Raw genomic sequence first — 72,089 nt, 5'->3', positions numbered from 1 at the left:
GGGAGTGGTTGAGACTGCAGCTACTTTTCCAGCAATGTGCTTGCAGACTGTTTCCAAATGCCCTTTCCAATTTTATTTTATTTTTTTCCCCTGGATAATGCTTAATTGCTGTGATTAATAGGGCAAAGGTTACTTGTGCATAGCTCAACTTGGTGACGTGTCCTTAAATGTTCTGAACCAGTTTGTCTGAAGATGTTCTTGCTATTCTAAGCTACTGGTCCTTTTTGGTGGTGTGACACTCATAGTCTTATGTCCCTTGGGGAAGGAGGTGGAGGAGTTTCTTGTTAAACTCTGCTTTTCTTCTAGACGTTCAGCCCTTGAAATATGCTTCTACAGTCTCTGGAGTGCCAGATGTGTCCACAGTTATAGGCTGCCTTCTCTCTGACTTAACAAATTCTGATGTGACAAAGAGATCAAATCACTGACCTTGGCCTGGCTGGGAGAAAGGGGCAATCTTTGCAGTCAAAATGTTGTTACACATCATAGTCAAGGGTGTCAGCTACTGAATTGAAGAAGTCCCCTGATAATATTTCTTATGTTTTAGAGATTATCTGCATTTTCTCATTGGATTCAGAAATCCCACAATCAGCAACAAATTTCATTTCTTCACTTGGAGATGATTTCTTCAGCGTTTTGGGAATTAGTCTGTGGTTAGCTCTTCAGTTTAGCTGAACCAAATGTCTTGTAAATACATCTAATTGCATATGTACAGACATGGTACCAGCCTACTTTAGTGAAAACACACTGAAAATTTAGATATTTTAAAGGTGACTGCTTCCATGTTGTTCATTATACTTTGCGTAGGAGGTCACAGCTGTGAAGCTCAACTAGGTGTGTAATAATTGTTAATAAAAGAACTGCTTTCAGGGGAATAAACTTGCAAGTAATGTCTAGGTGCTTATTTCAAACCTTCAGTGTATGTCTGCCATGTAGGTTCTATGCAGCCTTGTGGACAGTAACTTTTCTCTCATCTCATGAAGTGTTGAAAATTTCTGCAATTTTTATAAAGAGATAACACGATTCTAGTCACTGGGTATGTTTTCAATTTATGTTAATACTACTCTGACACTCAATGGCACAAACAAAAGCAGTGATTCCATTTCCCAAATCCAGACTGATTTCCTGCAAACTACTATGTATGAAATATCTAGATGGACATTCACAGAAATTATAAACATATGCCATCAACCATTATGGCACATTCAGAGATTAGTCATAAATACTGTTTCCTTGCTCAATACATGTACAGGACAAAATTTAAGAGTACAGTCAATTCAAGTTGAAAAGTTCGGATCTATTTAAAGGTTATTGACAGTGCTTATGTATTATCCTGGAGAAATAAAGGATCATAGAACTGAATGTTCTCATTTTCAAATTGTAAAAATCCAGTATTTTGTCTCAAAATTGAATTTTGCCTGCCAGACAAAATCTATGCATGCAGTTAAAATTTACCAGAATTCTGCATGGCACGGTCATCAGAAGTTTACATTATAAGATGTCAACTGATGTGAACAGAATAGCTGGTTAATGTGAACTCTTTAAGGCCATGAAGAATAGTTTAATTTGCCCCAAACCCTGTACACCCGATAACTACCAAACACCTGGTAGTTATTATGGTGGAAGCAGGATCAATGTTCTACTCTTTCCTGGTTACGATATTTGTGAATTCTGAGCTATTGCACATTGCAATGAAATAGTGGGTACATTTAAGAAGGTAGGTAGATATGCATGGCTCAGATTTCTTTTTAGCAAGTCTAAACACTTGGCTCACCTTACTTTGATCACTTCTGGAAAACCTTTATTTAAAAAAAAAACCAACATAGATCTTGCCTCTTATGCTACTGAAAAAAAACACTATAGGAATGAAAAATATGGTTTCTCTCACTTTTTTAATATAATGGCCATTGTAAACTTAAATACTTTTTGTAATCACTCTGATTACTTTTCAAGAACCAGAGTTTGAAGAGACATTGAGTAGACTTTAAATCAGCATTGCACAGCACATCAGCTACATCATAGACTCATAAATAGAGAGATGAATTATTTCCTTGATTCTTGGATTATAATGGCATTTTGGTACGGTGTCTTTTTTTTCTGAAATGTAGATAGGTGATTCTTTTTCTGATGAACTGTGAGGTAGGCAGTTGCTAACTACTGATTCTTCTATTGATAGAAAAATAATACTTCTGAGAATGCCAATTTGAATAATTTCTAATCATTCTGATACTTTGGTTTATCAGTATGCATTACTGAACATGAGGTTAAGCGATATTTTTCTTTTTTTTTTTTTAAAGTAGCTATAAACCCTTTTCTTACTACTTGAAGTATGCTGTACACTTACTTTTAAATTGTATCTCCAAAATTTGCTTTAGCTGTAGCCAACTAATTCATAATTCTACAGGAACTATAGTATTCTGCAAAAATAGAGGAAGCTGCGTATGGGATTTTACAGGGACTAGATTAACACCTATACAGTGTTGTCCATTGTTTGGAATAGATTGGTCGAAAATTGGCAGCTGGAACTTAGTCTTTGGGTCTTGTTCTGAAAGATTGCATTGGCTTCTTTCAGCACTATCTAGTGCTTTCGTGGCATGGGTATGTCCCACCTTCTTCCTTCACATGTGCTCTAATGCAGTGGCCATAGCTGGCCATGTAGGTTACCTATAGACTGTTGATTTGACCCCAGAAGTGCTGAGAAAAGGAAGTAGAATGGGCAAAATTAGGACAGCTAAAGAATCCTGCAAGACAGATTAATCATAAAGCTCCCTGGTTACACAATACAGACTATGTTTTTTCTCCAATTATGGAGGACCACTTTCCTCTTCTACTTGAAGGGATTTGAGTTCACTTTTACACGATTATGTCATTGTCTTAGTGTTTGAGGCATATAGTTTTCGCTTCTGTCTTGCACAAGGCAAAGCTGAACTGAGTCTTTTGCCTGAGGTCAGGGTCGTAACCACCAGAGAAGAGGGTCTTCTGAGATAAGTCTCCTGCAGTATGTCCTTATGGTGCTAGTACACTACATCTATATTAAATAGTCTTTGAATCAGGGAATGACTTTTTAGTGTGATGGCTGCCTCACTTAGATCATTCAGCTTTCAGTGGAATACAGGTCTTTTTCTGTCCTGATGAATATTTAATAATGTCCTCAAATTGGAACACCTTCAACCAGAGAACTTACAAAACTGCTATAATTTAAGAACAGATTGTGACTAAAACCTGAACAATAAACCCATGTTTTATTCCTAAAACTCACCTCTTCCAATATGTAGAAAACGTATACTACAGTATGTCAGGACATTCACATACAATTGAACACGAGCCAGCAGTGTGCCCAAGCAGCCAAGAAAGCCAACGGAATCCTGGCATGTATCAGAAACAGTATGGCCAGCAGGCAGCAGGAGCAGGGAAGTGATTGTCCCCCTATACTCAGCACTGGTGAGGCCACACCTTGAGTACTGTGTCCAGTTTTGGGCCCCTCACTTCAAGAAGGACGTTGAGGTGCTGGAGCGGGTTCAGAGAAGGGCAACAAAACTAGTGAAGGGTTTAGAGAACTTGTCCTATGAGGAGCAGCTGAGGGAGCTGGGACTGTTTAGTCTGGAGAAGAGGAGGCTCAGGGGGGACCTTATCGCTCTCTACAGCTACCTGAAAGGAAGTTGTAGGGAGATGGGGGTCAGTCTCTTCTCCCACGTTATGAATGACAGGACGAGAGGGAATGGCCTCAAGTTGCGCCAGGGGAAATTTAGGTTAGATATCAGGAAGAATTTCTTTACAGAGAGGGTTGTGAAGTACTGGAACAGGCTGCCCAGGGAGGTGGCGGAGTCTCCATCCCTGGAGGTGTTTAAAAACTGTGTGGATTTGGTGTTGAGTAACACGGTTTAGGGACCCTGACAGTGCAGGCTGAATGGTTGGACTCGATGATCTTGAAGGTCTCTTCCAACCAGACGATTCTATGATTCTATGATTCTACGGCTCCAAGCCAACTGAAACTATGGCACAGCTTCTATGACAATATTTTATTATCACTTTTTGTAGATTTTGAATAATGTGGTTTTCATAAATGGCCTTAAAAATTCATTTTATCTGCACTGAAAAGTACTACTTCTGGGTTTATAAGAACTTAATGTTTTGTATATAGATAATTTTCAGAATGAAGGATTTAGATGCAATTAGATTAAAAAAAAAAAAGTGGAAATACTGAAATGATTTCAGGTTGTTGGCAGTCCTTCTACTTGTCTCACCAATTATATTGCCTGGTTGGGACCGTTCCCTGGGCTTCCATTCTACCCTCTGATTTGCACTTTTTCTCTCTGTTTGCATTATACAATTTCCATGGGACTGAACAGTCATTATGCCTTGTGGGAATATTCTATCTCCAATTGCCAGAGTCCAAAGGATAATGTGCTAGTGGAAGCAGTGGCCACTACACACCCAGGGTGATGGTGATGTAGATATATACAGGGGAAAGGGCAGAGAAGGTGAGGTTTTGTGGAAGCTCCAGATCTCAAGATATCATTTGATTTTCATCAAATTTTCATTTGATAAGGTGTAAACTAAAGTGTTTTGCTCTTTTGCTGTTGCTGAAATACTTTTTTTTTTGGGGGGGGGCGGTGGTGAATGCATTGGTGTTTGCATTGGACAAAATGTTTGATCAAAAGAAAACATCTTATTTATTTTACACAGTATGAAACAGTAAAACAAAGGCCTAGTCTTAGTCCTCAAAAATGAGAAGAAACAGCTGCTTCTTTGCAAAATTCCTTTAAGACATAGGTCACCTGTGTTTAGATCTCTTCTTGCCTTCATGCAGTGAAGATATAAACGGCTTGCTCCGAAGATTATCCCTTGATGCTTTTTCTGTTTTGTATCAAACATAATTATTCAGATAAAGAGTGACTGCAATTTGGTGGGTGGGACATTCACCTAGAAGGTGAAATATATCTTTTTGATGTTGCAATGAATAACAAAGGTTTCTTGGAACAACATTTGCTAAAGAATCTGAGAGAACCATACCCTTCTGCATACTCATCAGGATATTTCTCTGGAAGATGAAGGTTCGTATTCCTTCAGCTACCTTCAAGGACCTGAATGTGAATTTTCCATATTCTGATTAATGATTTATGCAATGTTATTAAATTAAAAGTTCTGTTGCCCTATCCTTCATTTTGTGTATTTAGGATGATTTTTTTTTTCCTTCTCACAGCTGTCTAGGTGACCTCAGTGCAAATTTCTTCCTCATTTTTAATCAATGAAACTGTATTTTCTCAGCAAATAAGCTACAGAGCTTTCTTCCTGCTATAAAGAAATAAATTCTATCCCTCTTTTAATGCATTTCACAAACTGAAAAGAAGAATTAGTGTGTTTTTTAAGTTAGTTTGAACTAAAATTCTCTTCTGGATTTGAACTTTGCTAAAGCACTGTGGTCTTCTGATCTCAAGTTTTGATGTGGGCTCATCTTTATTTTTATCCCTTACTTTTCAGATCATTAATGCATATATATCTATTGGCATCACTCAAGTTACAACAACAATAAACCATAGCATTTTCATTTTTAAATAGTATTTGGCAGTGATCGTATTTAGGGGAACAGATCAAAATAGGAAAAAAGTTATACCGAGGCTCAGAGAAGAACTTCTTTGGTGTGGAGGCTCCTTTTCATACTGCCTGTAGATGAGTATTTCTGAATTACAGCAATCATGAGAAATGTCCCATTTATCTTTTGCCTCACGTAAAAGATTTTCATTATAGCTGAACAAAGAATTGATATTTGATGAGCTTAATCTGGCCGACAGTACACTGCAAATATATAGTGGTTTATATTTATGGGAGCAATATATTTTGGGTGAGCTGCTTTCCCACTACATTCCATTGTTTGTTCACTTAAATGCTTTGCACATCTTGCAGTTAATGAGACGATGAATAGTTCAAGATGACTGCTAAACTTTCAGGTCGTGGCATAAAACTTAGGTTCACCAGCTCTATTTTCTCCTAGGTGAAGTACAATGAAAACATAGGATTGGAAAATGACAGTGGTCTCATTTAGCGTGCAAAGTCTCCTTCAGACACATTTTCTTTCAGCTAGATTTTAGTCCTCTTTGTTTTACTGAAGAAGCTTGAATTGCCAACATGAAATACAATACCTTAGACTGGATACACAAGAGCAACTCAGTTACCACTGAAAATACCTAAAGAAGGTAACTTTACAAATTCATGACTCTTCTTTTTTCCAGAAATGTGTCCGTTAGAATTCATCCTCACTCCTGCCATTCACAGGAGACAGTCTTAACAGCATATGGGTTTGACAAATTTACCTAGTAAAAAATAAAAGAAAACAAAAGAAGCAGTCTTATTTAATACACTTTTATTTCCATTTCTCTTAATGGCTTTTTGTTAAAGATATGTATTTCTGTGGTAAGTAATTTTCATCCTTTAGGAAGCATTTCTCGATTCACTTGTGGGCTAACCCATCTTAACCTTGAAATTTCAATTTCATTTTTCTGTGACATTTCAAAAATTACATAGGGAAATGAGGGAAAAATTCCCCTCTCCAGAATTTGTGATCTGTTTTATCCAAATTATTTATATTCCCAGTTGGGCATTTGTATTAATTAGCTATGAACGATTATGATGTAAGTGAATTTATCATAGTTAATGTAGCTATTCAGAATAAATTTCTATACAGTATCTGTAGATAATTTGAAAAAAGAAGGATAAAATAAATACGTAACCTCCACTGGTTATTTCCAAACCAAAAATTTGGCAGTACTTGCCAAATCTCATTGTGCGGAAATTTAGGTTCATCTTTCCAAGTTCTCAAGTCTTTAATACATGAAAATGGATCCTTTTGTTTCATTGCCTTTAGAAATCACATTTTCTCTGCAACTACAAAGGATAATTAAAATTGCAGTTCTTTTCTAATTATTGGACTCTGGGAGCTTTCAGAGAAACACCAAATATCAAAGAACTCCAGAAAACACTGGGGGAGCTGTGCTTGCTTCACTGTGCAATAGGGTACTGAAATTGTTAGCAATCACAACTGCAAATTATGCAAGGAGGAATATTAAAAAAGCAAACCCTTTCTTGCATCAGTGCTGTAAGAAGAGTTTTCACCTTTTACTGGCGAAGATTATGGAAAATGCAAGGTGGATAGCTGTTAAAATGAAATAGAATTAACTGATGCAGAAGGAAATACACCTCGGCTTAGACTGTGCTTTGTTTCTCTACAAGTTATGAAAGCTGCAGTGATTTTCCAAAATTAAAACAACATATAATGAACTGCTGATCTCAGTATCATATATAGTTTCCTGCAAGTCTGGCAAACACATAATCATTTCCTTTGATGGTTATAGCAGTGCAATATCTATAATTGTGACTGAAATGGTATGGAAATATATGAGTTTTTTCTTAGTAAGTAATGTATGTACAGTATTATACCTGTGCTCTAGTAAATTATAATGCTCCCTTATTAAAATTGCATCATGATTTCACAGAAACAATATTCTAAACTTTTCTATCTCACCATTTATCTTTTGAAGTCTGGGTGATTTTCTTCTTTCATTTATGGCTCTTTCTATGTTGTACTAGCTAATTCTCATTCTTATCTGAAGACCCTTATCAAGTCTTGCACATTTAGAAAATAATGCTCTCTTAGTAAAGGAGACACATGGAAAGCCTTTCTAAAACAGCACTAAAAGAATTGTAGTGGACTGTACTGCTCTTGTATGTTACTAAGTTTAGATTGTTACTGGCAGCAGAATAGACATTACTTGGCTTAGTCCCTTGACAGTTCCAATTAATTATTATAAAACTGAGAATAAAAAGAAAAAAAAATCTCTTTAATCATAAATACTACAAACACTGGCTGTATAACCCCTTCTTTTGAAACAAGATACATAGAATCCTGAACATCTTTGTGTTCAATACTGATGCTGTTAATGCAATTGTTATGAAAGCATGATAACGTAAATCTCTTTAATAATGAAATACAAATGAAAGTAAATATTTTTTTTGTTCCACTAAGCATGCATAAGAATGCAAATGCAGAGTTTGTTAGAAACAGTTAATCCTGTTGTAAATATGGTAAGACCTGAGGATTTTCTTGGCCAAATCTGTCTTAGGGAACGAAAAACCTCTTGAGTCAGATTTAATTTGCTGTAATAAACTCCTAATTTAAGGACACTTTACATTGCTAGCCTAGAATAAAAGAACTTTAATCTAATTATCAATATGACCTTTATTTTTTGGATAAAGTCAACTGAAATGTTCTTGGGCTCGGTCCTTAACTCAAGTCTGTCTGCCAGGGTAACACAAGACCAGTATCTTCCTTCTGGGCCAGGGGACGTAGAGCGGTGGGCAGGGCAGGTCCTTGCTGGCCAGAGCCTGTCTCACCTCCAGTCAGTAATTTCTTTGACTTTCTCTTTCGACCTGTCGTTTTCTGTTGTTCACCTAAAAGGGTCAACCTACACGTCTTAAAAATGTGGTTATTGGTAGCTTGGCTACCAGACTCAAGGGAAAAACGCCAATAATCCAATGGCTGAGAATGGCAGGTATGGGGCCAGGAAAGTATCCAGTTTGACAGTTTTACAATGTGTTGTACTTCCCTCTGACAGTAGAGTTGCTTGTAGATTACATAGCAGTCAGTGTGAAAAAAGACAGCAAAGCTCTTGTCTTTAATTTTCTGCATTGAAAGACGAGGGCTTTGCTGTTTCACAAAAAGGAACAATTCACTCAGTAATTTGTAGTAATTTATTCTGTACCCTATGCTGTAAATTAGGAGGATGTACTGCAGGTAGCTGTTCCCTGATTTTGGCACATAAACTGTCCTTCCCTTTGCTGCAGTGTCATGGTAGGAATAATGGCCCTAAAATGAAGATCAAAACTTGTTTGAGGGCCTCCTGAGTCACAGGTCCCTTTCAATATGTGGTTGAGGATTATTGAGTATCTAAATATGTTTTTCAGATTAATTACAACCAAAAGGGCATTTTACCCAAGTATAAGCTGATATTAATAATTATCTCCTTCCCCATGAGATTATAAGGCTGTATCTACATTATCAAATAGTTTACCCCTACAGAAGAGATTCTGTAGACCCAAACTGTTGTTGCTGAGGGCACGATGTCCATGTTATATTCATCTAGTGGAGAAGGATGTTGTTTTTGACTAGCTCTTATCCCCTGAACTGAACACCCCTAAGCTGTTGGAGTGCACTGGGGCCACTCTCAGGCTCATCTTCTGCTTTATTTTCATCTAAAAGCAATTAATTTTATGTCCTCCAGAATCATTCCGTGGTGTGATCCATATCATAGTAAGTGGAGACAACTCGAGAATTTGTTTGAAAATTGAAGTCCACCTCCAAATTGAAATGCTAATGTAAATACACCTCTTATGAGCCTCTGATCCAGAGCACTAGAGGAACAGAACATTATTCACTCTCCTGTTGTGCTCCACTTGCAAATTTCAAGCTACATATCATGCAACTGGAAGCTGGGTATAGACTTTTAGGAAGTGCAGGTTATGACTGGCTATTTAATGAGCTCCTGGCTATACTAAAATGCCGTTGCCATAGTACATGCCAAAGTGTACTAAGACTGGCATAGTACATGCCAAAGTGAATGCATTGTTTCTGGAGGTACACTTACTTGCATGAAACTCAGGATTGTATGGTCAATATGAATTTACATAGCTGCTGGTACCCTTCAAAAGAAGATGGGAAATTGATTTGATTTTTAAGGAAGACTGGGTGCCATTTAGATACTTTAGACAACATTAAGCAAATCCTAACCTGACTTGAATCCACTCCTAGCAAGCCATCTCAGGAATACTCTGATTTTTTTTTTCAGTATGAGGTGGTTATCAATAATTTCTTACTGTTTCAGAACACTGATGAGGAAACAGAGACTGAGAGGAGACTTCAAAATTCCATGACATATAGCCTGATTCTCAAGACAGCATTATAGTTTCTGTGGCAGATTAGATAGCATGTTGGGGCCAAAACCCACCAATATTTGATGAACCCTGAGCATGGACAGAAAAGCCACTGTAGTTTTCTACAAATAAGTTAAAAATTCAGATTTTCTTTGTGTGCCTACATGAGCATGCCTCCGCTGAGTACAAGGCTCTGTATTTGGATTAGCTGCTGGACTTCATTTTCTACTTCCCAACTGGTAGCTGAAGGTCTTTTGTGCAGCCTGGCTTCCTTTCTTTAGCATCTGTCAGAGTGAAAGAAGTCCTTTCCTATGCACTAGCTCAGAAATGGTGATTTGCATTATGTATCAGATCCATACTTTGGAGGAGCCTGGTCTAACTTTGATCTCACTCCTTTTTTCCCTGGAAGTGGTGCCTATAGTGGCTGTGACGAATGAGCATGTGTTAGGACTGGACATGAAAAGAGTGGACAAATGTGTTCCTACTGCGTTTCAACTAGGTTTGCTCCTAGTTGACAACTCTCCTGTCTTCCTAGTGTGTTATGTCAGCTCTTAGAGGTATTTTGGTCATTGCACAAGCAAGCTTCATATTTTTCTGTGATTTGAGCAGCCAGTCATTTTTTATTTACACTTGAATCCTTGCCTTCAAGCATGGCCCAAAAAGTGTGGGAGTCAAGTATAAAACATAGATTGGGCTCAGACCTACCTATTATTTGTCAGAAATACTACTATACAAATTGACAGATATAATTGTCATGAAAATAGCAGAGGAGAACTTAGTCTGAGTCTTGCTTCCCTGTTCATCTGCAGAGGTCTGTCACTGTTATTTGCTAGAAGAATTCTTCATAAAAACAAAGTTTAGCCTCCAGTAGGAAAGTCATGCAGTAGAATCTGAATGGTTCCTATGAACAAACTAAATTTCAGGTCTGGCAAGATCGTGTAATATAGCCATATCACTTCATCTATATTCTTATATTCATGTAAGAATCACAGAATTAGTCCTCCAGTGTTGCTTGAAAGATATTATGTTTAAGATGATGGTCACTTTAAAAGGATTTAATAATAACAGAAATTTTTCAATTCATGTATTCGCACTTCTTAAAATACTTCTAATGATATTATTTCTTCTGTTTTTATCTTAGAATGCTTAATTAATTTCTTAACATAGTTTTTGTTTTCTGCAAAACATTTTTCTTGCGTAAAACAAGACTCCTTCAAATTTTGATAATTGCGATGTTTGCCAGTTTTATGTTTCCACAATATCAATGTTATAAACAGGATGACAATAGGAAGATTTTGAATTTAAAGCAAAAGTGATAGAAAAGCGAGAGTTCTAAAAAAAGTCAGGTGGTCTTAATCACTGAATAGTCACTCATGTAAGCAGTATGACTTTAATTCACTGAAGTTAGTCAAAAAGTGATTTTAGTACTGAAGGGTCCGCCAATACAGTACTGTGAACGTTTGGATCATCTTAAACTTTATGACACAGAGATGGCAATTATGCCTTGAAGATGTTGAAAAATAAGGAGGAATATTCATCTTAATTAGATGTTCATCAGCATGGCCAATTTTCTGATGGAACCCAGCATGGGGGGGTCAGGTCATTAGTGAGGAGCCTTAGAGTTTTTTTCACATAGGATATCACAGAGGATGTGCTGTGACTGGTTTTTTGAGGAGAGTGAAATGACTGGGAAAAACACTACACCTGGAAAAGCGCTTGGAAAGAACTTGCTTATAGTTTCCTTTGTGAAAAAAACAGCACTTAACTTCCTGTAGTAATGTACAAAAAAGGAATAATAATATTGATGTAGAGACAAGACTGGAAGAGACTTCCTGAATCACTGAGCTGAGTGTCCTGATCCTGACTGCTGGCAAGATATCATCTAATCAATTTCTTATTGATATGTTTCTTGCCCTCACTGTGTTTATTTCCTTTCCTTGATTTCTCTGTTTCCTTTCAGCCTTTGCTTTGCTCCACAAGCCAAGGTCTTTCAAACTCCTTCTGTGGTAGAGTCTTCATTCCTGTGATCATCATAGAAGACTGTCCCCATATATTTTGAGGGTTCAATTTTTCTTTTGTGAAGATGGTTTGCCACAATTGTATAAATTATTCTGAATGATAGTTTAAGAAAATTCATGTCTTTATTAGAAGAATGTCAAAGAAATTTCTATGTCTTTATTAGAAATATATCATTTAGTAATTTATAGGACTTGCCTTTTTCACAGCCATCTCATGTCATATTGATACTGATGTGCTCCTGGTGATCAACTAAATTAAATTAGCTGTTTTTTACATGTGTTGTTTCAGATGATGAATTCCCAACTTGTAGCAGAAATGCTATTAATCCCTTATACTCCTTTTTAGTGCTACTTGCTCTTATCGCACCTGGATCCACCTTTCAATTCTCGTAGTAATCCACAGAGTCCTCGGCTTACTGTGTAAGTTCCAGAGTGACACTGTGGAAAATGCTTTATCTAAATCCAGACAAATTATATCTACTTCATTTCTTTGCCTGGAAAATCAGTTATCTTATCAAAAAAGCTGTCAAGTTAGTCTGGCACAATCTACCCCTGGTAACACGGCTACATTTTATCCTATGTTCTATTTACTTCTCTGTCTTTAATTTATCTTTTTCTTCAAAGCCTGTTCTAAGCTCCTGCAAACTGAAGAGGTCAGACTAATAGGCTTATGCTTGCCCAGATCATTTTCGTCCTTGCTTTTAAATATGAGCACTTCAGTTGCCATTCTCCACTGATATTTGATGCTTTCTCTGCCTTGATAGATTTGGAGGCTTATCTCTGCCACTGCAATGGCCTTTATGAAATCACAGTATACTTGGTGATTCAGGTCTCAGTAAGACATTTTGTTCAAAGCCCATTGAACTGATATCCTTTTTTTTTCCTCAGTTAAACTTTTGATTGGCTAGTGAGATATGAATAAAGAAAATTTAAACAACCATCTACAAGAGGGTCACACGTAAGATATAAGCAAATACTTCTGTCGTGGTGATTAAGTGAATAGATAGTACCCCCTACAACTTAAAGGTCTCTTAAGGACAGAAACTGGGAGAGAAAGAGTTTAAAGTGGCATAATAATGTCAGAGAAAATGATCTGAACTGGAGCCTAAGTACCTTCTATGGAAAGAATGGAACACTTAACTGTGAAAGCTTATTTAGTAAGGGTGTAGGACATCATTGGGCAGGTTAAAGATATCAGAATATCTTGGATATTTAAATATTCTGTAACGTTTTATGTTAGCACTTAAAACCACAATGAATGACATATGCAATTCTAGTGGTAGACTATTACTATTAGTTTTATATTTTCATAAATACGTAGAAGTACAGAATCTAATCCTACAAAAAATCATGTTTTCTTTCTGTGTACTTACTAATGTGTCAGCATCAATGTTCATCAGGTGAACACTCTTTTACTGGTCCTGATAAAAGGACCAAGAAAGAAATTTATTATATAAAGTTAAATACATCTGTATTGTTTGAGTTGAAGCTGGCTAGGAGGACAGTGCTTTTCTTGTTTACTCTTTCTTTGCTTTCTTCATTGCTTTCAGTTAGGTGTTGCATCTGAAAACTAATGAGGGTGAAAATTACAATCAATTGTGTCTACAAAGAACTGGTGTTAATCTAGAAGCACGGGAGATTAACATTGATAGCAGTTTAGAGGGAAGGCCATTCATCAGTATCATCTGAGTTTTCAAGATGATGTCATCACAACCATACATACCCTTTTGGAAGAAAAAAGTTTTCCCCATAATCTCTCAGGGTTTCTAGCTGTGAGGTGGCATGCAGCTAGGTGGCTAAAGCATTTTATACCTCTGGCAATTTAAGCATCCATGCTTATCAGATCTTGGAAACAATAATATATATGTAAATTTCACATCCAAGCGCTATGAGATACTGTCGGCAAATGTAATTACCTGTATGTGCATCTGTCTCCAGTTTCCCGCTTCTGGGAAACTAATTGCCCTATGTAAAGTAAAAATGATTTTTGGTTTATTGTATATTTTCATATATTCCATAACTTTTTATTTTTCAGATATTTGAGATATTTTCTTTTCTTGAAATTGTCTCCTCTTACAAAAGCTCACTCACTAACCGCTCTTCAAGAGCTCATGTTGTGTACATACACATAGGAAAGTGTGTACTTAAATTTAGGTATGTGCTTAGTCACACTGATTTAAATAAAAGACAAGCATGGGCATGCATGTCAATCATATGCCTAAGAACTTTTGGGAAGAAGAATTCATTTGCCTCAGTGTTTTAAGTCTTAACACAATAGCCTTTCAAAAGCTGTCCTTATGGCATTAAGCCTAAAATTCTTCAATCTGCTTCCACTGGTACACTTCAGCTGAAAGGAATAGTGACAACCTTAGTTTATTGGTCTTCCAACAACGGTTCAACTGTTTTAAAATATTTCTCAACAGCATTGCTAAGCTCTCTAGGATTACTTATTCTGCTATTAAAATATTCACACTGGTAAATGACAACTTTTTGGGGAAAAAAAAAAAAAAGAAAAAAAACAGCCCTTCTGCTTTGCATAGAGAGATTTGCCATGTGACTCTTACGTCAGACCTGCGTGCTTTGCCAGGCTAAATGCCCATTTTCTTTTTTTCCTTGCCCACATAGATCAAAGAGAGTAGCTTATGAGAAGAGGTCTGTGTTTTTCCCCCGACTTCATTTCAGAATCAGAATGCACTTTGTGTCTGTTACAGGCTGTGATGTATGAAGCACAAAGAAGATTGATTTTCACAAGCTACCTTGTACCTGAAGTAATGAGAGTGGCAAATTACTTGTTCACTGAGCAAACATGACAGGAATGTCATAGAGGGAATTTATATATATGCAAACACATGGGGGTCACATCGGTGTTACTTTTACAAAGTGACCTTATTCACCAGAGGGGCATTTTTAAATCTGCATTAGCTTACACAGGAAAGGCTAAATAAAACTGCAAATACCTGCATTGCGTGGATGTAAATTCTAACACAACTAATAAATAATGTAAGATTCAACACAGTACAGAACATAATTTAAATGACTGCATTATTTCTGTACAAGAGACTTAGGGTCAGAAGAGATTTCTACTACTCATTTAGGGTTTCTCTGAAGTAGCAAATAAAATACTCATCATAAAAAGAAAAGTAAGAGAATGTGGGATTAATTTCCTATCAGGTTTTTATCTCTTAAACATTTCATCAGGATTCAGTAGAGAAACAGGTTTATGCTTCTCTTTACAGGATGTATCTGTTTGCAGAAGACAAATGGATCTTACTCACACTGGAAGTTTCTACATATGTAAAGAAGGAACGTACGAATTTTTAACAGCTTCACAGAAGCTGTTTTTTGTAAAGAAAAGAAAGAAAAGGAGCTACAGAGAAAATTGGTGTTACTCCTAGGAAACAGATGAGAATTTTATTTGTGTATAAGCTCTTAGGGGAAGAATGAAAGCTGCTGTTTCCTTACAGTTTTTTTTCTCAACAATAAAGATTACATGAGGTTACACTTCACTTAAAATAGGAAAGCAAGGCAATTCAACACTGGCCAAACAATGTAAGGTAATTCCCATGTGATTCTCCTCTATTTCTGAACTATTGGAAAGGTGGCTGATCCCAAGCCCAGAAGCAAAGAAGGAAGAAAGCAGAAACTCAAATCTTATGGATGCTACATTGCTGCAGTGAAATTGAAAACACACATCTGTGCATGAGAGTTTCAGTATAGTTGGGCCACATCTGCTGTTGCGAGGGGGCTGACAGTGAGGTGGAGCAGTGATGAGGAGAGTTTGTGCAACCTCTCAATGTGTTCACAGTTTGCTTCTGATAAGCCACAGAAGCCAGGGAGAAGGATCTCTGCTAACACAGCAGCCTGCGAAGCTTCTTGGCAGCATCAGATATGGTTTCATCCTCAGAAAAAATCCTGCAATTTTTCACCTATTTTTGTGACTAATCACCAAAACAATCTATCCTTGAGTCCACGGTACCAGAACAGTGGTGGACTCATGGAGCACACTTCAGGGAAAAGGAATCTTACAAAGCAAAAGTAACAACAAATCCTATAAATTTATTCATTGTGTTACAGTGTTAGTAAAGAGCTGGTCACGGCAGAGTCATCTCACACTCAGTCACTACCTGTTTGAATTACATGGGTGACATCTTTTTATTTTATTTTGAATGTGTCCCTGGAACCACAAAAGGAACTGTCTGTCTTTTTGCTTGACTCTAAGCACATTGAAAAATGAACTCAAACATGGCAGCCATTCATTTCCTCTTTGGAGTGAAAGCGCTGAGAATTCACTGGGTTTATTTCCAATATGTTGGGATTAGAAACTGAAGGAAATTTTTGTTGTACATAAAGTTTGTATTTTTGTGTAAAACTCGCTTTCAAATGTCGGCATCTCCTATAGTATGGCTATTCTGAGTTTTGATCACCTTTGGCTTATGTGGCGTTGTTGAAGGTTGTAAGGATCACAGCGAGGGAGAGGTTCTGCAGAAAGAAAGGTAAATAGAAGAGGAAAATATCTCACGGAGAAAACCATTTAGGTTAATAGCTATAGTTTGTCTGTGGAGTTCTGCATCACCTCTAGTAAAAGTAGACCTCATTTCAGAGCTCATTTCTTCTATTTAACACAGCCTGTTATGTTAGTGTAATAACAGTACCGTAATGGACTGAATTTTATTTCCTGGATGTGCTTACTTGACATGGATCGGGGTTGCAAGAGGCTAATGGTTATGTTTCAGAGCTGAGATCAAATGCTATCTAGTCCCAGTGTCTTCTTGGTGCTATATCATGGGCTGCTTTGCAAGTCCACAAAAAATACCCAGCATCACAGTTTCTGAGTCCAGGTGATAACGTATAAACTCAGATATTAAGCATATCTCGTGGTCTCTCCTTGTTATCTAGCTGTTTGCCTGCTTTGCTGATGAGATACATTCATCCCAACCCCCTGAGTTTCTTGGACTGCAAACCCTTCGTTTGTTATTTCTGGGGCTGTATGGCTACAGCACGGCTTCTATGGATGTAACAGCACTGCAGGGAGCAGAATGTGTCGTACCTCGTTTGTGCTTATGCAGCCACTTGCCTGTCCTTGGACTGACCGTTGTGAGTGACCAACGCACACAAGTGCAGGTCTAGTGTTATATCGTATAATTAGTTTGAAATGTAACATCATCTCCCAACTTTTTCTTGTTTGAGCTGCTGTGTGTTATGAATGCTTTAACTGCTGAGATTTTACTTTTTTTTTTACTTTCGCTGATGGCCTCTGAACTATTAGTCCCCAAGCTAGAACTGCTACTTACACTGACTCTTCTGTTAACCGTGCCTGTTATGGAACTGCTAAAAGACAAAGTTATGATTTTTGTCCTTCTGAAGGTGAATACCACAAATAAGTAATGCAGAATAGTGTAATAGGCTTGTGATACAGAAATGGTGTATTGTTTTTCTTGTGAATGGAAAATCTGACAATGGCAATGATCCCAGATTTTCTGTGTCAAAGCTGAAACCCTTCCTATACCTTACAGAACAGTCTCTTCGATATCCAGTGCTGGCTTACTCCTCTTTGGTGTGCTGGGCTGTGGGCAGATGTTTATATCTTCACTCTGCCACCTACCCTGAGGGGCTGCTGTTCACAGGCAGATAGGTTGGTTTTCTGTCTTTCCCCCTGATGCTACTGTTTTTCCTTGTGTATTTGCATTTTCTGCTGTGCATTTGCTGCCAGCCTCGCAGCACAGTGAGGGGATCTGTCATCAGCAGAGTACAGGAAGGAACTGTATTAGATTCAACTTTACTTAATGGTGCAAGTCCCACTGGGTTTTGAGCAGTGTTGGATAGGTGAGGAGGAGGGATTTGATTTTAATGAGAGATGAATTGGCACCAGCATCATAACAGGTGCAGTATGAGAATTCAGGAGCGAAAGAGTTAATTCATGTTCTGTTCACAGAGATAACTGTGAAAGAGCATATGCTGAATGTGCATTCCAGTTTTCTTTTTTTTCTTTTGTTCTTATTTACAGTGACAAATAAAACATTTCCCTTTAGCTTTGAGTGCTTCATAAACCTGGAGCTGATGATGAATATGTAGTTTACACTCCAAAGGCGCAGGAATCAGTGCAAGAAGGCAGAGCTTGGTGTGGTTCACGGCACACTGTGACCTCCACCGTGATTATTAATCAGTCAGGCTTTCAGGGGCACATCCACCATCCTAGATACAGCACTTGCTTACTCGTCTCTCTTCTTTCCACTGAGAAATGTGATATCTGAACCTCTGGGAAACACACTGTAGATGTGTGACTTCTGCCGAAGGATGACGAGTCATATTTGCTCTGCATTCAGGTTTAAAAGAGTTTGGTAAGCTTACCATTGGGTTCTCAATTTGAGTTGCACTGTTTTGTTATGCACAGCCTGGTGTGGAGACTTACTGGTGCTTAAGTTCTCATCAATCTCCTGGAGAGCAAGATTGGCAGTTTTGGGGGAAGTGGTCTGGTTACAAGTCTGGAAATCATGAGTGGAGTTGTGGGGTACGTGGGAGAGTTGCCTTATCAGCATGTGGTTTTCTGTTAGAAGGCAATTTGCTCAGAGGAAAGGAATTGCTTTGAAGGAACGGAAAGAGATCTGGGACTTTGAACAGGCTACTGGTTAATTCTGTATTACAGTAGTGTGCCTTTCACAGAGTTCTGGTTGCCCAAGGTACCATTGTACCTAAACAGAGCAAAAGAAATGCTCTTACATTCCTTTGGGCTTCTTACGAACATAATAGGAGACAAACATGCAACCATACTGAAACAATGTCGTTTTTTCTGCTCAGAAAGGCACCCTAGTTCCAGGCAATACAAACCAGCAATAATTTTGTTCATGTGATCAAATTTGCAGCTTTTCTAGTGATTTGAAGTGATTTGAAACAAGCAGCATCGTCCTGTTGACCTATCAGCAGAAATGTGACCATCGTGCAGAGCTGTTTCTTAGCCAGCTCCCTAGGGCTCTTCTACAGAGAATGAAAAGTGAGAGAAGATTTCATTATTATACCTCTTGCCACTCTCTGCAGAACTATAATCCTTAAGCACTAGAGCCTACATTCCTGAACTTGTCTTTTTGGCAGGTGGAGGGGTATTTTGTCTTTGGAGGAGGTTACTGAGAAATAAGTCATGTGTTACCTTGTGCTCGAGCCACTGTGGTGGCTTGCTGTCACAGTGAAAACATCACTGAGCAAGATGAGGGTAGCCGTGTGCAATTTCCCTTGGTGCAGTAAATCAAATCTTTTCATTACCCAAAGATAGACAGGAGAGAGACTAGTGAATCTGCTCCGCTCAAGTCCATATTTCCAAACCACTCATGTCTTCCTAACAAGATTTCTCTGTAGGAGGGCTGATACGTGTGCTGGAGGTCTATTCCAGTCTGTTATCTCCGCATGACATGTGGGCAGAATCCAAAGAGAGTTGCAATCCTGAAAGCTAAAAACTCCACTGCACAGTCAGAGAAGACCACATTGACCATGATTGGCCTCCAACACACTAGTGGAACTGGTCTGTTCATCAAAACCTGCAGTATTGCTGCATGGATTCATCCTTCTTGCCAGCTTTGGAGTCTGCTCTGGTTATGGGCACTACTTCTACCTTGAGAGAAACATGATGAGTGGAGATGTTGAATTCTCCAGGTACTGACCAGGGTGGAGGAATGCTGGCAGATGGGGGAGGGAGGTTGTACTCATGCTCTGTATGATGTATCTCATTTAGAGCTAAGCAGAATTTAAGACTATAGGGTTGTCAGCCAGACACTTATAAAAACTTCTTGAATTCCCCTTAAATTAAGACATAAAAAGTTTTTTAAAGAAGTCTTAAGATAAATACTTATTTTTGTGTTTTATGTGTTTTGTTTTTTTTTTCAGGATGAATAAGAGATACTTACAGAAAGCAACAAAAGGAAAACTGCTAATAATAATATTTGTTGTAACATTGTGGGGGAAATTAGCATCTGGGGCAAATCATCATAAAGGTAAGAAATTCTGTTCTGTTATACTGTCGTGTCTGTGGCTTCTGACAACAAATTCAGAAGTGTTGAGTCTATGTGACCTTTTTTCCTCATGCATATTTGTGTCTCCTGGTATTGGTCTACTAATCAATATCAAAGGAGGAGTAGAATTTTATTAATTTCTTGAAGATTAAGTATTTCAGTCCCATTTTTGTCATTCTCTGATGTTAGCATCTTGTTGGTAATTTTGTAATGATGATACAGTTGAAAAGATGGTAAAAGAAGATGGTAAAGTAAAAAAATCAGGTAATAAAAACTACTTGTCCTATAAAAATGGATATATTAGAAAGCACGTATGTGTGTCTCAAATGAATTGCTGGAAAGAACCTTAGAAAGAATCAATTTTTAGTAACACGTATGCTGCTATTGTGTGCAGTTATCTGTTTAGGCTAACTTCACGGATAATAGGTGCTTAAAGTGATTGTTTCATTACCAAAAAAAGACTATTGCTTTGCAGTGTTGTCTGTTTTCTAGACTTCATTCTTAAGACTGGACCAGGAACTTTAGTAACTTATGACAATGTGAGATTTGTTTCCTCTTGGTCATTCCAGCCCTAAAAATGTATACACACAAGCAGAAGGTGTGATGGTTTAAGGAACCTTTTAAAAAGCTCACTCTTTTTTTTGTATGTGTGTTTCTGTAAACCCCTAATTCAAGAAACAAGCTCACTGGATTAATGTAGTGTCTCTTCTTATAAGCTAATATAACTTGAAATGTGATCTGCAGTATAATATGATTTTGAAGTCCACTTCCCACCTTCATATAGTGCCTGTTGGCTGTTTATCTGCTTATTCAAGATAAGAATAAACTCTAACAACTTGAGGAAAGTAGGGGTGGGACATGAAAATTACCAAGAGCTAAGGAGTTAAATACTGGGGAAAGATTAGAATAGCACCCGTGTAGTTCATCTCTCTATGTTCATGTACATTTTATAATATTCCCTCTGATGACAGGATTTCATGATCAGTTATTTTATGTATCCAGCTGCTAGATATTTTTCTGCTGTATGAAGATATCTTTCTTCAAAATTTCTCACTGATTAAGGACTTCAGGATGCAGAGGCACTTTCCTCAAAGTCTTTCTTGAGTTGCAATTTGGCTGCAGATAAACAGATTCTGATATGGACCTGCAGGCCACCAAAGATGGGCGCCATGCCAGACAAGAACCATGCTGACACCTTTTGCTCAGCCTTTGTTCCTGCTCTGAAACAGAATATGGAATTGCCATTTCAATCGTCCATTGAAAAAGTGCCAAGATAGCCTAGTCTGGATTCAGAATTCTTTTGTCTTTGATTATCTTTCTTTAAAAATCAAAAAGCCCATCTCCAGATCATTTTGATTCCACCCACAAGGGCTGGTCAAGCTGTGTTTGCCTCAATCCAATTCAAAATTTGCCAAAGCATGCTTAATACTCTTTTTGAAAAACTAATGAGTAAAACCTGTCATCAAGTATTTAATGGAAACAAGTTGTAATCCTAAAGACTATTTAGGGAATTGGTATGTCATAACTGAGAATCAAATGATCCCTCACCAATTTTAGCTTTCCAGATATATTCATGCAAGGGAAACCCCAGCAGAGCTATACCATTGATTATCTGGACAGTACTTGGTGTTTGAGCCCCAGCCTTAAAGCAGAAGTAACTTGAGAAATATTGAATTTGATGTTTTTAGATTAAAAAAAAATGCACATAAACCTCCCCTTCAAAATCAGGTTATTAACTTTAGCTACTTCTTTACATTCCTGAAAGTTAACAAAAAGCTTTGATTCTTTTTCTTTAAATTGTAACTTTCCACGCCTTCGACAAAATATATGAAGAAGTCTTGCAGGGAATAATAAGAAAGAGAAGCATGACTTGAGTGTTTAATTTGGAAAAGCAGCTATTGTACATGTTCCAATTCTTTTGGAAAGAAAAAAATATTCAGAAGGATTTTGGCTTGTGGATTTAACAGATCTGCAAATCAGCTGCTCTCACTGTATATGGGGGATTATTTTAAAAAGCACAAATCAGAGTTAGACAGCTCAATGACCATTGATTTCCAAAGAAACTGGGAGTTTAACTTCCCATTGCATCAAAGAATATCTTCTCCCTAGTCTAAAAGCAGAAAGGAAGCTAAGATACATTCAAGGAGAACTTGACACTGTTCACCTTTGCATTGAGTTTACAAATGCTGAGAAATATGTGAGTTTCTTCAGCGATAATTATTCCTAGCATCATTAATCTTCATTTATAGAAGTCCTTACTAAATATTGACATGACAAACTCTAATGACTTTGAAGAAGCCCTTACAATTTCAGAGATTGATAATCTATATTTTAAAAAATCTTTACTTTCCTATTGACTTAGTCACATCATGTATCAGTTGCACTAACTCTTAAACCCGCCTCTTTTCCAAAGGCTATTGTAAAAGAAAAGAAAAAGAAAAAGAAGGAAAGATCATCAATGTGTGAAAAAATTGTTTAATGAGCATTCTGCTCTCCAGACAGACTTCAGCAGAGATATAAACAGCTGACTCTGACAGGCTATCTCTAGGCTTGTTGTGCTTATTTCAGGGATACAGCACAAATGAGAAATCTCAAGTCAGGAGCAAGAAAACCAGAGGCTGAGGCAGGGCATAGGGAACCAGGCTCCGAGGTCCAGTTGAGCAACCACCAGGATGACAAGCTGGGATTTCAGGTTACAACTTTTCAGTGTCAGATGTGTGGGTGCCAAGTCCATCCTTCTTTTTCTTGAGACTAGTTTGAAGACATGCCTGCTCCCTTTATCATGGCTGATTGTTAAAGTTTCATCAGTCTGAACAGAAAGTTCAAGAGCTAGAATAGATAAGCACTAGACCGTGTTCAAAACAAAACACTAAGCTCACTTTTTTGCCGCACACAGGTTTATGAGTTCTCCTGCATAGTGCCTGGGTGTGCACATACTTATATTCCATTTATTGTCTTCTGCAAGGAAACAAGAACTTTGCTTTTTCTTTTTCATTTTGCTAGGAACCCTGATACTATGGTGATGTGTGCCTTACCTCAGCACATGCACTTGTGAATCACCCCGCAGTATCAGATCTGTTTGTGCTGCAGTAGCTATGTATGAGAAGACAGGTAAAATTGGAATATTAATCTCCAAAAGGATGTTGTCAAGGTTATGAGTCTGGAAACTGATATACCTTGAGGGTGACCGAAAGATTTTAACCTCAAGAAATCCATAAGGATTTTTTTTCCATTTTATTATAAGACTGATCCTGATCCTCCTACTCATTGCTAGCCCTTGGAAAACAAATAAACCTTTTCAAACATATAGTGTTCACTGGCAGATTTGACAGGCCGACATCAGTTCAGCATCACTGCCTGTTTGCTATTTCTGTCATAGAGAACATGTATCGATTTGGTGACCGTTGTATCACCACCTGTGTTTAAGATTTCAAGTGTAGGACTGATCCTTTTGAGAAAGAAATATACTGACAGTCCCTTATCAGCACTCCTCTGTAGACGAGAAGCTATTGTGACATACAGTTTCTACCTTAAAACTTAGAACTCCCAAAATTCAGATTTCTTTGATTGTGATTTCTTTCTTCTCAGATTTCTTTCTTCTGTGATTACTAGGTTTTTTTACATTGATAATGCAAACAGGTAATCTAAATAAATTAAGGGTGTTTTTGAATCTGAGCATAGTTTAATATTGCTCAAAATACAAACCAGTAAACTTTATATTAAATTTTAAATCCCTGGAAACAATACACATTTATTTAAAAATATGACTAATCATGAATGCTTGCTTGCCAGAAGGAATTTGTTATGAAACCAGAAAACACTCCAGGTAAATAGATAAAGTAATTGAGTATTTTTTGACTTCTTAGATGAAAAGGCATGATAATTTATTTTCCTTATAAAATTTCACTGAGAAGCTGAACTTACTCATCTGATGCCTAGGGTATAGTTAAACTAAACTCTGTTGTTTGTGATGCAGAACTACTGCTTCTGCTTGTCTGTGAATTTGCACTAAATTAGAAGTCTGAGGGACTGTCTTGCTGTTCACAAGGAGAAAATGAATCTTGGTTTCTCCTTGCAGAGGAGTAGCTGTTCTGAAGCCCAGCTGAATGAAGGAGCCACTGAGCCTCTAAAGCTACTAGTTAGATCACCCTTCCTGGATGAGTCTGCCTTGCTCAGCTGCCTTGCTGGGGTAGAAGCATTGCTGGCACCAGTGGTGTGATGTAGGATGTAGCCTGTGCCACATGCGTGCCTGGAGTTTGGGAATGGGTATGACTATGACTATGAGAAGCAAGAAACCCAGCAGTAGCAGTGGCAGTCTTTCAGGTGGTGCTGATATGTTTATGTCCATGGCTGGGCTTTCATTAGCGGTCATCCTCTTCCCTGTTCGCCAGGTCTCTTTCCTTTGGTTTTGTGAAAAGAGTACAAATAAAATGTGCAGGACAGTCCTGGAAAGCCTAAGGAACTGTCTGAAGATTTTAAGTCTTTGTGGAACTGAGTTAGAAATGAAGCTTAGTTGTAATCATTGTCCCCGGGTATCTTATTTTCCTTGGATAACTCATCATTTCTGTTTGCTCTGGAAGATCTTTTAAGTCTTTTGTCTAGATTTGTCATGTTTTCTATCAGGAAAATGAACCAAAAGGTGGCAAGCCCTGAAGAGGCCTCCATATAGTCTAACATATATCCCAAATGTGTGTATCTTTGAGAATATAAACTCTTTTCAGGGGAAGAAATCTCATAGTAATGAACAAATTTAATCAAATGTGATACTGCCAGCCAGTATAGGCAGTAGTAGACCTGGTTCTGGAGAGCAAGTGGAAGGACTCATAGCCCTTGCAGGCAGACAGGGTGGTGCAAGTTTGTACTTTTGGCTTCTAGCATTCAGCAGGGCTCTCTTAGTGAATGCCGTAACGCTGCACTGAATCAGCATGTGACAAGATCCTGGCTCTGCCTGACCCCTGGGCTGTGGAATTGATTTGTTCTGAGGAGAGATAATATAACACTTTGTTAAAAGCTATGGTAATGGCCTGTGTGCATTGCCTCAGTGCCCTCGTGCCCACTTCATGCACAAGGGGTGAAACTCACTGGTGAGTTAGGACAGCTGTTTAGATGGCTTAATAGGTGATTTACATCATATTTGTGGTTCTTTTGCATCAGCAGGGCAGTCCGAGGGACTTGAGGTATGCTGGTGAGTTTTGTGCAATGCTTTCCAAACTTCCAGTGTCGTTAATTGTGCCTTAAAGATACCATTGATCCTCTGATCCTTGCAATAGATTTTCCCCTAGCCAAACTTTGTTCTTACAGTTATCCGCTGACTGATATTCATCTAGTCGTCTATGTGTAACTCTACTGCTATACATGTGACTCCATGTTCAGATGTCAGTGTGTAAAGTCCAGTACTGGCTTGCACTCCCTGGACTCTCAGGACAAAACTTTATTTTCAGGAGTATTTTGTATTAATGATGTGGGTAAATATACCTTGAAGTTTACTAAAGATGATGCCTAAGTGGAGATGCTTCTGAGTGCTGATGATTAGTTCTGCTTATTTGTCTTCCTGATCAGCTGTTTGCTATATGTTTAAATCTGAAGCAGCAGAGCAGAAGACATTTTATTTTTTTTGTGCTGATTGCTTGCTTTAGACCAAATGAAACTGTCTTGAGTGGGCTGGGAGAAAGCCTCCAGAGCACACGGGTGGTGAGGTAGAAAAGGAGAGAAATCAGCTTGCAGGAAGCCTTCAGCAGGACCAGAGACTGGAGGACATCTGAGAAGACTGATGAAGAGACAAACCGCCTTTTGAGGTGGTGGAAAGAAAGACACTCAAGGAGCCAGATGTGACAGTCTTGAGGGGTTCTGGTCTGAGGGCAGACTTAGAAAGAGGAATCCATCCCACCAAGGGCAGATTTGTTTATAAATTCTTTTATTTCTGTTCAGCTTAACTCAGCATCACTGAATTTTCTGTTTTAAAATACGTTTATGTCTAGTTTATAATAATGACTTTGAATTATTAGTCTTGCTGAAGTTCTAGGATACTCTATAAGGTCCATGACAGACCTCTGACGGACTTTGGTCTCATTGCATTTTGTATGAAAAATTGTATTAAGAGTTCTTTTCCAATTGGAACATTGCAGAATATGTGTGTCACGTTTTGAGGTCAAAAGACCAGTCTATCAGCTCCCAAGTCAGGCGAGACCCTTGGGTCCGACTCCTCCTGCCTTCTCTCGGCAGCTCAGTAGGTCGGAGGGTGATTCGTCTGACTTATCGTGGGATCCGTCACTAATAGACGAACAGGAGGTAATTTGGCCAGTATACCAGCTCCCAAGTCAGGCGAGACCCTTGGGTCCGACTCCCCCTGCCTTCCCTTGGCAGCTCAGTGAGTTGGAGGGTGATTCTCCCACTTATTAAGGGATCGTCACTAGTAGTACTATGGGCCAACTCCTTATAATAATTCAAAAGTTTCCGGAAACATGCATATATATTTTATTTGTGACAGAATACAGGTTCGAGGATAGCCGGTGGTAGTGACTGACTACAAAAACAACTTTAATTGAAATACTGCAGTGATAATATAAAACGATTACTGATCAGTGATAATACTAAATAGCTAGCAAGATGTTAGTAAGTAATTAAGTAAGCGCACATAACACAGAGTTCTTACCCAATAGGCGTCCCTATGGGGGGGAGGAGAGAGGTTCAGCCCGTCGACTGATCCCAGGCGTTCCGATGGGGGGACTTCTCCCTAACATCCCCTTTGTTTGCCGCTATTTTATACTTTTTTCATATCTTTTAGGTGGAGCTCGAGTGACTCTAGTCATACATAACTTTTATTAGGATTGGTGTAAATTTCTCTCGTGAGGGGTGTTCACAAATTAGGATTGGTGTAAATTGCTCGTTTGAGGGGTGGTCGCAGCTCGGAGGTGGGTGGAGGTGTGACTTAGTAGCTGAAGGACACAATTTTGCCATCACTGCTGAGGCAGCGGTTGTGATTCACTTCCCTCAATGGCATTTTTATGGTTATCTTTACCAGGCGCCTCTCATCCCTGATAACAGGGATGAGCCGTCATACCTCCGTACCACTCTACTCCCCATTTCAAGGGTATTGCGTGGGCCTTGTTCGTTGCTTCTTGTCCCCGATAACAGGGCTGAGCCATGATACCTTCGTATCACTCTACTCCCCATTTCAAGGATATTGAGGCCTTGTTTGTTCCTGAGAGCACCAGCTGTGCTTCATGTCAGAGCTGCTCTAATATTAGCTGAATTCTGGGGAACAATATTCTCCCATTCCCCTCCAATTTCAGTCATTTTCCCACAATGTGTAACCAGTTCGACTGCTGGGAATCACACTGGAGGTTACAATCGTTCAGAAGGACTGGTGAAGGATTGTATCAGTCCTCTGCTCTGGTGTCTTGTTATGGCATTAAGACTGTGCAGGTTACTAAGAACCATGTTCAGAAGTTTGGGTAAATACCTACAACACATTGCAGCTAAATAATGCTGTCTAGTTTACTTTATTCAGGAAAATTAGGGGTTTGCCTATCATTTTGGTGTTTGAGATCTACATTCCTAGTGTTCAGAGTCTCAGTGTCTAGATAAGAATAGCCCTAACTGATGATACATGTGAGACCTCTGTAATATTCAAACCTTTGTATTTCTGTAGAAGTGCCTTCATCATGAAGTTACGGCATTTTAGTTTGAATGTACATTTGTCCTTTTTGTTCAGGATTTTACACTGTACTGAAGACAGTATTCATGATGCAGAAATAGAGGGTGTTCATATTTAATTTTAAAAGTAGTAAGTACCCTTAATGCAGAGGACAGAAACCAGATAAAAGAAATCCCTCCTTCCAGCTAAGTAACCACTAGACAGCCACATGCTCCCTCTGGTTCTCCTTCCTTGCTGAAGGAGTCCTATTGAAGGTAATGGCATTCTTTGGGGACATAAAATATGTGAATTGAACCTCTTTGAGCTGATGAGGGCACCAAACAGATCTCCCGGTTCCATGATATGGCCTCTAATATAAGGGTAAGCAGGATTAGTATCATTTGTTCTTCAGTTTGCAGTTTTTTCAAGTGCCTGTACCATAACATTTGGTGAGGGATCTGACCCTGTGGGTAAATTGTACATGTTCAGCACACACCTTCTGGTTGTATAGGCCTGTCAAAGGATATGAGTTGTCCTGCATATTCCCAGGCTCTTTACTGGAATTACACAGAAGAAAACTACCTAATATTTAGATGAGGCAAATTGCAAGCATGCAGAGAGATATGTGTGGATGCCTTAGAAGCTACCACATGAGGCTGGAAGATGTCAGTGGGATCTGTCAAAATATTAGATGGAGGCATTCACTTGTCTGTTGTCAATCTGTCAACTCTGCTTCATCAAACTCTTTTGTCATATTTGCTAAATGTCTCAAACATGGATAATCTTATCTATTGTGGAAGTTTGTCCCAGAGATAGATTCTCTTAAATGAGAATGCTTTGTGTGCAGCTTTCACTAACTTAATTCTAAGTGTAATTAATGTTTAAATATAGAAACAAAGGAAGATTATAGTTATTTTAGCAGATGTGGGGAAGAAAGATATTAGATGTTCTTATCTATCTCGGGCATTAATTGAAAGTTTCAGTTATATCAGGATTGGAATCTGATCCCAAAATTGCCATTTGCTTGAAGACAACATAGAACAGTCAGTCAAACACTTTCATATCAGTATCTGTCCCTGCAATCTAAAATGTTAATACAATATCTGTTAGAATTCAGTAGATAACATTCCTTGGTCTTCTGCCAGGGCATAAAGGAAAATAATTTTCTCTGATTGCCAAGATGCCAATAGTTTTGATGATTCTCTGGAAATGGGTGCAGAAATGTACCATGGACATGAATGTACCAGAAATATACCAATGGACATGGGTGCAACATGAGCCGGCAATGTGCACTTGCAGTCCAGAAAGCGAACCGTATCCTAGGCTGCATCAAAAGAAGTGTGGCCAGCAGGTCAAAGGAGGTGATTCTGCCCCTCTACTCTGCTCTTGTGAGACTCCACCTGGAGTACTGCGTTCAGCTCTGGAGTCTCCAACACAAGAAGGACACGAAGCTGCTGGAGCAGGTCCAGAGGAGGGCCACAAAGATGATGAGAGGGCTGGGGCACCTCTCCTATGAAGACAGGCTGAGACAGTTGGGGTTGTTCAGCCTGGACAAGAGAAGGCTCCAGGGTGATCTTACAGCAGTCTTCCAGTACCTAAAGGGGGCCTACAAGAAAGCTGGAGAAGGACTTTTTCCAAGAGTGTGTAGTGATAGGACAAGGGGCAATGGCTTTAAACTGAAAGAGCATAGATTTATATTAGATATAAGGAAGAAATTCTTCCCTCTGAGGGTGGTGAGGCACTGGAATAGGTTGCCTAGAGAAGTTGTAGATGCCCCATCCCTGGAAGTGTTGAAGGCCAGGTTGGATGAGGTTTTGGGCAACCTGGTGTAGTGGAAGGTGTCCCTGCCTGTGGCAGGGGGGTTGGAACTAGATGATCTTTGAGGTCCCTTCCAACCTAAACCATTCTATGATTCTATGATAAATCATGGCAATAGCAGAGTTATGCCTATTTCTTCACTGTACTGCCAGCTCTAACCCAGCAAATGGCTGCCTTCATTTTTGCCCCCATTCCCACCGCCACCTTGTTGTTGAAAATTAGCTGTCCTTGAGGCAGCCATGAAGAGAGAAGTTGGAGAGTTGCAATGAAATAGCATGCATTTTCCTTTATACCGATCGCTTAGAAATATTTCTGTTTATATTTGGCAAGTATTATGGTTTCTTGATGGTTTTCTAAAACAAGTAAAAAGGAAGTGCTTAGCAGCTCTTTATTTTGTGCCTGGTTTTTGTAATCCCAATGTCAAACTTTTATTAACTTTCCATGAGTGAGTACCCAGGACGTTTTCCTTAAATACGTTCAGATTTTGTGTTGCGTTGGAAAGGAGATGATTGCACAAAAGATTATATTCTTGTAAAAGTTTCTTAGTTGTTTTTACAGTTAGAAATGCCCAACTTTTTAACGTTTTCAGCTCTTTCTTTTATGAGTAATGTTATCTTCCAATGGATAGCTGGCCCACCAATCAGCTGTTTTTTAAGCCAATTTCTATTTTGGAAGATTAAGCTTTCCTTTGCTTTTTTTGTTAGGAAAATATTGTAAGATGTTAAGACTGAAAAAACCCTGATAGTATGCTTACCCTGCTGTTACTTTTTCCTATCATGAGTAAATGTTGACATTTTCCTAATACTAGAATCAGATCTGCTTTTCCAGTTTTATATTCTTGGCTTCAAATTAGTCCTGTTGATTTGTTTTGTATATTAAGTGATGAGTTCTGCTAGATTCCTTTATCCTTATACTGAGGAAAAGAGAGTGCTTATATTTGCATGCAACAGTTTTGACTAAACCCATAAAAATAGTGTGAGAGAATTTATTAGCCCCCATAGACAGTCGTCTTGATGCAGTTAATATTTGTTTAAGTGTACCACTCTCTTGGATTTGTTGACCAGAATTTTCCTTGTTTCATTAAGTGGTCAATAAATGTAGCATGTAGTAGTATATTTTTGTTAGCATTTCCAGATTTTAAATATTATTTTCTGTGCCTATATTCTGAATTTTTCATTTGCCTAAATTTCCATCATGTCACAGATAATGTCTTAAATAAACTTTTCCTTAGATTAGAAAAGCAAATCAATGGATGTTAGATGCAGCTGTGATCAGAGAGGAAGAGAAGGACTGTTAGAGACCTGGAGACTCCTATTACATATACACCATGGAGCAGGATGCTATACCACAGTGAGCTGATGTGGTCGCTGCAGCTGCCTGTGCCCACTCTCCAGACTCTTCTCCCTTTCTGGAGACATTTTTACTCATTGACTATATTGGCTATGCTGTCTTTAAAGAGGATGCTTCCTGTACAGACAGATAGTACGAGAGTCATAAATGGGAAAATGGTTACAAAATTTTAATGGTTAATAGCAGAGTGAGTTTAAACAAATCAAGCCTTTTGAGAAAATGCCATTCTCCATCTATTTATATTAATACTTTTTGCTGATAACAAGAGCCTACTGAGTTACTCCAGAAGTGTGAATCCTTATGTGTAGGAAAGCTCTGAATGTGCCTTCTGGTTGAAGATTCCAGCCTTGTAATTTGACGTGCAGTGTAGAAGAGCTGTGTTTGGCTCTTCTGACAGCTTTGGAGCTCAGATGGTAGGATTATCTTGAGGTATATTGGAAGGTCATGACTAGTACAAAGTTTATGCCCAAGGCCCTGAAACCAGCTTTCTTTGGTGGCGAAACCAAGCAAATTTTTCTCTACTGGTATGACAACTTTGTTTTTTCCTGTCTTTTTCCTCAGAGAAATGCTCATAAAATTGCATTAATGTCTGAGACTATCAAAGAAGAATAGAATTGAAAAGAAATTCTGAATAGTTTACAGTTTAGCTTACATTATGTTTTCTCCAAATTCAATGTGTTAAGATTGTGTCATTTTTATAGGTCAAATATAATGGGTTAATATCACATTATAATAAGAGTCTGATCCTTAACAGTATTCAGATATGTAAAATTACAGTAATGGCAGGATTAGGACCAATTCTAGCTTCAAATTCTAAATCTGGTTTCAGGTATGAAGGCCGTATATGCCAGTGCTGGTCTTAGTTTTGACTTTCCAATATACATTCCATACATCCAACACACATTGCGTACTTTCAGTGATGACTGCCCCATATGTATGCTGGTATCTACTGCACACCCCTGTTATCCGGCCCAGGGGATTTCACGTATTCAGGTTGGGAGGTTTGTGCCTGGAAAATTGCATTCCATGTGGAGATTATTTCTATAGCATTCAGGGGATATGTTAATCTAACTTTCATCTGCATTAATTTTCTGCTGATGATGTCTAAAGACTATGCCCTTCTCTCTTGACATTCTTCCCTGAATTTACTCTGTAGCAGTGTTAAGTGATTGCTTGTACAATGTCATGTTTTAGAACAGCTGTTCTTTACTCATATAAGTGCCAAGGAAATGTTCAGAAACAGTCAGCTATTCTGGGGAATAGCAGGAGAAAAATCCTTTATGCATTTAGGGTTGTAATTTATAAAGTTTCTTTCTCAACAAAAGTTTTTAGTTCTGTTCTTTGGGGGCTGAGGAGTATTTACCATTTTAAGGCTCACTGGGGCAGTCTTCCACTGTAGTAGAGATTAAGAATCATGGAAACATTTAGACTGGAAAATACCTTTAAGATCATCGAGTCCAACCATAAAGGACTCGATGTAAATTTGTAAAAGGATCTCAACTTCTCAGAAGACAAGGGAATCGATCTGAGCCTAGACTGCACAAACCAACAGCTCCAAAGCAGCGAGGTTTGTGTCTACATGCATGCATATGTGCGTGCATATACATAGAGTAATATGAGACACTTGAATGAAAGAGAAAAATGAAAGGTCATCATGGATGAAATAGCTTACGAGGACCATTTTAGTGTTTTTAAAATGCTTATCATTTATTCATGGGAGTTTCACAAAACACTACATGCCTTTCAAACCTAACTGAAAACTCAGGGAATTTTCCACAACATTCAGTTTTAGGCATCTCTCTTAGGTGCTCTGGAACACTCTTCAGATCTCATTCCTTTCACAAAGTGGGAACTCAAGCTTTCAGTGTAGGTGTGAATACTTCCCTGAATTTGTACACCAAAGAGCTTGCAACCTGTTGGAAACCTCCTGGAAATTTTCGAAAGTCTCTTAGCAGGAAGACTCATTTAGATATTGTTCTTTTATCTGCCTAATAATTCTTCCCCTGTGTTAGGGTCATAATGTCCGAATAAAATTGTAAAGGTCTTATTTTATTTCTACTGTTCAAATGGAGTCTCATGTTGCAGTTCAGAAGCCAGTGAAATTTGATCTGTGACAGATTCATTTATATCTGCATATCATTCTGCAAATGTCATTCTGTGGTGTTAAAAAAGGTTTGGTTGTAAAACCTGGATTTGACGTTTGCTGCATTTCTCCTTGTTGAGCTAAAATGCACAGAAAGTCAGGAAGAATTCTTGAAATTTGCAGAGGGATAATACTGCGATTTTGACCTTCCCATTAAAATGAGAAAGTACCATTTAACTGTGACCACAAAAACCCACTTGTCCACATTGACAGGAGGAAATCCATGGCATACTTACTGGAGAATGGAGGCTGGCTTGGGAGTTTAGATGACAGAAAGCAGGAAAATCATAAAAGAACAGTTTGCTTTGTGTAGCTCTCTTTTACCAGACTGAGCAAGAATTCTGACTGTAGTGATGAGGAGGCTGAGGAAGGAGCTGCCAAGTCTGTCTTGTTCTTTTTTCCCCCATAGGTTTGTATAACTCTTGTACTCAAACTGTTCTCAAGTAAATGCAGTAGACTTAGAATTCTTTTTGCAAAATACTTCTGGCTTCAATATCAAGTGTCCTTGAATGACTGAAAGTATAAAGCTGAATGCGTGGGTTATTCTAGGTGAATGCAGAGCTGTGGAAAGGATATGCCTGAGAAAAGTGTTCTGTTAAGACAAACACAAATCTTGGGTGCATTGTGCCACTGTATTTTTAGGTGCAAGTTATTAGAATTGGATCAGCTGAGCCTGTGTTCCAGGACCGTGTGTGAGAGGAGAGCTAGGGCTCGTAGGAGACTGGATGAGTTATTGGGAAGGTCGGAATTGGTCTGGATCCAGAATCTGAACCCAAGACTATGTATGTTTCTAATGAGAGGGGAGCAAGGATGAAGCAGTTAAGCCTGTAATTCAATCTCAGTGAAAAGAGTAAATCATAGAAGAGACTTAAATCATCATTAGATTCCTCCAGTGATCTGTAAGACTAAAGAAACCCAAAGTTAAGTTTCAAAAACATGACAGGAGAAAGTATTGTACCTGCGAACAACAAAATGAAAAGATTTTTAAAGTAAAATACTTATTTAAAACTTTGCTAAGTTTTGTTATGTAAATTTACTGTCGCTGGAAAAAAAAAAGATTACTGGTGCTAAACTTTCATCTAAGATGCATTGGCATGTGTCAGATTAACTGTGGAAATTTTGTGAAATGGAACCCGGAAGGTGTGCTAACTGCTAGACACCGCAGAGTGAAAAGTAAATATATTTCCACTGAGTGAATATGGAGAAAATAAGCATCTGGAAGAAATGGGAATTTTGGATTCTTAATTGCATCATTCACCCCAGAACATCTGCCAGAGGTATTAAGACCAGATATAACTGTATCTGAGAGAAGATACAGGTTTAAATAAGGAAGGAGGAAGAGTAATATTGTGCTACCTTGTTACACTGCTGCACGCTGCGCATATGAAGGCTGTGTAAATCTCTCTTCTCCTTCTAATTTTGGTTCAAAAATACCTTAGGAGAATAAAAATACTGTTTCCATGCCTATATTTACCTTCCCAGAATGTGAGAAAATGCAGAAAATCTTGTTTACAATAAGTAAACAATCCATATTCTTGCATATTTTGTCTCCCATCATAACAATACATAGTATACTAGACAGATGGGTTGCAGAAGACAAAGGACATCCTGCAGAGGTTATGCCCTGAAAACATCTGAGAAAAGAAATAACCTTCATCTTACGCCGTTCCTGTGCATAGTATAGTTTACTCTTTGCTGTCACACCAGCCCTGGAAACTGCTCTTTGGGGACTGCGGGAATGAAACGCAGTCAGGCCCTCTGCCTAATGTTACGGAACAAGATGGGATGGGATGGGATGGGGATATAAACAGCTAAAAAGTGGGGAATTAGGAGGATTCTTGTTACACTAGTGCAAGGACAGTGCTCACCAGTCTTACCTCATGCCTTTCTTGACTTTTCAGTTGTTGCCCTGCGTTATTAGATGCGTTTTCTGCTAAGCGATTTAAGGACAGTACGTTTCCCACTCTCCTCCTGTCACAACATTACTGTCGTTACATTTTCGTGGGTTTACTCTGAAAAACAGCTTGTACAGAGCAAAATGACTAAAGAAAAGAGCTTAGCTACCAGACAGAGGTTAGGTATATTGTACTTAACAATTGCCGTGTCAAACCTACATGTTAGAGAAAAAGAAAGATTTTTTAAACTGGTGTCATTTTAAATTTTCTGTTAAAAAATAAATACCAGAAGGACCACTCCATATTATTGCCTGTAAAAATGCCATATTCTAGAACAGCTGTTCTTTAGTTATAGAAGTGCACAAAAATGTTCAGAATCAATCAGCTATTTTTGGAAATAGCAAAACACGAAAATAATTTGATTATTTTGGACTAAGACCTCCATTAATAGATTATCAACCTTTTATGTTCATATTATAGGCATTCAGAACTTCAGGTTTCTTGCTGAACGTCAGAGCAAAACTAAGAGTAGTCTGAATGGCATACGGGAGCCATACTCATTTTTTGCAGTTCATGTGATTTATTTCATCACAGGTGACATTTTACCCTCATTATCTTTTTCATCTTTCTGAAGTAAACAATGCTAGTCTGTTGGGTACTATTGACAGTAAGTACTTTTAAAAACAATGAATTAACTGAAGCAAATACCTTTCTCAAGTCTAGTTCTTGCTTCTATTTTCAAATAGAATTTAGTCTAATGAGCATTTTTTAACTTGGATATACAATAAATCCTGTATTTATGTATATTTATATAGTTATACATATTTATATAGAAGTAAAGAACATATATTTAAAACTATCACACTAAAAAATGGTGTAAGGAAAAAAAATATGTAAAAAGCCCCACTTGTCAGACTGATCTTGGCTGCCAGAAGAGCTCTCCTAAAAATCTGCTCTATTGTCTGAAGAGATCTGTAGGAGTGATTATAAACTAATATACTCTTCTACTGGGTGCGAAGAATACAACAGTCTACACTTAAGCAATGTTATGACCCACACCAAATATATGGGAAAATGCCAAATTATGGCTTATCCTAATAGAGTCATTGTAAGAGAGGAGTGTTAAAGTATAAAATATCATTCCATTTTTTCATAACAATGATCACTAGGGGATAACAATATCAATAGTTTTTAATGAAGTTTTTATGTCCGGCATTTATTTTGTACTTTATTTATTTTATGGAAAAATCTCCTAGGCTCATGCACAGCAAAAATGAGTAATTAAGGAGGAGAGAGATGGGACACATGAGATTTCATTCTTACAGACAACCTGGAGAAAAATGTGGACATGTTACTTTACAGCTATAGAGTAGGATCTATAAGCTTCAGACTATTTCTCTGTGCCTTTAAGAAAGTGAATTGTTTACAAGGAAATAAATCAGTGATGTATTTTAAATCCAGGAAGTCTGTCTGAGTCCTCTTAAGTCTCACTTTTTTTTTCTTTGAAGGAGAAAGTTCACTGTTTAAAGAAAGCTTTGAAAAGCAGTCTAGATATGCTGCTCCATAACTAGTAACATTTTAAAACCTCCTGAAATAATAGCTAGGGGAGCATGTTCCTCAAACGTCCTTTTGCTTCTTCCTCTGACTTTAGTGTTATATTTGGACCTGAAATGCACTCCTCTGCTGAGCCCTGGCAAATGTCTGAGATCTTAGAGGTCAACTTTATGGTGGAGGATAAATCAGTGGATATATTTTAGCTTGCTTTAGTTACACACATATATTATAGAGCACTAACCTTCTGTTCAGCCTGTTTCAGTATTGTGGTAATGTCAGATTTTCATGAGGGCAATCTCCCAAAAGAAATGACTAGCCAGGGACCAAGTCATGTGAGTCTCTGTTGATATAGCTCCTTCCTTTAGGGAGGTATTAAAATCTCGCATACTTCAAATTTGGTATTGCCTCCAGGGGATGCTGCCTTTTCTAGCTCTGCGTTGATTACATAGGGATGTCCAGCTTCAATTAGATGCCAAAGCTGTAGATATTCAACATATGGTGACATATGTCTTTGCTTTTGCACAGAACAGTGGAAATCCTACTTTCTTTGTTGTTATAACAATAAAATACATGATGGTATAAAGATTCAGAAAGCAAATAAAAATGTTAAGATGCATTGCTATGTTAAAGTTCTGGATCCCTCTACTCATAGACAATTTCTTATATAACCTTGACTGTAGAAGTATGTATGTACTTACGTATGCGTATGTATGATATTTGAAAAAAATAATCAGGGACAAAAGTCCAGCAAGTCTCTTCAGTTTGCACGTTCAGACACTGCTGTGCATTGCTTTTGGAGCTCTGAACCATATGGGAACATAACCCCCATTTTTAAAAAGGGGAACAAGGAGGACCCGGGCAACTACAGGCCGGTCAGCCTCACCTCTGTGCCTGGCAAGGTCATGGAGCAGATTCTCCTGGGAACCATGCTAAGGCACATGGAGAGCAAGGAGGTGGTGGGTGACAGCCAACATGGCTTCACCAAAGGCAGATCGTGCCTGACCAACTTGGTGGCCTTTTACGATGGGGTGACAGCATCGGTGGACAAGGGTCGACCAACGGATGTCATCTACCTGGACTTGTGCAAAGCTTTTGACACTGTCCCGCACGACATTCTTCTCTCTAAACTAGAGAGGCATGGGTTTGATGGATGGACCACTCGGTGGATAAGGAATTGGCTCAATGGCCGCACTCAGAGAGTAGTGGTCAACGGCTCAATGTCCAAGTGGAGACCGGTCACGAGTGGCGTCCCTCAGGGATCCGTGTTGGGCCCGGCCCTCTTCAACATCTTTGTCGGTGACGTGGACAGTGGCATGGAGTGCACCCTCAGCAAGTTCGCCGATGACACCAAGCTGTGTGGTGCCGTCGACACGCTGGAAGGGAGGGATGCCATCCAGAGGGACCTCGACAGGCTGGAGAGGTGGGCCCGTACCAACCTCATGAAGTTTAACCAGGCCAAGTGCAAGGTCCTACATCTGGGTCGTGGCAATCCCAGGCACAAATACAGACTGGGTGGAGAATGGATCGAGAGCAGCCCTGAGGAGAAGGACTTGGGAGTACTGGTGGACGAGAAGCTCAATATGAGCCGGCAATGTGCTCTTGCGGCCCAGAAGGCCAACCGCGTCCTGGGCTGCATCAAGAGGAGCGTGGCCAGCAGGTCGAGGGAGGTGATTCTCCCCCTCTACTCTGCCCTCGTGAGACCTCACTTGGAGTACTGCGTTCAGTTCTGGAGTCCCCAACATAAGAAGGACATGGACCAGTTGGAGAGGGTCCAGAGGAGGGCCACGAAGATGATAAGAGGGCTGGAGCACCTTTCCTATGAGGACAGGCTGAAAGAGTTGGGGCTGTTCAGCCTGGAGAAGAGGAGGCTCCGGGGTGACCTTATAGCGGTCTTCCAGTACCTCAAGGGGGCCTACAAGAAAGATGGGGAGAGGCTGTTCAGGAGGGCCAGTTGTGATAGGACAAGGGGTAATGGTTTCAAAATAGAGGGAGGTAGATTCAGGTTGGATATTAGGAAAAAATTTTTTACCATGAGAGTTGTAGAACACTGGAACAGGTTGCCCAGAGAGGTGGTGGATGCTCCATCCCTGGAGACGTTCAAGGCCCGGTTGGATGAGGCCCTGAGCAACCTGATCTAGTTGGAGATATCCCTGTTCCTTGCAGGGGGGTTGGACTAGATGGCCTTTGAAGGTCCCTTCCAGCCCTAACGATTCTATGATTCTAACCATGCATCCACTGCTGAAATTTGATTTCTGTTCATTCAGCTGACAACATATTCGTGTAATATGTGTGTTTCTAGACTCTAGAAACAACTGTATGGGAAAGGACGTGTGGATGAACATGCCATGCCCTCGAAGAGGTGAGACAAAGGATCAGAAATAATCAGATAACACCCATATTGTGCAGTGTATTTGCTAAAGTAAAAATTCAAGCAAAGAACAGTCACTAACCACAAATGTCAGAGTAGTTGTGTGTGAAATAAAAGGAATGCACAATGTCCATGTTTACTTTTATATTGTGGGTCTTTTTCCTTAGAAATCATAGGTGCCCAGCCATAATGTAACTCCTAGGGAATGCAGTTCTTTCCCGTTATGGATCAGGTGTTAATGCAAGGCTGTACCACTGAAGTCAGGAAGGGCTGTCTCACTCTGCTGCATCTTCGGTTTCTGATTTCCCCATCTTTTGATTTTCTTTTACAATGCTCTGCTAACTACAGCTGCAGCTGGAGGATACGCACTCACATCATTCTCAAGATTTCCCTGGCTTGTGAGCCCTGTGAAGATAAAGCTCCCCATAGATTTGTGTATGTGATCAGACAAGGTATCTCATGAACGGCGTTTTGTCAAATCCTCCAGTGTATCCTCTTGCTGTTCAGCTTTTAAGGTGGTGAATTGATGGGGACGGCAATTCTTGTTTCGTGACAGTTTCCCACACACTAAAGAAGATTACACTTGGCTCCCTTCACAAAATATCAGTGCTGTGGACCCGGATAGTTATTTAACACTCATCTAGTTTTTCTGGCGTGCATTTTAGAACAGTAAAAATATTTGTTCTGAGTCAGTGTAGCTACTCCTAAGGAATTGTGGGTAGTTGGTTATTTCCCCGTAACAATTTCACCTAACCTTGAAAAGAAGCACAGCCCTACGGGTATTTATAAATGGCCACTCGTCTGTTGTCATTTTTGACACATTATTAGGCACTGGAAGACAAATACACTGCAGCGCTGTGTATTGTACATGGCATTCAGCTTCGCACTTGGGACTTTGAAACACTATATGCAAACTAGCCCACAGATAACAACCATTTCTCAAGTTACTGATCTTTCAGTTATTTAACTAAAATTCACTCTTCTGAGGGTTAAAGTTTTGAGGTTCTGATGTTGACCCCTGTGAGGAAATATTATGTTAAAATACCAAAAATATCAAAGAATATGCAACCATAAAAGTGTATACACCCAGTATATGGATGCTATAATTTTATGCGCAGGTGGTCACTTGCCTATCTAATAAGTGTTTCCCTGAAAATTCCTTTTATCAACAATTGAATTAAAATTTTACCTTTTTTTTTTTTTTTAAATTTTCATTCCTCCCTGAGGGCCTACTCCACTGCTTTTCTGCCTCATCCTTTCACAGAGGAGAGAAAGACATGAGAACTGTGAAAACCTCTTCAGACTGTCCCTTTGGCATGAGCAAAGAATATTCTGGCACCAACATGACACCTTAGTGGGTGCCTCATTACGAACGACTGTGGGAGCATCACTCCAGCTCTTTTAGGGGAAAGATGGATCTGGGTGTCAGGTAACAAGGCAGAGGAGCTATGGGAGCTGGACCTGGTGAGGAGTAGAAAGCTTGCTTTGAACAGTGTCCCCTTCACCACCCTTTTCAGTAACAGCAGCACAGCACTGTAACCTTCCTTCTGCTCCACGGTCAGAGGCATGGTTGCTTGGCTGGTCTGTGAGTCTCGCGTTCAATGCAGAAGGCTTGACCAGTCTGGGGTAATGTAAAGTAATGTAAGTGCTTTTTATGGTCCTGGAAAGCTCATGCCCAAGAGCTGCCCAGCAAACTGCTGCGTTCTGCAGTGGTCTAGATGCACAAGGTGCCTGGCTTATTTCATGTATGGACAGTAATGAAAAGGGATCATGAACTGGCCTGACACAGCCTCTTGCATCCCTGAATGCACCGTATGAACTTCTGTAGACATATAGGGAAAAATACCAATGTCCTCATTCTTCAAAAAGTCCCTGAATAATTATGACCTTTTTCCTATATCTTGGTTTTTAATAGGTTTTTCTTGAAGATGTGAATTCCTTCAGATGCTTTCAGTACCTGACAGTTTTCACAAAGCAGGTTTCTGGAATTCTAGGAACTGTAATATTTTTACAGCTTCTGACTGGATAGCAATGAGAGTCGTGTATATGTTTCCTATCAATAACTTCTATTAACCAAAGTTCCTTCTGAAACAAGTGCCAGGGAGTCTGTTGGGAGCATCCTAAAAGATACCTTTTCAGCAAGAAGAGATATCTGAAAGTATTATCTACTGGGGATCCTTGAGCAAAAATATTCTTGATTTCACAGCTCTGAATGGTTCTCCTGGCAGTTTCTCCCCTTTTACTTTTCTTGTTGAAATATGCTTTCTTTTGCTCTGTCTTGAAGAATAGCCAGCCTCTTCCTGGGCCATCCAGTTTCAATTCATAGACTCTGTCTAGATACTTATTGATTCATCATGCCCATGGCTTAGAGGCTTACTATTTATATGGAATCAATAATGTAGAGGGAAGGTTGTAGCAGGGGAGATCACTCTAAAAGAGGGAATTTCACAGGCCTAGACATGTGCCTTGTTAGCAGAATTTTTCTAAAGGCCTGAGTCAAGTTCCTCCCCTGACTCTGCACTTCAAAGAGCTTGCCTGGGGCCCTACAGAAGCAAGCTGAAACTTAAAATTAAGATCTTTCTTTCAGACGCTGAACTGTGTGCTGGGACATCCTATAGAGTTTCTCTTAACACATATGGGGAGTCTGAAGCACTGTGGGGAAGTCCTAGAAGGCAGGAGTGGAAAAGGAAAAAAGACCAGTTACATAGCTTTCAGAAAGGCAAGTGTGCATATATGAGCCTCCAGTTTGTGGGAGGAATATTTCAAGGCATATTTGATAATTTGGTTTAAATAACACATAAAGTAAAAATGTATTACGGAGCTGTAAAATTGAATGTGATCCATTATAAAAGTACATTACAGAATTAAAGAAACTTTAAATTAGTACAGAGATAATATTCTATATAGTCATAAAAACAGATAAGGCAAAGCAAAACAAAGCCAAAGAGCAAAAAAAAATACACACTAACTAAAACTCTATCTGTAAAAAATAACTAGTCAACTAGACGAGAAAGCGAGCAAGCAAGCGAGCAAGCGAGCAAGCAATCAAGCAAGCAAAAATCTTGGAGAGATTTTAAAAAATTAAATGTTTTTTATAGATAAGTTACATGAAATTTCATCACGTATTTATGTGATGAATGTACATATACATACAAATGTAAAAAGTATTTTCAGAATCTTGTGGTATACTTTTATTTAAATATAATTTCTAGATGAATAGGTGCACAGGTGTACATAGCTACTTCTCTGTATAGAAGAGGGATATAGAGTGACTCAGTATTCTGAATATTATGCCTGGAAAAATTCTACACAATAGAAATCTTGAAGCTGGCAGAAGTTTTGGAAGTCGACTTTGACTTCATTGAGGTCTTCACTGAAGTCCCAGAGTGCTTCTGTTATAGCATCTATTCTAAGTTTGATCAGCTTAATAGTTCTTCAATACAGATATTAGACAAGTGACGTTCATATTCCCCTTTAGAAAAAAAATCTTTGTGCTGCTTACTTTGAAAGTCATTGTTTTCTCTTTACTCTTTTTTTTGGTGGAATTTATTACTTTCAAAATAAATTGGGGAGGCTGTTGCTTTTCTAACCTTGAAGAATCTTAGCATGGTGTGAATAAGGGGCGCTAAGCATAATTTGTTAAAAAGAGAAATGAAATAGAACATAAAGACTTTGATAACAGAATTCATGGTGACTTCAGGTGCTTAAATATGAATCAACCTTCTTATTACTGAGATCTAGTACCTAAATAAGTTTCTGCACTTTAATAAATAAATAGATACCTTAATTGTGGAAGCAAGATCACACATAAGCAACTAGATGTGTGTCGAGATAGAAATAGAGCACAGGGACCTGGCTGCATCCTTCTTTGGGGAAACCATGGTTGTCCTTCCCTAGGCTTCAGCTGCTGCCTCCACAGAGGTACCTGAAGTCCACCGAGGTGCTTGAGCTATTTTCTAATAAGCATGAGAAACCTGAAAGCAGGCTGTTCAAAAGGATTATTGAATTTACCTCTCCACCTTGTTACACTAATCCTATTTCATAGAGACTCCCATATACAGCACTTTTCTTAAGACATTACTTCAGGTGAGGATTGTGTGCCAGAGGGCCGTTCAAATATGTGGGCGTAGAAAAAACCTTTCTTTTCTTTTTTTTTCTGATGCGTCCCTGAGAACATGCTAATTTGTCATCTAGTACAATGTACCCTGAGACCATTTGGGTCAGCTGGAAAGAAGAGAAAATTAATAATGAGAGTCATCTAAGGAAACAGGGGGAATGTATTTCCCATAAACTGTGTGAACTACAGGCTTTTGGAGCCCTGAGACGGAGTAAAAAAATGTGGGTTTTTTTTGTATTCTGTCAGATGCTGAAGGCTGCTCTGAGACATGTGCTGCTGCTTCTTGCTGAGTCGAGATATTTGGCAGAAGGCCCACAGAGAGAGCAGGAGAGAATAAAAAGTCTTTGTGCCAAATGTTCTTTTGAGTGCCTGAGAGCTGGATTGGTCTTTTTTTCTCTGTGAAATCTTATAATTAGTAATCTCAAACCTCAGCCTGCTAATTTACAAAATGTCTGTACACTTTAATATATCGTTTGCTTAACATGTTTGATAACAACCTCAGAGATACTGAGGCTTTTGACTTCTTGTATTTATAAGCTGTGCCTCGCCCTGGGTGTTTCTCTGCCAGCTCTACACAGGCTGGTCTCGTGGATGGCGTCAGCCCGCACTTGCTGGAGAAGAAATGCAGAGAGCATCTCGTCTGCAAAAAGCAAAGCATCTCCCTTTCTAGCCCACAGAGAAACAGGCAGCCTTCGTCACCGTCAGCCTCCTCCTCTGTCTGCCCCACTGCTCAGCTAACAGGGTGGCTATGGTGGAGCGGTTCCACTGCGGCATGTGTGGTGGTGGGCAGAGAGAGAGCCGGTGGGCTGGCTGCAGCCAGGGGGTTGAGCTTGTCATGGGGACTGGGCAAACCTGCAGAAGCCTCTTCTCCTCCTCCGCTTCCAGTGGGTGAATGTTTAAAGAGCTGCAAGATCCCAAATGGTCGCTGCTTGCGAACTTGTCTCCGAACCCTCCGTGGTTTCATGAACCTAACGACCACCTGATTTCGAAATTGAAAGCAGGACCTAAGGAGGGCAATGCTTTAGGCTGAGAGGGGGTCATATGAAGATGAGGAAATTATCCCTCAAGCTACCCAAAAATCAGTTGTGTTTTGAGTTCCTGTGTCTTTGGGTAAAAGTTTGGCGCGAAAGCGTCATTTGTAGCCATTGCTGCAAAAAGGCTCTGACTTTTGGGAGAGAGGAGATAGGTTTGTTTGAGTAAGAGACTGGCTTACTTGCGCCAAAGGGCTGATTAAATAAAATTAGCCTCAGTAAGGCCAGAAGGATAAAGTCAGATGGCTGTGAGCTCTCCAGGTCCAAGAGATCCTACATGAAGTGCTCCATCTGTGGTTTTATGTTTGTAAAGATTGTGTGACCAGCTGGGATCGTGCCAACTTGCTGTGTTATTCCAGCAAGTCTTTTTCTCTCTTAGTGCAGATAACTCAATCCTTCAGTCCATTTCAGTGCATAGGTTTTGCTATGGGAATATCTGAGGCTTGATCTCACAGGGTCATTAGTGAGCTCTTCTCAGGGGAATGCTTACATTGAAGTTTTCCTTGATTTTTTTCCAAAAGGGAAAAAGTCTTCCCACACAGATGGGTATAACTGGTGGCTGGCAGAGAAGCTGATGGATGGAGATTTTTCTTTGGCACTGTGCAGAAGAGTATGCTTGGCAATGTGACTGTGGCAAACCATTCATTAACTTGGTTTTTAAAGGCTACCAGAGATGCTCTCTGCATAGTGTTGTCTTATGAACTCTGCTTTACCATCCTTCACCCAAGTGGGCTAACTGGGTTAATTGCCTGGTAGAAGCAGCCCAACGAGAGGAGCTGGGCTAATATCTGCAGAATAAACACTTATCAAAAATTACTCTTGTTATTTTAAAATGGTTTTCTCAGGAGGGAAAACACCACATTGAATCCAAGAAGCCTGGGAGGGGCTGCGGTTAGCAGGATCTTTTGTGTATGTGGTGCCTACAGGTGGCACTGCAAAAATAATCAGCCCAAGCAATCAGCTCTGTTTTTTAATGATTCACCTGAGAACTTGTCCCAAAATGCAAGAGACATCAGAATAAGAGAGAAACGAAAAGCAATGCTGTACTTTTAAGCTAAACTGATTTTCTACTGGTGTAAGTAGAGTGTAGTGGGTGATCTGTCTATCTGGACTTTTTCAGTGACCAAGTGGCTTCTAATAGCTACAGCTGAGGTGCAAGGCATGGAAATGTGAATGTAGTATATAAGACCTCAAAGTCCTGTCAATAAGCTGTGTTTGTAGGGGTTTAGGAAATATTTGCATGAGAGGGAGCTGTCCACATCATAGCATTACTCAAATCAAGAAAAAAGAAAAAAGTCTGCACAGCCTCTGGTGTGGGATGGACTGCTTTCATTGAACAGGGCAACTCTTCTGTTTGACTCACTGCAGTGTTTTGGCATGTACCTCTCTGCAGCTATTGATCTGCTGATCTAGCAGGTAACCTGCCTAATATGAGAGAATTATCTTGACAGTCTGTGTACATTTCTTAGAAGCAAAGGTTGAGGGTTAAATCTGAATTCGCCAAATGCTGCCTCTGTCTTCCTGGCTTTTTTTTTTTTTTCTTTCCACAAGGTTTCTAATGCTTGCATCTGTTAGAGGTTGGTGAATACAGTAGCTGAGTAGATGTGAAGTGACTGAGGCTCCTTATCCTCAGGTTCTGCAAATGGTGGGATTGACCATATATGCTCCTTAGACATATATGGATGAACATGTAGACACACAGACTTACACATGCACAGCACCCACAGAGCCAGCCACACAATGCAGACAAAAGACAGTTCTTTTCCTGGCACCCGTGTTGATGCAAACAGCAATCATACAACAGATGGCCCAATTCTCTACCCTGGCTGATTAGGATTGAAGGCCGCTAGTGGAGCGAGATACATATATATACACAAATACACAAAATGGATTACTCCAATAGCTGGTCTTAGACACTCAGCCTGATTGGTAGCCCATCTGAGGTGTCCCCATATTGCCAGTTGCTTTCAGTTGGATTCATGAGCCCATGAGATTTGTGATCCCATGCCAGTTGCAGGTAATTAGATCTCTTAATCTATCACCAACTGGTCTGGCTTAAATTTCCCTAGCATGCACACACACCCCTCAGAGAATAGAGTTCACCCAAAAAAGAGAAACATGATTTAATCAGAAGGTAGGACAGCTTGTGGTGTTTAAGCACAAGGCTCAGCCTTGCGGTGTTTGAGCACAAGGCTCAGCCAGGCAAGTGTACTGATCAGTTGCTGTTCATATTTCACTTCGCTCGTACCCTTTCCCCTTTATTGGCTCATGCTTGTTCCTCCCCAGTGAACCCTGACCCCCTCCCGTTCCCTGCTCCTGGTCCTTCCACTAAGCATTGCATCACGTCTCACACATTTCCACAAAATGTTTGATGGCAAATTTTACACAATATCTCAAACTTCTGTTCCCCATTCATCTGATAACAGCTCCTAGATCCCTGTATGCAATAACTCTTTGTCTGAAAGGATTTCTGGGGAGGCAGTTTCTTCTGTTGACTCATCTCAGTGGGTTTCCACCAGGCCCAGGGGCCGATCGCTCTCCGTGGATGGCACTGGGAGCACCAGGTCAGTGTGCTCTGTTGGTGCTCATTAGCATCCTAGGGCTCCTCTGGACTCCCAGGGTCTTTGTGTTTAGCCAAGGGCCATGCTAAGGTGAGGGTTATTTGACACATCCTCAGTTCAGGCAACTTAGAGAAAAGCTTCTGGCCGCAGAAAAATCTCTCTTTAAAATTTAGTATTTGTTTTTAGTTGTACACTACTTTTGAACTATGTGAATGTTTTAAATGTGCGTGGCATCCATGGAATAGATAGCTAAAGAAGTTTTTAGGTAGCCATGTGAAATGTAATGATAACATAGAATAAGACAGCACAAAATTATGTTTTTTTCCTGCTGATTCTATAGCACAACCTCATGTGTCATCTGAAAAATAAAGCAGCATGAATGCCTTTCCTGAGATGCACCACAACTGCGGCATGCCTCATTGTCACCGCTGAGGACATAGGAATTACTACTGTGTCTGTAATTGATTTTTTAGATCACTGGCCAAAAAGGGAAAAAAAAAAAAAAGAACAATACTAAGTACTTTTTTTCCCAAATCAAATAAAATATTTTGCTTTGTTTTGAGAATTTTTACAATTTAAAACTCCCTCAAATTTGTCATAGCAATAAACAAATATTGTAAAAAAAATAAATTAAAAGTATATGTGGAAAAAATTTTTTTGCCCTCTCCTCTGAGGATGCCTACTTTTCTAGATTTCGAAAATAGTTACACTGCTTGGATGCCGTGCTTTTAGTAAATGAACTGTTCAATGAAAAATATGATTTAATATTCTTTATTCATCATAATTTTTGTCACATATCTAGACTATATGTCATCATTTGCTCAATCACTGTAACAGGTGCTATGTATGTCATCATCAGAATAAATATCTTAGCTGCGAATCCAGATGTCACCTCTATTGAAAATAAAAAAATTTAACTCTATCATTAAAATTTTGGTCCAAAACCACTGATGAAACCAAACCATTGGTTTCAAAAGATTTTGAATCCGATCTGCAAAGGTCATGCTCAGGAAGGTTCCTGTCAATGTGTATCGACCAGTGCTGCTTTGGGAGTCAGTGGCTTGCTGCATGCTAGAGGTAACAAGATCATGGCTGGTATGGGAGACACTTTTGCTTTTCCTGACATCTGTTCTGCCAGTTCTGCCTCTGACCCATGGAGCTGAAATGAAGTTGTGATTTGTTTTGTGTTCACACAAGCAAACTGAAGCTTTTGTTCCCAAAATCTTGTCTACTTTTTTCCCAACTACACTAATGACCGGTAAAATCAAAGATTTTATCTTTAACAAAATCTTCACTTTGCTTATGTTCTTAGATCACACAACTGCAGCAATGTCACCACCATTGCTGACAGAGCATGGATAAAATCAGGTTTTTTTCCCTACCAGGTGTTAGGTGGATATAACAGAAAATATTGAAAAATATTGAAATTAATTGAATGAAGGAACTGGACAGTGTATTTCTTTTCATGTATCTTTGTCTGACATTTAAACACCGAAGGCTTAAATGGAAATCCTGTCAGCTGTGGTTGCATAAGATTTTGATTGCTTAGATATGGCAGCCACTAACACTTACTAAACTATTGAAAACATGCAACAATACTCTGTGTGAGTGTACATTTTTGTGTGTGAGAAATTTTGCAAGTTTATTTGCATCCTTCCTATCTACAGTGACACACAGAGACTGATATGACATATTGAAATTGTTGAAGTGTAGCAGAAAGATAACCTACATTTATTTTCCATGTCAATCAGCATGAACAAAGCAAATAGACTATGTGAACAAGAAAACCCACTTTTTTTTCCTGGTCATTTAAAAGTAGGACAGTGATTTAGAGCCTAATCTGGAAAATGGTACATTACAGTCACTAATTCTATTTATTCTTCTGATATCAATTACCCCCTCTCACATTTGTTTGAATATTGTGGTACAGAATAGTGACTAATCACTCAGGGAAAGGGATGAAGTAGGTTGATAATCTGCTGAAATGTTGTTTGTTTTTCATTGCAGATGGTTATTAAAAAAAGTAGTTCGATTATAGTCCTTAATGCAATTACTCATGTGGATATGATTGACATGAATAAGGACTACTTATGTGCTTACTTTGAAAGACAGAGTCACTATAGTATTTCATGAGGGACATCTTCCTGATTATACCCAAGATGACAAAAAGGCCAAAGTTTATAGAATATTAGATGTAATATGGATTGAAACTCATGGCTAAGGGTAATTTGCATTCCTCTCCTTATTGCTGATCTGTTGGTTCTTGTTTCAACAAAAGATTTCTTTTTGTGAAAAGCTTTAAAAACCACACAGACACAAGCAAACAAAGCTTTGCACACTTTACATAGTCTCTCTGACCTCAGAGGAATTACTTTAACTGGAATAAAATAAAATACATTTATTTCATGTAAGAGTGCAGAGCTGTCGTGCTTGTACGTCAATATGGGAACTGATTTCCTCAGGAGGAGGTAATCATGTATCTGTGGCTCCCTGCTCCTGCTGCTTCCTTATGGCTGAAACTGCTCCTCACTAGTCTCTGCACCCAGCTGTAGAAGCTAAGCAAGTAGAGAACTAACCCCACAAAAAAATGGGGATATTTTTCTGCCAGTATAAATTCCTGGTTTTACCATTGTCACCACCAAATGACAGCGTTCATGCAAGCAAGGGATGAAAGAGCGCGGGAAAAGGGGCAAGAGATCTTTTTCTTCCAGTAGCTGTTGGTCATTAGATAGGTTTAGCTGTATCACGCAGTTATGCCGGAGTCTTTGCAGACAGCATATAATAGAGCCTTTTTGATGGTTTTTTTTCCACTGTTTGTACATAGCTACTGCAATGATGGAGAACCTGAGGACAGAAACAGTCCGTGACTTTATTTCATCTAGTCTATGGCAACATGATTTCTTCCTCCATGTTAATGGCCAGTGTCTATGTTATTGTATGACCTGTGCAACTTTCAGGAATGAAAAGATTCAAATGGCTGAGCAAATGGATGTCAGAATTGAACTTGAATGTCTAAGTGGCGAGGCTAGGAAATGATGGTCATAATGAGCAACGGAATTCGGAAGACTTTCCTTGATTTAATGCCAACTTTATGTATAACTGCATCTATGCTAAATACCTTGTACTTATATTTGTGAGTTGCAAAATAATAAATTTGAATAGTGTCATGGTTTGATGTGGGGGGGAAGATTCTGGTGGCAGAAACTGCCCGCCAGATTGGTCTCCCATCCCCCTCGGGGCTTGAGCCAATCGGCGCCTCTGCGAATTGCCCTATTTATGTAGGGACAAAGGAACCAGAAAGGTGTGCCTTTGTCCAGGAGCGAGGAGAGGGGAGGGGGGCACTGCTCCTGCACCCTGGCGCCCAGCCGGGCAGCAGCCTGGGCCAGGCCAGTGCCACCCACTGAGGATGGTGGCAGCGGAGCCGCTTGGGGAACTCCGGGAGAGCCCCATTCCTGGGGAGCCCACTGGGCCGAGTTCATCCAGAGAGGACTGAGATCTGAGAGAAACAGCCACACAGACTCCAGTTCAGTAAAGATGGAACGGGACGAGGTGTGCCAGAGCTGAGTTTCCCCTGCAACCGGTGGCGAGACGGCAAGCGGCCCCCTTGCAGCCAAAGGTGGTCCTCAGTGGAGCAGAGGCCCACTCGCAGCCCACAGAAAACCCACATCGAAGAAGAGGTGCCTGAGCCTGAGTACGGTACGCATCTAAAGTCTGTGGGACAAGCCCCGTTGATGGGGAGGTGTTTTGTTTAAAGGAGATGCCTCAGGACTATTGTGAATCATGGGCACAGGCAGAGATGCATTTAAAGCCTATATGACGACCCATGCCAGAGCAAGTGGCAACAACTTCCTAAGAATCCGAGACTGTGGTAAAGCCTGCACCGGGGAAATCTGATGGGGTAAGGATTGCATCCTGCAGGTAGGACTCATGCTGGAGAAGTTTGTGGATTTTTCCCCGTGAGTATGGGATCCACTGGAGCATGGGAAAATGGTGTAAGGAATCCTTCTGCTTTAAGAGAGGAGCGACATTAACAACATGGATGAACTGACCTGCACTCCCCCATTCCCTGTCCCCCTGCGCCGCTGGGGGGAGGAGGTAGAGCCGGGAAGAGAAGGAAAGGGGGATGGAGAGGTGTTGTTTTTAAGATCTGGCCTTGTTTTCTTTTTATCCTTTTAAGTAACTGGTTTTGCCTGTTTTTATTCTTTAATAAAGACCTAAAAAAGGTCCAATTTCTGTTAATAAATAGTTTTGCTTTAAGAGAGCTGAGTCTGTTTTGCCTGGGACCGTGGTTGGTGGGTGCTCCCTCTGTTCTTGTCTCGACCCTCAGTCCTTTTATTATATTTTTCTACTCTCCACTTTACTGGAGTGAGAGAGCGGCTGTGTGGAGTTTAGTTGCTGGATCGGCCTAAACCACTGTTGTGGGTTAGGCCGCTCCGGCAAACAAACCGCCCCCCCCCCAGTCGTTGACTCACCCTCCCCCAGCCCCAGGAATGAAGGAGAGAATTAAAGGATAAATGGGATACCCGTGGGTTGAGATAAGAACAATTTAATACAGATGATTTAATACACAGCGTAGATGCTCACCACCCCTCGTATGCGAAGCCCGTCTTGTCCCGAAGATGCAATCCCAGACAAACGCGAGGCCCCGAAATAGAGAGGGGCAGAAAGAGAGAGATAGTATTCCGAGAGTGGGAGTACTGGGAGAGAGAGGGGGAAAAAAAAAAAACAACAGAGCAAAAGCGCAGCAAGCGCAAAAGAGCAAAAGCGGCGAAAGAGTCAAAGCGCAAAAGCCCTTCTTCCCGGCTGCCCCTCACTTTTATCCCGGGCATGACGCTGCGTGATATGGAATACTAATTGGCCAGTTTGGCCCTCAATCTTAAGTTCCACCACAAATCACAAGGGGAATTGTGGCCCCCTTGTCCCAACTATGCTCCCCCCTTATCTCACCGTGCTTCTGCACTCCGGCACACTGAAAAGTCCTTGGAGTCTCACGTCCAACCACAGACATCAACTTGCTATCAGCATTCTTCTCAGAGCGAGCCTCTGAGTAAAACCAAAACACGGAGCTCTTCTAACTGCTAAAAAGAAGAGCTAACCCGGTCCCAGCTAAAACTGGGACACCCACGACAAATAGTAACTTACCTTCTCACCTGGAACAAACTTCTCACAGAAGTACAGGAGTAAGAGCCATAACTTAGTGTCAAATGCACTGTGCAAATAGCACTGAAATTTCATTCACCTGAAGGAAAGAAATATAAAGTTGCCATGAAGGAGAAGGAACAGGTAGAATTTATATATATTTAAAGGTCTTCTCTGTGCATGTTTAAACTTACTTTTTAAGGGCATTTAATTTTATGTAAAATGAGGAACAATAATTGCTTAGCTTTATTTTTTTCCAGGAGCATGATTACAAATAGTTAAGTTTTTGGTGTACCAATATCATATGGATTTATGAGATAGCTATTGATGATTTGACTACATGAAAAACGCTATGAAATTGGCAAGTTGATTACAGGATATACCGTTAATCGGTGAGATATGGTTATGCCTGTTTTCCAAGTTATGCTCTCACAATAAAGTGTTGCATCTTCTGGAACATAATATATACATATACATATGTGTGTGTATATATGTATATATAAAATATATAACTATTATGTTATGCATAATCATCAGGAAAACTTCACAGTCAGCACATAGATATTTCTGAAGTCTCTCTTCAGTCCTTCACATTGGTTTCAAGAAGGATTACTTGCATTAATAGAGAATGCAGGACTGAGTGTTTGCAGTGGTTTTGAATAATGTATTTCTTTAGGATTCCAGCAGTGACATTCAGTTCCTCAAACATTTTCTGCAAAGCAGGCAGCATACTTTGAAGTTCGTGTTAGGAGAAAAAGAAACAAAACCAAAATGTGAATCTCCTAAAGTACCATCCTCCTTTCATGGAATGGTTCAGTGGCTTAATGAAGTTAATTTGTATTACCATGTTAGAAATCCTTTATCTGTCATATAGAGGCTTTCATTTCACATGAATGTGACAGATACTGTACTTACTCCACTGGAACTTAATTATTTGATAGCGTAAGGAGCTGAAATCCCTACATTTCCTCTCAAGGCATATTCATTGCATGCTCTAGATGGTAAACAGAAACTAGAGGATGGTCAGCCTAGATTTTCAACATTTGAAATTGTGTTGGGTTTGTGTGGCAGGGTTTTGGTGGCAGGGGAGGTGCTACGGGCCTCTGTAAGAAGCTGCTAGAAACTTCCCCGACTCCAAATTGGACCCGCATCCGGCCAGGGCTGAGACAATCAGCATCTCTTTGAATGACATATTTAAGAAGGCACAAAGAAACTTGGGCCATGTGGGACCTGCAGCGGAGAGAGGGAGAAGGCAGACGCAGTTGTTGGTGTGGAGCTGCCCGGCCCCTGCCTGTGCCTGGTGGAGCTTGTCCTGCTGGGGCCACTGGAGTTCATCCAGCCAGTCGGCCCCTGCGTGGCTGCAGTGGAGAGAGGAGTGAGACGTGAGACAAACAACTCTGCAGACACCAAGGTCAGTGGAGAAGGAGGAGGAGGGGGTGTGCCGGAGCTGAGATTCCCCTGTGGCCTGTGGAGATTAACAGTGGAGCAGTCCGTGGCAGTGGAGCATTCTGTGAAGATCTGCAGCTGTGGAAAACCCCACACTGGAGCAGGTGGCTGCACCCAAAAAAGACGGTGAATCTGTGGGAAAGCCCACACTGGAGCAGTCTGTTGATGAAGGATTGCACCCCACGAGAGGGATCCATGCTGCAGCACTTTGTGAAGAACTGCAGCCCATGGGAAGGACTTATGTTGGAGAAGGTCATGGAGAACTGTCTCCTGTGGGAAGGGATCCCACGCTGGAGGAGGGGAAGAGTGTGAAGAATCCTCCTCCTGAGCAGGAAGGAGTGGCAGAAACGACGTGTGATGAACTGACCACAACCCCTGTTCCCTGTCCCCCTGTGCCGCTGCGGTGAGGAGGTAGAGCCGGGAAGAAGGGAGGAGTTGGGGAAAGGTGTTTGTAAGGTCTGGCTTTGTTTCTCATTATCCTCTCTGATGTGATTGGTAATGAATTAAGTTGATTTTTCCCCAAGTTGAGTCTGTTTTGACCGTGACCGTAATTGGTGAGTGACCCCTCCCTGTCCTTGTCTTGACCTTCAAGCCTTTTGTTGTATTTTCTCCTTCCCATCCCACCCATATTTTTTGTCCTCTCCCATTTTCACGTATCTTTTCACCCTTTGAAAAGTTTTCCGGTATTGTACATGAATGTAAGTCACTGTTTCATTTAATTACACTGTCTTTCTGTAAAGTCTTAAAATACCTGATTTTCTCTCCCTAATTACTACAAAACTAGTCTTTCAAAAGTTTTGTTTCAGTATGAACCTTTCCCTCACAGAATTTTTCAACAGCTCTTTTAACTGGCTTCCATTCCAGATGGCTACTGATGCACGTTGTTATTTTTTTTTTTTTTTGGCAGATATGTTATGGCATTTCTGTAGACCTGGTAGAGCAGTGTAAAGCTATTTAATAAGAGCGAAGAGAAAAAATTTCAGGATCAGTGATACACATCAGAATACAAATAAGACCGAAAACTAATACAGTGAAAAATTAAGTGCGATGAAGTTCACATCCTACCACTAAATTTACTTTCTTTTGTAGCTACAGTGTCTGGGGTTTTTGTGTACCTTTCATAAAATACAAATTAGTGAATTTGTGTTAGCAGATGCGAGTGTAAGATGTGTAATTGCCTATCAAAATAAAAATTAATGTGAAATTAGAAAAGCAGCATGTGTTTGTTCTACTGTATATTATACATTCAAAATATATCCTAGAATATTTTTTTTACAATATTCACAAATAAAAAAACTTAGAACTGTTTTATTGAGAAAAATGAATGTATTTATTTAAATTATTTTATTGGCATATATACCCGTGAAATTGTTTGGAAAATAATTAAAAGTAGTTTTTACAGCAGACTCTACTAGTAGCTGTAAAAATATTTGCTCATCATCAAAGGTATGAAAATATCAGAGATCGCAAAATTCAGGCAGGTAGTATGAATAGCTTTCTTCATCCTCTATTGAATTAAAAATGAGAAATAGTTAAAAAACAGAGAAAAGCATTTTTATGCAAACAAAGATCTTTTTTTTCCTCCTAGATTTCTGATTTATATGTAACATTTCAGCGTATCACAACAGGATGGATCATGGGTTAATTGTTCGCATCGTGTTACATAATTTCAGCTGTAGATGTGGTGGAGTCTAATTTAACCTGACATAGTACGATGCAGCGAGTGGCGGCAAAGATCACAGGCTGTTCAGTGGACTTTGTTCTACTGAAAAATGCATAATTGCCTGAATGAAATGTTTAGTAGTTTATGTTTGGTTGATGAAGATGCAGAGTCTAATTGCTGCCCGTGGCTTTTGCTTCTAGGCACATTCTTGGGGTCCATAGCCTACATCAAGTTTGTTTTCCTTCCTCAGGCCTTTTGGGAGCTGACACGGTGCGATAACAACCTCGTGGATCCAGAGATCAATGTTGGGCTCCTGAAAGCCTGTTAGTTGGGCCTTCTCCTCGTGGAAGCTCTCGTTTATTGTTTGCCATTAGGGATATAAAAGGTAGCTGGAGCATTCAGTACATAGGCTTTGCATAAAGTGTGCAAAAAGTTAAACGGCAGCAGAAATAGAGGAATTAGAGGTACTGTTAAAACATATATTGCTTTGCATAATTAATATTCCTCCCTATACAAGGTTTTAGGTCAATACCAGCTAAAGTTCAGATTTCCTTCTCTCTTCCTTCTGATGGAAATGAGCTATCCCCAGAAATATCTGATCTTGTATTGGTAACCACTGAAAGTTTAGTTAAAACTGCTTTTTCTGAACTCCAGATCCTTTGGTAACTGACTGCTGAACCAGAATGGGTAGTCTGGTAACTACTGTCTTAGCAAATTGGTCCTCTCACAGGACTCCAGTAGCATCATTCTGGCGATCAGTTAGAACAGCATGGGTGGAGGTGTTGGGTAGTGGATATGCGATAATGAAGATTGTCCTGTTGCCTCTCATATTTGAAAAAATTGATTCCCCATGTTCCTAGACTTACTTTACAGTGTCAGGCAGAAAGATTTAAAATGTGATTCCTCGGTAGATTTTATTTCTGGGTTTTGTTTGAAGGCTGTCCCTGTATTCTGCCAATTCTTCTCTGTCTGTAGGAAGGTTTTGGGATATCATATCAAAAACTGCATCTGCCCTGGACATAAAGTCTGGAGACATAGATTCTTATCACACGTGCATGTATGAGTATTTTAACATTGCTACACTTCCATTTCAAAGTTTCTCTCTCATGGAAAAGAAAAAACATACTCGGTAGACGTACACAACAGTTTATGGGAGTCCAGACATTAATATAGTTTCTAGGTTAGTTTAATGTTTCTGCTTCCTGCTTCACTGGAAGAGTCCCATATGCAGCCTTCTCCAATTGTTCTTCTTTAGCCAGTGTTTTCTGCCTGAGAGAGTTATACTACATTTGGAAAATAAATCAACTTTACATTCTAGTTCTAGTAGCATTGTAATTCTAGTTTCATGCATGGCAGATTGCCTCAGAGAGCCAAGTTTAATGCATTTCTAATTAAAAAAAAAACCCAAACAGTATGATGCTACCTCGCAATGTTATCAAATCGCTCGTCTTTTTATTTTCACAGCTCACCATGTTAAAACTGGGACCTGTGAAGTGGTGGCACTCCACAGATGTTGCAATAAGAACAAGATAGAAGAAAGATCACAGACAGTGAAGTGCTCCTGCTTCCCCGGGCAGGTAGCAGGTACCACCCGGGCAGCTCCTTCTTGTGTTGATGGTGCGGCTACTTCTATTGCTTCCTTTCATTGCATGTTCCTAGGGGGTTTTACTGGCTTCATGTCATCAATGAAAACTACTCCATTACAGTTAACTATTTAAAATAAGAGTAGGAAAGCTTCTGCATTTTGAAGGGCATGCCCAAGGTGACTGGGAGTAGGATGGGAAAAATGAATTATTTGCTATTACTCTGTGGAAATGGTAAGCAAAATTATTAGATGCCAGTGAAAGAGACCTCTTGAGAAGCTAAATCTGATCTAACTAACAGAGTGCCCTTGGGGTTGTATGAAATCCACTTAAAAGTGTTTATGCAAAATCTACATGAGCATATAATTTTCGTATGCTGCAGTCTTACATTTTATTTATAGATTTATTTTTATCATACAGGAACAAACAAGCAAACAAACAAAACATAATTCTGACTGTTTTTTAGTCTTTTTAGATCAACACTATTTTTCCTATTTGCAGTGCAATATTAATGCTTTACTTAACAAATCTGGCATAAGCCTATATGTTTTATTTGGGAAAATACTAGCTGATTTTTCACATCTCCTTCTCTGAAGGAGAAGTGGGATGAATTCACCCTTTACATGATCTCTTTACTGTTGATATGTTGTTGGCTGTTAGAGAAGCTGTAAATATGTCATCATTGGGCGATAAATTTAATCAGGCTATGCTAGACTATATAGTAGATCAGGCAAAATATACTAACTCAAAAGAAGAGATTCTATTTAAAACTTTGAAATCTGACTCAGCAAGAAAAAATGAGGGTTGGAAAAAAATGCTGTGAAATTAGTTCTTGAACTGCAGTAAATTAGAAAAAAAAACACACTGAAGAGGTTGACTTTGAAGCACATAGCACCTTGTGCAGATTGAGACCTATTTTGTTATGAAGGTTCTGAGCTGGCTGAAAGTCACAGACTAGCTCTCAGTCGATGTATTTTTTGCATTTTCCTGGAAAAGAGAATAAAGTTTGCAACATAGTGACATATTACAGTGTCAATTTCAACAACATGCAAACGGTTTGTTTTCCTTTCTTGTAGCTTCAATAGTGGAGCAGAAATGGTGGTGCCACATGCAACCATGTCTTGAAGGGGAGGAATGTAAAGTTCTTCCAGATCGTAAGGGATGGAGCTGTTCCTCTGGGAATAAAGTGAAAACAACCAGGGTAGGTATGATACCAACCTGACATGTTATCAACAAGTAAAAAAAAATTGCACAGGAAATTTAGTGCAAATAGAAGACATGAGATGAGAAGACTAAAGAAGTATGGGAAGAGAATCATACTGGGATTGGACTTCCTGGTCCTGCGCACTTTTCTCAGCATACTTTGCAATTGCTTGAACATGGTAAGCAGTGTGCCAGACCTTCTCAGGTAAGCAGTGGAGATAGTAGACGTGACCCCTTTTTCAACTACCAGTAATGATTGAATGTGTTATAATCTGATATGTATTTCTCCCTGAAACCAGTTGCACAAAGCCTATACACATTGCTAAACTTTTTGTTCACAGGATAGCAAACAAACGCATTTTTAACAATAACATGGAATTACCATGTTTCTACACAGAAACTGCTGAGTATGGTAAGCATTTGATGTATCATTCCAGTATGATCTTCTGGTTCTTTCCATCTTATATGACTGGGATTTACAAAAAAGTTTTGACAGTTTCAGTGAGTTTCTTTTCTCCATTTGACACTTTTTCTATTATTGGTTCCAAATTACATTAACAGAAGTACCTCTAACATTCATCATATACAATGCCTGAGAACAGAGTAAGCATGCTGTCATCTCTGCTTTTTAGTGGCTAAGAGAAACAGAAGAATAACAAATTCTTCAGATAATTATTAAGCACTCAAACTTCCTAAAACCACAGTGTTGTATCTCTATAGGGTCAACACAGTTCTTCATCAACATAAAACAGATTAAAGTACACTCTGAAGACACACATGCATGTGTGCAAGCATAAACACCTTCACCCCTACACCCCACCACACGTGCTGGTGACTGGTTTTGCTTGTAAGTATTTAGTAATTGTTTGTAGTATCAGGCCATGACTTGCTAGTGTGGTGTTTACTCTGTGCAGGTGTTTGAATGTCCATGTAATTTGATTAAAATCTTCCTTGCATAAGCACTAAATTTCTGGTACACCTTCATTGTAGTAAAATGTAGTGTGCACCGACTGAATTATATTCCTTCTGTTCCACAGAGATCTCTACATGTCTTCATTTCTGTATATATAAGACTTTAAAACATTTTGATATTCTTTGAAGGAAGGATACTTCCTAAATGTTTGATATACAATTCCACTCCTGAATCCTCTTTCAATTGTATTTCTACTGAAGCTAACCTTGCTTGAATGCTGCCCACGCTTGACTTTGTACATGCCAATGCAAATCTGATTATATACATGGAAAACGTGTGTGCATGTATAATATAACCAAAAGGTACTAGATAAAACTTAATTATAGTAATAGAAATAGAAAAAGAATTATGTGTGTGTGTTTTAGAATTTGTCCTGGTTACTGCTACGTGGCACTATTAGTGTTAAAGAATGCATGTAATTTTATAGTTATTGTGGGTGTTTGACAAGCAGTAAGGGAAAAATGTGGATCTGGATTACATTTCTGTAGGAAAAAAAGAGGTCACAAAAGGGGGAGATATCTATTAGAATCACCTTGGGGAGATTTCTTCCTAACATTTTTTCAGAAGATGGGTTTTTCTGCATTGGTCAAGGTTATGAAGTTCTGTCCACTGCTAGGAATCTAAAGAAGTCCAAGGCTCTTGTCCTCAAGGGTTTATGCCTCTGTTGCAGACTCATAGGTCTGGCTTTTGCAGGAATTGGATTTCTCTTGTCCTCTATGGATGGTAGCAATCCTCAGGACTTATTTTGTAGCTCTTCAGAAGTGATGCTATGTAAAAGCCAGCCCTTTTCTCTATTTGCCATCATACTTGCTGATTCAGTACAATGGCTGCCATAACCTGCTTGCAGATCTACCACCGCTGAAAGGAAAATACTAAAACCCTTAAATCACCCACTATTTGTTCTACCTTCTAGTTTGTCCAGATACCTTATGTTGCCCCCTTCTTCCTTCATTTCCCACACAGCTACAAAGCTGTTTTGAGACAATAGCAAATCTGAATTTAAATTTCTGACTGAAAATTGATCTAACTCATTGAAACCAGGTGGCAGGTGAATGAAGGTCTTTTGACATGCAGGGGGATGAGGTTTTAAGAGACATCATTCTGATGCCTAGAAAAATACACATTGCTATTAGAAATGTGAGTGATTCTTTGTGTTAAGAGAGTACTTTTCCCTAATATGTAGTGACTCCAATATTTTTGTAGCTCCTCTTTCTACTCCCCAAAGTCTATATAAATAAAAGGAAAAATTCTGGAGTGCTCTGTGGTTTCAAAACCCCCTTTTTTTTGAGAAAAAGAAAAAGAACTGTACAGAGAGTCAGTGTGAAGAAGTCATAAATAGCAAGTTTCTGATTGTCAAATGAAATAACCCGTATGTGATTATCATGTATAATGTAAAAGCATAAAGAAACAAAGGGAATAGAACAGCTTGGGTGATTTAAGTGTATTGCAGGAAAGCCTTGTGGAGGCTTTCCTGAAAGGTGTAAGAAAGTCTATATTCACCTCTAAACATTTTCTGTAGATTTCCCTCCTTCATGTGCAGAAAAAGTAGCCCAATTAACTGCTGAAGTACCATCTTCTCTTCTACAGGATACCAAGTTCAAAAGCAGCGCCTATGTTTCCACATCTCGAGCTATTAATAGTTAAGCATTATATTAGAGATAAAACCAGTGGAGGAAGGAGATATTTTGCTTGCCCACCTCTGTTAGCATATTTAATCACACTATTGTAAAAAATGATGATACCAACTTCTTAATACTTACAGTATCAATCACTAAGCAAAAGGCCAAGTGAATAATGGGAGAGAACGAATTGATTTTTAAAACTGTGGTCTGCCTGAGGTTTTGCATTTTGTTCAGATATGGAGGTCTAATACAGTAATACATGAATAATGAATTAGAAATAACATGAATATTATGGTACTCAGAATTCAAATGTTAAGAAGAGTCAGGTGGAAATTATTTACCTTCAGAATGTAAAAACAGGTATTATGGAAAGATTAAACTGTTTTTCCTAATTTGCCTGCGTATTAGTGGGAGAGGCCTGACATTAGGAGTTAACCATGGAAAAGGGGGGAGGCAAGTGTGTATGAATAAGCTGAGTACTGAGTTAGCTTGTGCTGGTTTAGAATTTACTATTTTGGGTCTATGTAGCTTGCAGGAGCGGAAAGGGAGAAAAGGCAATGACAATTTAGTTAAAACAGTGTTCCTGAGCATTATATCACAATAAAAGGATGTTCAAGAACACATTAGGAGAATTATGAAATGATTATGGGCAGAGCTGAGATTTACCAGGCACGTTGTGGCATTCTCCTCCAGACTGAGAAACTGTTGTGAGAGGAAGCAATTGAGTTTTTTTCTATATGGCTAGCCTCAATCTTATGATAAATAAACACAAAAATTTTGTCACATTGCCCTCTTTAAATGATGACAAAAGTGTTTAAAAAAGGGGAAAATCCAAAGTGGTTTTTTTTACCTTTGAACAATTTTTTCTTCTTACAGACTTTTTCTAATATAATTATTTTCATTCAAAAAACTGTCTTGGTCGTGTTTTCTTTCTTTTTTTGCAAAATAAGGAAAATGTCTTTAAAATAGTGACATATTCCCATCAGTTGAAAACTACAAAATACAGCAGTATTATGTATAAAATTGACAATGACATTAAAAAATTGCTAAGAGTTTGTATTAAAAAAGGAACCCTTTATGAAGGGTTTATGAAGACTGGAAAACAGTATTTTGCAGTCAGGTAAGAGCTGAGGAGAAAAAACTTTGTATTTCTCTCAGTTTATTCCCCACCAGAGGTCTCTGGATAGGGTTTTTTCTAGGGCAGATCCAGATGTCAGCCTTTACTTGTATTTTTAAGAACAGTACATTGCCCGCTATCTTTACAATAGAGACTGAATTTAAATAAAAACATCAGAAGCTGCATGTAACCTGTATGAAAGTCCCTGCTGCAATGCCTCCCCAGGCATCCACCCTGGGACTAGCCTGGAGCATGTCATGGCTACTGGACAGCCTATAAACCCATGTGTCTTTCCTGCAGAAACTAGAGCACAGGGAGACAGGTAAAATGTTGCATCCTAGGTCTCATCTTGAGACATCTTGTGACATGACTGAAGAAGTGTGCACTTGCACCTGGGAGTGAGGAAGTGTCCCTGGGCTGATACTTTATGAAGCAGTAGAGAAATAGGTATTGATATTTTTCATGTGAAATATAATAGAATAGACTTATTTCAGTTGGAAGGGACTTAAAATGACCACCTAGTCCAAATGCATGACCAATTTAGGGCTGACCAAGATAAAGCATGTTAATAAGGACATTGTCCAAATGCCACTTAAACACTGACAAGCTTGGGACATTGACCAGCTCTCTAGGAAGCCTGTTCCAGTGTTTAACCACCCTCTTGGTAAAGAAATGCTTCCTAATGTCCAGTGTAAATCTCTGCTGGTGCAGCTTTGAACTGTTGCATAGTAATGAAATAGTACCTTGTTGTTAAGCTTTTAGTTTGATTTGGTAAAATTGCTTGTGGAATGAGGCATATTTTAATGCCAAGTACTAAGTTCTGGGTAAAATATGTGGAGTGGAGTATACTGGACTTTGCTTGGGTTAGGAGTCTCTAGAGTGAGATGACTAGCCTAAGATCTACACTGTCTCTTTAGTATTGGAGAGAATTGTTCAATTCCAGAGGACTATTCATTTTGTCCTAAGATAAGGCAGTTGAATTATCTTCTGGAGGTGCTTATTTCTCCCTAATAACTCTAAAGGAAATCTGTGATGACTAGCTTACTGCCTAATATTTAGATACTTAATGTTGAATAGGAAAATGCTGGGTCAGAGACAGTAGGAAGATGATCAAAAAAGCCCCTTCATTCTTTGTCAGTTTGGGAAGCTTGGGATTTTGACCATTATCAAATGCAATATAATATAAGAGAAGTTTCAAAAATGTTGATATTTGGAAAATATGCAGCTATGAGCTAAATCAGTGAATCATACTATGACGAACAACATGTCCAGCACCTATTATTCAGCAAAAATTGGCGACCAGTGCATGTCCTTTTAGAACTGACTTGTTGATATAATACTACTAATACTACTAATACTAATAATATAAATTAACCAAAAGATCAGATGTAATGTATAGTAGATATTGATTATTAACCTCCGAAAATCTCTAGAAAGTGAAAGTGAATAACGTTTTCCTATAAACAAGGGAAAGTAGTATTTTCAGACAGGTCATAAAAGACCATCTTTTGGAAATGAGCATCCAGCTTCTGGAATAGCTGAGCACCCATACTTTTATGAAGGGCAGAAGAAACTGCAATTGTCACTCTGAAGACTGGCTATTATTTTTAATACGTGAGGGAAGCACACTGCAGAACAGAAAGAAATCAATATCTAATATATTACTATGTAACTATATGCCAAACCAATATTAGAAATAGAATACTGAAAAAAAATAAAATAAATATTACAAGGACAGAGAGAAGTAAAAGAGAAATATTACAGGGCCAAAAATAAATCCATATTGAGTATATTTATCTACATTCCAAATCCAAATCTGCTTTCCAAATCGATACCAGAGATAGACGACTAGTGTGAAAAGAACAGAAATACTGCCAGGATGGAGAGAAATCCATACTGAGAGTGTTTATCTACATTCCAAAACAATATTGGAAAGAACCTGAAGTCAGATATTTGTAATATTCCATTTAATCTAATTTTACATTATGGCATCCAGCGTTTGAAAGAAACTAAAAATTGAATAACATTCTTGGAAGAGGAGAAAGTGTACCGTCCCAACACACCAACTGGCTACACATGAAGCCAAATGGTGTTCAGTATGTGCATTCCACTACTCCGAATCAATGCAGTCCTGTTGCTATCCGCAAATACTGCTTGCATTTTCACTCTGTCCCCTCTTTCTCACTTGCAGATACTGGATTGTTTCTAAATTAATTACAGCTGTTGAAAGGAGAGGCAATAATTTTATTTATGTTTCAGTTTATGAAATATGCTGTTCATAACTGTTTCAGCACAAGGAGTGAAAGGACCTCTATCAGGTATCTTTACATACAAAGCTTTGCAATGGGCTACTGAGATTCCCGGTATTGGGAGACAGCATTAGTGGTGACTCAAGTACAACTGCTGCTGTCATAACCACTGCTTGAGTAAGGCAACATAATACAAGAGAGCTAAAATCTGTCCCTGGATGTGAGAAGAAAATGACATTTTTCTTGTAACTGAGCCTGACATCAATGTTAGCAAGGCAGCTATGTTAGTTGTTGATTTGTGCTTCTCTGCATGAGCAACAGATGCATAGGCTCTTCAAGCAACAGCAGAGGGGGAAAAATGGAAAAAGTAGTACTGTTTTTTCTGCCAAAGTTGAAAAGAAATGTTGCCATTGTGGTAGCCTCTTCCCTTACGTCTTTGTTCCTCTTTGTGCTCCAGGCTTTTCAAAAACATCAGTAGTAACAATACGTAATTAGAAAAAGCAGAAATTCATCATATAAACATTGTGTATAGGTTATTTTAGCATATTTCTGATAGGCCAGACAGTGCTAATAAGGCAATGTATTTCTCATATGACATTTTTTTCAGTGTAAAACTGCTACCAGCTTCCATCACATGGAACAATTTGCCTTTTGCTTTGACCACTGTGAAATATGAGATACTTACAAGATAAATCAATGATCTGCCATGTGTCAGTAGTAAATAATGACAGGAAGTGCTTTTCCTAATATTATTTAAGGGGCTATATGAATAAGTTAAGAAACAACCTCACTGTAAACCTGCTACATTCCCTTACCTCCCTTCAGAGCCTCTGTCTATAGACTCCTCATCTTCTACCTTAATTTCAGATGAAAATTGATGGGAAGAATACATATGTTTACAGTGACTAGCAATACCTTGTGGTTCATAAAAAGGATGCGATTACAGTGTAAGTAAGTGCATAGACTGTAGCAGAATATTACCCATGGAAAGGAGTGATTGCACTTGTGACAGCCTCTTTGTTGCTATGGTATCTCTTTCCATGCCTTTGGCTAATCTGTCACTATGAGAAATTTGCAGCTGTCTCAGCACGTTTCTCATTGCTAACTCAGAGACCCACTGTATATAATCTGTCATTAAAATAGCATTAAATGATGTGTACACATTTTCCTAAAAATACATACAAGTTTCAGGGGCCAAATGAGCTGGGTAATGTAGATAGAATGACATTTTCTGGGGTCAAGCTAGCTTTTTGTATCAGTCAGTATTGTTTTGATCTAGCATCACCACTCTTTCATATTGAAGCTCTGTATTTTTTGTAGGGCACCTAAACAGTAATCTTTTGGGACACTTGGACATTTTGATGCAAATAGTTAGCATTTCCAGCCAACGCATGTTACAAGGGATCATCAGTATCCAGGGCTACACAATTCAGTCAGTTTCTTAAACATAGCTGCCGTATACCCAATCTAATTCTTTAATGTGAAGTTGTCATGACTAGTTCTACCCTATGAAAAAGTTCCTGTTGCAAGTCAACATTTCACATGAGTTCAGGCCTGCAGCTTGATGATGTTTATTTGCAGGTCGCAGAAATCTAGACAAGTCATAGTCCTTTCTCCAAATGCAAAGGTACTTAAAAGTACCCATAAAACACAAGTTATGGTGAAAAAGATTAAAGGAAGAAGTGTTATGGTGTGAAATGTTATAAGCCAAGTCATAGACTGAAAGGTCAGTAAAACTGGTTGGGCAAGTGACAAGTTAGCCAAACATTCAACTTCCAAGACATTTCGGTTTCAAATTTTGTTTACTTCTGTTCTAACTTTGAGTCCTATGGATATTGATACTAAGAACTGCAAGAGAGAATGGATCAAAGGCAGTATTCATAGATACAACTCTTGTGGAAAGAGGGAGGCTGTTAATGTCTTACTTGAAAGAAAATAATTTCTAGGAACAGAATAGTGTTCTTATTTTTTATTAGCAATTTTTGCCTAGAATATTTGCAATTTTTCCTTATTTTTTTCAATCCCTTGCTGGATCTACTTGTGAATACACTGAGTCTCATCTCGAGCTATTCAGAAGGGTTACTCTATTTTTTTTGTGAGTAGACACTCTGTACAAATCACGAGAAATCAAATCTTTTGCAATCTCGTCATCACACTCACAGGGTGTTAGTAATGTATACTGTGGCTTAAACATTTTTATGAGGGAATAGTTTTTCCTAAGGTAAGACTGCAGCTAGCCTCTGTTACAAAGCATCATTTTAGTTTCTGTGGCACCCGAAAATTGACATAATTACTCTGAAATCAAAGGAAAATATTTCTTCAATATTTAAAGAAAAACGCAAATGGGTTTCAATTGCATGTCATTAATTAACTAATCAGTGATTTTTGCAAGCATGACTTTTTTCCACGTGGGAATTCTCCACTTCATCAGTCCAGCCAAGAGGTTTTCTGCCTTTGTCCCAAAAGAGTCAACTTGTGATTTATTTTTCTTTCTTTTTTTTTCTTTCCCCCCCCTCAATTTGTCCTTTGCTGGCATGTTTGAGATATTGACCTCATGTCTGAAGAATCATTTTCTGCCTCTGTGATGGAAAATAAGAATGAGTTCTGAAAGCCATATGTAAATTACTGGTTTTCTCCACTTTTGCACAAAGTGGAAAAGTCCTGACACTGATATCAAAAATGTTTCCACTCTCATTTGCAGCTCCATTTTCTGCCAGTTTCTTTGCCCTTTCACGGCTATGTAAGAAAGGTTCTTTGAATATCTAGCAGTTCAATTTTCCAGGGAAATCTTTGTCAGCTTCTACTACCTCAAAAGTTACCATATAGGAAGATGATATTCAAATATCAGTATTGTGTGAGTTGCGCTGGCATGCTCTAAAACTAGTGCTTCTTCCCTGTCTCAGCCTCCTTTGCAGTCTGTAAGGGGTTCTTTGGATCATTTCTGCAAGTCAGAAATGATACATTTTAGCTCAGAGGAACTGGAGTGTTTCGAAACCTCGCATTACCTACTACCTAAATAGCTACAGGCAGAATTCTTGCCTCTTTCTGTGGGTATTTGGCAAAGGCTTCACAAACTGTGCATCACTGCTTAGTTGCAGAACTGATATGAGGGCACGGAAAAGTGGCCCCCAATCTTCTAAAAGGTATTACTTTCAATTCTCCAAAATCCTATCGTTTTCTTGATGTATTTCCTTACTCATTAGGACTCTTTACAGAAAGCCTCAGAAGCACTGCCCTGTCACAGCTCTGCTTTTCTGCCTTCTAAGAAGGAAGGAATGAAGGAAGGAAGGAGATGGATAATAATATCAATTGGAGAAAGTTGTACAGAGCATTAGGCACAGTTACTGTTGGAAGAGCAAACAACTCACACCAGTTGAAATCAGATTATTCAGGTACTATTCCCTTGCAAAGTGAGTATGGTTGTAAATCTTACTTCTCCATAAAAATAACAAAGAACATCCTCTCCTATCTGAGAACTGTTCAAAATGAAGAAAAAATGTATTGCGGGGAAGAATAAGTGAAAGGTTGATGTCTAGGACTGAATTAATAAAGAAGAGGAACAACATAATATTAATTTCCATAAGAATTCCAAAATTGTTCATTTTTTTCATAACTTGTAGTTTCCTCCTTCTTGGTGGAAGGTGGAAAAGTGGATATCTTGGTGGATCCCAGTTTCATCTTAGGAAAGATGCTATTGCTTAATATGGAGAAAAGATTCCAAAGAACTTTCTATGTTCTATAAAATGGACTTTGAGCTTTATTCTACTGCATTTTTAGCATATACAGATGATTCCTTCTCAGATCTTACAGTCCTGACTATCATTCAGTGCCTTTCATATCTGCAGTGAGAAATGTCATAGAGCTCTGAAGTGGGCGAAGCTACAAAATATCCAGTTCACCATGACGTCTTTGTATGATGTGACCTGTAGAATTATATTGGCAAGACCTATAAAACCAGAAGTGAACACAAGAGTCTCCAGTTTGTGAAGATGTGTATGATCTCAAGGAAACAAGGGATTATGTCTAACCAACCTGCATCTACAAACTTGGTAGTAACAGAAGATTTGAGAATTTTAATGGAGCTGCATATTTTAACAGCTTTGCCTCTTCAGGTTCAAGAATGCCAGAAAATGTCTTACTGATGCCATCCAGAACATAGATTGTTCCTTCATCTTGAATTCAAGCTTTGTGGCTCAAGAACATGTCCTAGCCAAAAGAAGACCATAGGGCTTTATCTCTGCTTGTGCTGTTACCAATTTAAGCAAACGCACTGAAAAATCAGAGTAGTTGATCTTCTAGAATTTTAGATCTCTCTGTCCTGGCTCCTTATTATCTTTTCAGAGTGACCTTGGAAAATGAGAGCATAGCAAATTCACCATCTTCAAGGCATTATTCTAACTCCAGTTGTTAATAATAGATGTTCAACATTTTGAAAGTAGGAAAAAGGAACAGGAGACTTTCTCCTGGAATGCAACTTGTCAAATTGGAAGCTGATTACTTGCAAAGAAAATTTCTTTTTGGAGGGTCATTCAAGAAATTACCAGGATCCTTTTCTTCTTTCTTGAACTTAAAGAACACCATTGGTACTTACACTCCTGAAATTTGAAGGCAAAAACCTCTTCAGAGCCATTTGGCTTTTCCTTCATTACTTGAGATTTTAGAATATGAGCGTCTAATTGTGATTAGCTACTCTGATGCATTCATACTTACCTTGCCTTGGGTCACGTACTAGTCAGAAGATAACAAGAAGATGCAGATATGAAGACAGCTGGTCAGGTTCTTTAAGAAAGATAAATTAAATTGAATACCAAAGCAGGTTCTTAGTTACATTTCTGGAGTTATTTTTTTCCTTTGACAAGATGCATCTTTCCTGTGTACTGTGAAGTTCTAAAACAGTAACAAGGTAATCTCCAGTGAAGAGGAGTTATACAGGCGGTTGTAACTTTCACCTGGAAATCTCCATAGTACAGCATGAAGACGTTTCTAATCAGTTCAGGAATGATGCTGGTAACTTGCATCAGTTTACCATGAGTTCAGGATAAACGTCAGGGAAAAGCATCAAAACCATCGTTTTCTGGAACTAGTGTGCATTATACTATCTTCTTCCAAGAATACCACAGGAACTTGTGACCATTACATGTAAAAAATGCAAGAGATTAACAGTGAAATTTTGTCATCTACATGCAACTTCAAGCATGGATGGTGGATATGCTCTGTTTTGTGTTTTATTTATTTATTTATGAAATTGACAGCACTATTTCCTCTCTTCCCTTCTTTTTCTCTGATAACCAAGATGACTACAACTATACAACTATTACTTGAGAATCAGCAACCATAATCTCGACTACTTCTTAGTGAACCAGACCTTATTCCCTGAGCAATGAGAATTCCTTCTAATTGTTCATCTATGGCACCTTTTAGGTGAAAAGCCCTTGAGTCTTCCTTTTCCCTAGTTCTGTTGAGACAGGGTGACAAGAATTTTTCTGAAATCTTCCAAATCTGTCACCTTTCTTCTGTTTCTTATTTGTATCAGAGTGATGGCGTGATGGGTACTTATACTGGAGAAAGTTAAAATTAGATTCCCTTAAAATAATTTTATATTCTCTAAATGGGTACCCACTACTCTGTCAACATCCACTACTTTGTCTAAAATATCTCCAAGCATGCAAAAGTCTTCTCTTCATTTGGAGATTCGAAATGGATGGAAAGAGAGAGGAAAATAATCAGTGTTTCAAGGTGATGACTGATTCATTGTCTTTAAACATTTTTTTTTCCTGCCTGGATATTGCTCTGCTGTTTTCTAACTTGTTTTCTAGTTGTCTTATATTCCCTCAGCTGTGGCAGTATTCCTGGAGCCAAATGTGAGTGCACTACCTCAAAATGCTAGCAGTGGAAGCTGGTAAGCAAGTGGGGAAAAAATCACCAGAGGAATCTCTGAAGCTTGGGACAAAGGCAGAAAACACATCAGTACTCCACTAACAGAGCAGCAGGTACTCTCATAGAGAAGATAAATTTACAGGTAAGGAAATAATTTCTGTTTCTATTGTGGTCTCATCCGAATGGCTTGTTACTCTCCATTCAAAATCTCAGGAAAAATAACACACAATAAACATCTGAAGAAGAAAAAGATATCAAATGTGATGAATTTATACTACCTGATTTTTTAGTGGGGATAATTCAATCTGACCCAATTTCTGGAAATATGTATTAAAATATGAAAAATCTGTTATACCTATTAGAGAATTCAAAACCTCAAACTAGTTTTAAAACAAGGCTGGTTTTTTTTTGCCTTTATTTTTTTTCTCTCCCTTCATTATTAGAATATTAAACCAGGATATTGCTTGTTACAGGTTTTCCTGTCTAATCAAGAACAACAGTAAGCTTTTCTTTAAGTAAGTGAGGTCAGATAAAGCCGAGGACAGATCTCTGTTCCCATCCTTCCTTCTCCATTTACTTTCTCACAGTTAGAAGGGTAGCATGACTCTTTATTACACTTCAGTTTCCTCATCTGTAAAAAGGAAGAGGGTTATTTTTATCTCCCACTAGAGATGACTAGATGGAATAAGTGGCGTAAAAGAGAAGAAAATTACATTTATTTAATTAATTGTCTTGCAGTCTTCTATGCCGCCATGCTGCAATCCTACTATGGAGTTGTGATCACCACAAAAAACTCAAGAGGATATATCCTTGTCTGAATTGCTACAGTTATTATCTGTTACATAAAGTAAAATAAGGTTTATGTTTAAGTCTTCTTTTAATATAAAATGGTTGTCTGTAAATGAAAAAATTTGTGAAGTTGAAACAATTCTACTATAAACTTAATTTCTCCACTGAGTTACAGAAATATTGACAAAGTTTAGGTATGTGTATTGTAGTGACATTACCTTTCGGAAGAGAATGATAACAAAGTACATTTGAAAGACTAATGAATTAGCTTTAACCTTGACATAAGTCATATGTCTTCATCAGATATACACTATGATAACTGTCTCAATGAGTTGTATCAATTAAGTTTATTTTGTAAACTATCAAATTCAAGCAAATCTGAATACAGAACTATATTAATTTAATAGTATTTAAATATGTAGAGATTTTATTAAAGCAACAAGTTATTGAAGGTAGGAGTTTATCTTGTAGTGTATGTTTCTTATCATCTGCAGCATGACATTTAAGTTAAAAAGTCTAAAGAAAAAAAAGGAAAAATTGTCTTTTTGTAGGAATTATTTAAAGAAATTTAGGTGACCTTTTGAGGTGCTATGAGACACTTTTCAGAAGCAATCGTTATCAGCAGATCCAAAAACTACTTCAAATTTCTAGACAAGGAACTAGCTGTCTGAATTGAACATTGTCTTTTGAAATGTGTCATCTGTTATTTTATGGTGTTTCCTGTAACCTACTAACCATAGAAATGCCTGTAAGTAGAGTTCTCCTCAGAATGCAAACAGTTTTCAAACTTTAAACTCTTCTTTTCTTGTCTTTTTTTTTTTTTTTTTACTTTAAACATACATGAGAAGAACATATTCAAATCTTTAATTTAGAAGGAATCGTATTCTCACTTCACGACTCTTTTCTGTACCACAGGTCTATCCATGAACTTATTTTCAGAGAACTTTCTATAACTGTTTTATCATAGTTAAAGATTGCTGATATACTTGCAAAAATGAGTGTTATCTATTTATTTTTTCTTTCTATCGCTTTTTGGTGACAAATCAATGAGTTTGAATTTGAGTATGTTTAAACCTTTTCCTTTGGGATTACTGTTATTGCTTGGGGGTGGTTTTGAAACCATGCTCTTTTGCTAAAAGAAGTTGCTGTGATTCTGAAATATGCTTTTTTCCTTTAATTTTGTACTTTTCCTTGTAAGTTAAAGAAAATTCCATCGGTCCCAGTTTTGTTTTCTGTAACTAATTCCGTAACAGTGTAGTACTTGACATGTGTTTGTTTCTTAGGCAAACGTGTAAAACTCCTCAAGTCCGAATGGAGAAGTAGAGAAAGGAGGTTTCTGCTGTGCCTGATGACAATTTTTGATTTTTCCACACACACAAAATATTCTGGCTCCACGTTGGAGCAATAGTTGTGATGAATCCTAGTCTTGGTCGGATTCTAAGGAAGGGACAGAACGTTCGTTGAGGAATAAAGAGTCAAACCACTCCAGAAAATGTGTTCCAGCCCTGGTTTATTACTCACAGAGCAGCAGGTGTGTACAAATACAGGTTTACACAGTATTAACAGGAATTGTTGTACCTTATCCTCATGTAGTTGCTTAGTTTGCTGTAGATGCCCAAGAATTGTGACTTATTTGGGCAGAGCTTCAGAAGGGTGCTTGGAGATACTCTGCATTGCGCTCCTAAGCAGCCTCAATGTGTCACTCAGATGCTTCTGGGAGCCTTTAATTGTCTTTCTTCACTCACTCTCCTTTCAAAGGTAGACCCAGTTGATGAACTTCAGTTACTCACTATAGTGGGAAAGCAACAGATGTGCTGGAGAAAAGAATAGGATTTAGAAAGGAAGTACATCTGGATACATTCAGTTAGGTATCACTTTGTAGTTGAAAGCTTAGCATCCCATACTGGATTACTTAAAATTCAGAAAAAAAGTTGGGAAAGGCATATTTCCACTTATTCCTAAGAGATGTTTTATGTTGTCTGTTTAATCTTAAAACCATGTTTAAGAAGAAGAACTCTG

The 72,089-nt window shown here is 38.9% G+C and overlaps 1 protein-coding gene across 1 annotated transcript; it reads left to right on the top strand.

The window, feature by feature from the left end:
* The first annotated feature begins 19,812 nt into the window (after window positions 1–19,812).
* Window positions 19,813–69,307, top strand: TAFA2 (TAFA chemokine like family member 2). The gene is made up of 4 exons (XM_086610343.1): window positions 19,813–19,918; window positions 56,122–56,274; window positions 57,317–57,441; window positions 69,221–69,307. Exons 1-4 carry the CDS (start codon window positions 19,813–19,815, stop codon window positions 69,305–69,307), a joined length of 471 nt encoding a protein of 156 aa, XP_086466469.1.
* Window positions 69,308–72,089: the final 2,782 nt, after the last annotated feature.

Source organism: Tauraco erythrolophus, chromosome 4 (assembly GCF_009769465.1).
Source record: "Tauraco erythrolophus isolate bTauEry1 chromosome 4, bTauEry1.pri, whole genome shotgun sequence".
NCBI lineage: Eukaryota > Metazoa > Chordata > Aves > Musophagiformes > Musophagidae > Tauraco > Tauraco erythrolophus.
This window is presented reverse-complemented; position numbering and strand designations above follow the sequence as displayed.

Coding starts and splice junctions, on each gene's coding strand:
- TAFA2 (XM_086610343.1), top strand. CDS start 19,813: ATGAATAAGAGATACTTACAGAAAGCAACAAAAGGAAAACTGCTAATA. Junction 19,919..56,121: donor TGGGGCAAATCATCATAAAG/GTAAGAAATTCT, acceptor TTATTTTCACAG/CTCACCATGTTAAAACTGGG. Junction 56,275..57,316: donor AGCTCCTTCTTGTGTTGATG/GTGCGGCTACTT, acceptor CCTTTCTTGTAG/CTTCAATAGTGGAGCAGAAA.